Genomic DNA, 69,810 nt, shown 5'->3' with positions numbered 1-69,810 from the left:
TACCGTTAACGTTGCATGATTAAATCATTCATTGTTGAAGTACGTAACCAATTATTCTTTAAACACGCTAGTTACGTCTCCAATATAACAATATTACAACAAGATTACAACACGGAATTTCCGTTGTATTTTGCAAACAAACATGTGTGTTTCTGTATTACAAAATCACAATAAATACATCCTTAAATGAGAATTGAAACACGAAATAATAATTTTAGCGGTAATAAGTGGTAAATGTAAAACAATTGATCAACAGCTTTCTCCAATATTATGTACGATACAAAATCTGACGTTTATTATGTCAAACGGAGAGTTGCGAGCGCCCCTACCGTGAAAGCATGTGTACTACCAAAGCCTGGCCTAGTGACACCCAGCGGTTGACTTTTAATATGCTACAGTTTAAGCAAGTTGTGTAAAGTTTGCGCAACTGGTCACTTGTGCTTCAGTCGTGAATTGACCTCCTGGAATGAAAATAAGTGCAAATAATATAGATGGCTGGGATATTACTTCTACGTCAGGACCTTGACGTATCCCATAGTTCAAGCTATCTTAGGATGTTGGGGTGAACTCACAAATCTGTTATTTAAATTTTGCAAAAATTGGTACTATAAGGGAGCAAGCAGAATAAGTTCCAGTTTTGCAATTTTTCCCTTATTCACTTTTTGTTTTATTTTATAATTAAGGGGACGCTCTACAGAATCGGCCTTGAGAATTGAAAATATGATTTTTTTACAGGTGGTCCTTAATAACGGGTCTACTAGTTAATATAAAAAGGTTGCCGCCAATGTTTGTCTCAATAAACTCTCTCCAAGTGAAGCTATGGGGTGACCAAAAAATAGTACTTTCTAATAAATGTTACTAAATTCAATATGTTTATCAGTTCTTTGGTGGAAAGTATTGCAACTGATATGATGGATATGATAACTTTTTTGATTATGTGTTGGCCACGATATAAACTTAATAATATATTAATAACCTTTTAACCTGAAATTATCCGAGAACTAAACATACGAAGGATGTTGACATACATATTTACCTACATTTTTATTTCATGTGCTATCCAAAAAACATCACTAATGAATAGTGTTTATTTGTAATGTTTAGGACCTACGTATTAAAAATAATAGGTATTGTTTAATTCTAATGCATATTTTTTAAAATGTAGAATTTAGTGTCTGCCTATTATAAAAAGAAAGTGACTTTTTATTGCCTGCGCAACTTCACTTTTATACTAGTGAAACAAGTGGTAGGTATGTCGATACTCAGCAAATAATTATTCTTAACCCGACAATTAACTATAATTCAAGTGGATGTATTAATAAATACAAAAAATCGCTAAACGTACAATCAATACCATTAATTTGACTTCTAACAGCATTTGAAAAACACTATTTTAGAGTATTACACTGTCTTTAACCTTAGCGATAGGTAGAGGGACCTGCCAAAGATCCTGGCCTGGGGCCCCACTTCTAGATGTAGTGTCCATGTTTTAGTGTATAAATTGTTGTACGCGTGGTGTGCCGTGGGTGAGAAAAGGTGACAAATTAAAGATATTTTACAATATTTACTCAATTCATACAATATGTAGGTATTTGAATACATACTCATTACATAATAATTTGGGAGGTCTGTGCACCCTTTCCTCCTATACAAGAGCTGTCCCTGCATCCAATCATTGAACTAGTTCATTTCAAATCACCCTGAAGATTACATACGAAGGTACTAACTACCACTTGCAAATCCAGCTTTCATGATTGATATAGATGATTTATTATCCTTTCGGGATATTTGCAGCCCTGCTTACCTAAAATCTCCTTCCTTCGAAAATCATTTGCTAAATTTGTTTCGCCGTAATTTAATACATGGCTCAATGGCATATGGTAATAGAATTCTTCAAACGCCCAAAATAGTTCTCTATAAGTAAAGGTGTCACACCAGTCTGAACGTTTTCAATATTATGGCATACCATCTTTCAGAAAAATAGGTGTTGTCTTTTTAAAAAAGATGAGACGAAATGCCAAATTCTTTTTAAAACCTGAACATAATTACGCATTTGTCTAAATATAATTTGACGAGTAGGACATGTTGGACCATCCATTTAGTTGGAACATAATTATATTTAATTATATTTTTGAAGTTATACTTCTTTTGGTGTGTTTGGGAAATCCGATCAAGAGTGTATTTTTGGTGTGTGACATGTAACACATAATTTATTTTTTCACATGAAAAAAACGGACTCGAATGGATTCGAAGCACCGATTGTTCAGTTATCAGCCGAACGCACTACTTTTACGCCACAGTATGATACTGCATCGTGACGATTATACAGTATAATATTATAGTTTAGAATTGTTCCATTGCCTAGGCAGCGAATTTATTATTGTCGGCCATTTACAATTCCTTATGTAAACAAACTATTAAAACTCATAGTGGCAGTTGTTACTTTAAAAATAAAAACAACGATAAATAATTATATAATTTAGTAATATAAGTTAAAGTGTATAGAAATAAACCAACGGCGCGTTCCAATAAGCGGTCCTTTTTCTTGAGTGTGTAATTTAACAAGATAATTAAGAGCTAATCAAAGAATCTAGTTAATCACAAGTTTTGTTTTTGTTTTGTTACGCCAAAGAAGTATAACTTCTAATGCGCGTACATAAGTACACACACCGATTTTTTTTTACACTACCACCATATGAGTGAATGAATAGAATGCGGAAGAGATAGGGAATAATGTTACAAATATACAGGTAAATCATATCATCATTCGCGGTAATACAGTCTGGGGTGGACTCTGGTCTCCTCAAGTCGTTTTCCCCAGGCCGTCTATTCATGATGACGAGAAGGGGGTGTTTAGAGACAAATGAAGTGAGCAGGGAATTGATGAATTTGATGATACAAATTAAAGAGTAGATAGATAGGTACATAATACTAGGTTTTTATTCGATATTAACCCATTGGAGACAGATTTATTTGCAAAAAAATTTGGATCGCTTGCTGCAGAATTTTTTCATTGTGTTTTGTGTACCTTTTTCCTCGAGGATCTGGCTTATAGACACGTGGCATTTTATCTAGTATAATTTAATGAGAGGTTCTGGAAAAGAATACAAAAAAAATGATTAATAAACAATCATTGTTATTTAAATATAAATTTTTCAAAATATAGTGTAATCACCGTCTCTATTTCCCCACCGTTGTCTCTATTAACCCTGAAGGAGGTCTCTATTCACCCCCATTGGGTCTCTATTCACCCCCTTCCCGGTCTCCATTAACCCTGATATATTCAGAAATTGAGACGAATGAGAAAAAGATCCAAACATGCAACCAGAACGTTAAAATATAGTCTAAATATGCTTATGAATGTAGGAAATGAACTTATACACCAAAAAAAGTTAAAACGGGGTAAAGAAACGTACACCAACCAAGACAATTGACATTGTTTTGACATTTTTTTCAAGTTACTAATAACAGTAGACTAATCTACTGTACGAAAACATGTTGGCTACGTGTTATGACTGTGAACTAACATGCTACGCGCATTTTTAACCTCATCTCCATTATGAACTAACAAGCTCCTCCCATTTAGTAAACAACAGCGTCTGGAATCGTAGCCAAGAAGAAGTTTTCGTCTTGACATATTGATTCGCCCTTTCTCGTTTCAAATTGAATTATAAAAAATTCTTAAATCAAATATAACTATCCGTGTTATTTATAAATAATATAGTCCAGTGCTGCCAACCGTACTATAATTATATCTAGTATTTATACTATAATTTTGGTCCGCGTATACTATATACCAGGGGTCGGCAAACTCTTGAACCAAAAGAGCCAAATATGAGTGGCACAACGGTTAAAAAAGGTTTCGAGAGCCATACGTATATTTTTTATAAATATGATTTATTTAAATGAATTAATTACATTTTATAATTGTTTATTTATTAAGTGAAGAAGATTTCCTGAATAAAACTAACGTAAATACTTAATATTATATGATTTTATTGTTGAAATTATAAATATATTTTTTACAAAATATGAATTACATACAATTTTTACGCATTCCTTAAAACTAATGTGAACAATGACCTTCCGTGCATTTCTTTGGAGAGTGTGTATGTTTGGTACGTAACTTGTAGTTTTTAATTTCAGGCGCGACTCCAAAAAATTTTCATCGGTTATTTGCCTTCTCTAAATGCTATTTATATTGTTAATGTTTGACAATGATTATTCACATACGTATTATCATGTAGACTCGAATATGAGTTCGGAAAGCTATTCCATAATATGTATTAAAAATCGTAGCATCTACTTTATGTTGGTCTTTTAGACCGCCCCAATTGTGTTAAATTGCATTTTTCTCTCTCCAAATCTTCAATTTTGGTGGCAAGACTTACAAATTTTGAGCTCCATAACTATTTAAATCCACCAATAAAATTGTATTTCAAAAGTGCTAGTGTCAATATCAAATGGAGAAAAATTTGATTTGTCGACTTTTGCAATGGGCGGATTTAAAACAACAACAATCATACCTTTTTGCATCAACCATCAAGGAGGAAAAATTAGGCTCGCGATAATGTCATTATATAATATAATAAGTGTACAAATCAATGACAAAAAATAAAAAATTGTGAATTTTGCAAAAGTTTTTGTTTTGGCAAAGAGCCGCCCACCAATACCCAAAGAGCCACATGCGGCTCGCGAGCCGTGGTTTGCCGACCACTGCTATATACGATATAAAACAGGTATAGTACGCCCGAAATACTATAATTTCGAATATCGTACTATAATTTAATATAAAAGTACTATAATTTCGCATTTTCCATGTCGCAATCGAGTTGTCTTTGAAAATTTGGAAATCTGCGGCCCGCGGCGAAATTTTCTTCCCCTAAAAAAACGAGCTGACCATGAAAAATCGGGAACCTGCGGCCCGTGGCGAAATGTTTTTCCTAAAAAAAACGAGCCGACTATGAAAAATTGGGGCGGTGAAATATTTACACATTCTACTAAATTCTACGTAATTTTTTTTTCTGAGAAACAAAAAACCTATACATTTTCAACAGATGACAACGCGTACTATATTTTATCCCCAAATACTATAATTTTGGAGGCTTTGTACTATAATTCCACTTTCAAAATATGGCAACACTGATTTCAAGCAATCACGGATCTGATTTTGACAGCTGAAATGTGGACCACTCGTTGCTTGTGAAAAAAGTTAGGTTCAGGCTTTCTTAATCTAAAGATGGCGGTGGATAGGTAGGTACGTACCTAGGTAGGTATATTATTAATTATAGTCATGTACCTACACATGATCTGCTTATCCTAAGAGACGTCGATGCTTACCTGTTGTGATTAATAATTTAGACACTTTTTTATTTTTTGTGGCAATTTTAATTTAATGCAATCAGACTACTAAATTTGTCTTATTTGTAATTTTGTTATGCTACCTAATAAGTTGTTTTTAAACAATCCTCTCTTTTGCTAATATTAAACATCAATAGATTATAATTTTAGTCTATTGTTTCGAATCTTGACAGCCAGTGCGATTGCCCATAGATAAAATACGATCGACTACAAACACAAACGTCAAACCGTGGGTCGTGAAGGATCGTTTAATAATTTACGTGCGTAATAAATAAATTTCCTCACAAGATGAATCCTATAGTAGGAAATGGAAAGGTATAAATTAAATACTTCGTAAGATATCAGTGAAGTTTAGCGTACAAATACATGACATTTACGGATTTTATGAATTGATTACGATATCGCCGATTCTTTTGTACCCGATCTTTAAAATATATTGAATTCAAAAGCTCCAAAAGAATTTTCGTTTAATATTGTCGATTTTTAAATAGGATCTACGTAATACGAGATACTAAGTAACAGAATTGTTTGTAAAGGCAAATCCCGCGACTAGTAGGTAAATATTTTCCAGTAGCTTACATGAATCGTTTTTCCATGGTTTGAAGAGTGAATGTTTAATGTTTCCCAAATATACGAATCATGGGAACAGTGTTCAACACTACTTTATTCACTCGTGTGCTTGTATAATTAGCCAGCCCACACAAACCTCAAATAGATAGGTATAGAAGTACTTTTATATAAAGTGTGTTTCTTTAAATCCACAAAGCTTCTGTATACTGTTTATACCTTTTAAATGATAGATATTATATATATGTGTGATTTTGTGTAACTTTTAAAGAGATAAAAGCATAAAATCTATGAAATTTTGGATATTTAGCTGTCCAGACTGTCTTGTGAAAACCGTTATTTTTAGAATATTTATTCTGCAATGCAGCTAACTCTTATTTTTGTAAGAAAAATCTTTATTTTTGCATCTATTTTCTTTAAAAAAACATAAGTATAATGGGAATTTCAAAGTTCTGAAATTAATTCGATAAACTTGTAAATTATAAATTAATATTTAGCGGCCTGGCATTAATTTTTACATGCAGAAGAGATCATGATTATGTGTATTGTGCGATTAATGTATTTGATGACACCATTAAGGTTGATTTGTTTTTTTATTAAGTATATCTATAGTCAAAACGTGACATTCTTGTTTGTTAGCTCTCTTCTTATCAAGTTCTTTTTCGGCGTCAGCAAGATTTCCAAGATTGTATATGAAACGCTCGTCGCAAATATCTTTTCTTGAGTGATATAATCCTATATAGAGTTCTTTGATCATTGCATTTCATTTTGCTATCTATACGTCATGGTTTTTTCTTCAAAATGACATGGCATAGTTGGATTGATTGAAATGGATTGACGAAGAAACGGATACTGTTTGTATCCTTCCTGCAGTAATGTGATGGTAATTTATTAAGAGATTCTAAAAACTGCTTCATATAAAGATTATCTTCTTTATATGTATTGATTCTTTTTTCTCTGGCCTCAACAACGCTGGAATGATTTTTAATAGCATTGACCATGAACGGACTGACCATTCTTTTAGCCCTGTTGTATTTAAATGCTAATATTATAAAGTCAAGTCACGTCTTGTATTCTCAGACACCTTTCGTATTGAACCAGTCGGTAATATTGTGTTACTAATTAAAATTTTTCATTGATCTTAATTCATTTCTGACAAAACTTCATCACAATGCTCAATCTCATGTTTTCGGTAGCAGTGGAACACAATTTTTGGAAGGAAGAAGGACCATTTTGCATCGAATTCAGTGTGGAAAAATTATTACACCGCTGTGAAGATGTCCGGCTATTATACCTATAGCCTCAGGTACTAATACTGTTTTTTACAATACGTGACATGTACCAAATTAATTGAAACCTTTGATTGTATTTGCTCATTACGTTCTAGTCAAATTGCTACGCGTCGTCTTGTTGACCGAGTTGACAATAGATTTATATTACATACCTACAGACAGATGTCGTTGGTAAATTATATTTTTTTGTAAAATATAATTTAATGAAGTTTTATTTAAATTCTTAAGAAATTAAAAAATATTTTTATTAAGAAATTAGGTTTTAAATAATAGCCTAGTATAGGGTCTTGACCACTTGACTGTAGAGGAACCGATGGTATGGCAAAACCACACCGTAGTCACTTTGGTATTCTATTATTCATATTAAAAGTATTAGGGGGGTATTTTTAGATGTTGCCTTATTTTGTCATGCCGTTTAAACCCAATTTTGCAATACAAATAATAAAAACACCGCCCCTCCTGCAAGGCTAGTCGATATGTTGATAAGCTAATAGTAGGTAGCAAACTGGAATAATGAGGGTTTACAATCATTGTATATTCATACTATGAAAGAATACCAATACATAAATGTGCTCACTGTGTTGTGTGGGAGTTACACCAGACCGTGATTTGGTTGGACAAGTAACAGACGTAACATATTGAATCTTTTGCAGGAGACAAATAAACAAGAAAAACATCTGTCGAAATGGAGCGTACGCAACGTCACACAAGAGGGGAACGATTTTGTAGAGAAGATGAAATCAATGCATGAGGACAAATCATCAGGCGAATGCTCGTTTCGAGAAAACCTAAAAGAATTAATGCTTGAAGAGACAGAACAAGAGGTAATTATCATTTTGTTTACAAATTTAAATTCAATTCACTTCATTATGATTATTTGTCATCTTTTTATCGCAAGTAATGTTAATTTAGTTCTGCTAATTTTTTACAGATCGAAAATCAAAGATTAATGTCAGACGCGGCATTCAAAGAGATGCGAGAAAGAGGCTCACTGTTGAATAGAACTATTCAGGTGTTTAAAAAATGTAGCAATGACATAGCAATGGATGTCACAGAGTGCGATAAAAGGTAGGTTTAATGTTTTAATCAGTATTGTATGTCACTTTTGAACTACAGTCGAACCATAGTTATCTCGTTATCTGGATTTCTTTTTCAGATGATCATAATACAAATGGTACAATATAAATATCTAATTAATAAAAAAAGTTAATTTATAAGATACGAATTAAGATTTTTATTAAAAAGGATTATTCTGGAAGTAAAATAGATGTTTATTATTTTTTCGATTATACATTTATCGTCAGCTGACAAAGTCTGCATACAATATTCGTCGGAAGTTATCTTGTTGTGTATCAAGCGTAAATTTACTGGTAGGATTTCATGTTTGTTTATTTTTTCTATTGTATTTTATTTTCGAATTAGAACAATGTACATATTTATATTGAGTAGAAAATCCATGAAAAATAAAATTGGATATGTCAACGTTTATTTTGATATATCACTTTAAACCAGTGATGCAGAAACCGTGGTCCCAAATAACAAGTACCTACTTCATCACCAAATTTTTAATTAAAATTATAATTACCTATATAGCTACTAAGTTCTATCGTGCAAATTCATTTGTACGCAAAGCAGAGTGGAGAGTGATTAGAGTAGATGTATAAAACATGTATAAATCGGCCCTTTTTTCAAACAGGTTGTGCACCACTGCTTTAAGCAATCAGTTACTGTAAAGGTTTTTAAACATTTTTTGTGTGATTTTGTTGTATTTTAAAATTTTAAATTATCACATGTTGTGTGAAATTGCACATATAATAATATGGTGATATTTTTTGTTATTAGACGCCTCATAAATATGAGTACCCACCACATATACCTATTCATAATGTGAGCTTTATAAATCAAATATCTCTCGTTGAATAGAAAATGTTCATGCCTATAAGTACTTATGTAGCATACTTATTACGTGGTGGAGGGGGAGGGGGATGCCAATGACATTAATTAATATCGACTGTGTTTAGGAAAAAGGGCGTAACCCTCGATTTTTCGAAAAGTGTTTTTATTAGATATTAACAATGTATACAACTAAATACACGTTCTGTAAAAAGGAAGTAACTCGCAAATGCCGATTTATTATCTAAATTCAGGTTTTAATTCAGCATTAATTAAGTTTTAATTTAAGGAAAAAAGCATTTACCCTCAATTTTCATGATTTTTCTGTAATAACTCTTTAATTATTATTATTAGATCGAAAAGATATTACACCAAATCATTGATCATCATGCACCCAATGTTTGTGCTGATTTTTTTATTAATATTAAACCAAAAACATTCAAAAAACGTTTTTTGCCTCTCCTGTAAAATTTGTTCTGTGTGGGTTACGCCCTTTTTCCTAAACACAGTCGATATGGACGAAGCATCTAGACAAAAAAAATGACACTCACTTTTTTGTCGGGTCTGCCGAATGGCATAATCTGTTCTAACGCCATTACAATAAAGGTGATATTGCTATAAATTCCCGATGCTTTTTGTCGGGTCTGCCGAATGGTTCGGTTCGAATGGGTTCGCTCAAATAAACAGTGATACTAGAAACACTGTTCTAACGCCATTACAATAAAGGTGATATTCCTATAATTTCCCAATGCATGATATCGCATAATGGAAATTGCATGACGTATACCTATACATGTGCGAATGTTGCTATGCGCGAATTTACTTGCTAGCTACTGTACTGAGTGTGTTGTCCATTAATAATGTCATTGGGGGATGCACATAAAAAGTACCTATCCGTATTTATGGCATCGAGATAGGTTTGGATAGGTTCACAACCATTCATAGGTCTTGCCATTGTATACATTTGATATTTTATTGTAAGATATTATTCAATACTTTGATGACTTGCAATTAATGATTACATTATAGATACTCATATTATATTGTTTTCCTTTTCAGAGTGGCTCCTAAAAAGAAACAGATACAACAGGACATAAACAAAGTGCTCAAAGAGATAGAAACCGAGAGAAAAATCCATGAAAAAGATGGCAAGAGGAAAACTCCATCCTCCAAGTATCCATCATCTTATTGTCTACCTCCTCCTCTTGGAGAGTAGTCACCTACGATGGATTGGTTATTGTAATATAATGACTTACGGAGATTAGAGACCAATAGTATAAGATTGTTTTTAGTTAAGTTTGGTTCAAGTTTTCAAACGAAATAACGGTAGATCTGTTTTTCTAAATACATATAAGATGCCTATCTTATTGAATCGGCCATGTTACTTACCACCTTTGGATTTAGTGTTTTTCTTTATTTATGTTTTAAATTGAAATTCTGTTTCAATATTATTGTTGTTTATAATAGATATATTATGTAAGTACTATTATTTGTTACTGACTGATCTTGAAATACGTAAACGGGTACCTGTGAAAAATGTGATACAATGGAAATTTAAGACTTATAAGTATTGTAATTTATACGTAATTGTTGATTAGTTGAAACAAGACTGATCGTTATTAAAATACTTAATTAAATATGCAATTTGCTTAGAAATAACTAATTCTCAATAGTTATAAAAAATTATAAAACTGTTCAAAAATTTTAGTTTTAAGAAGTATGTAATCATTGATTAAATCTCAGTGTATATAAATATTACAGTTGAGTTGAGCTTTATCGTAATGCAAGAGCTTATAAAAAAATTACAGATTATTTAAAATATTTTAGCTATAGAATTATTTATGAATAATTACGAATTATGATCATAGTTAAAAGTTAAGTAATATTTACACACGTTTTTTGTTATGTTATAAGTCTTCACTAAGAACATTCGGGTTTGAACTCTTTAAAAAATTTCTCTATGCCTACATGCAGCTCAGTGAAAAATTATACTGAAATATACTAGTCGCGGCTATATCAAGTTTAGGAAATGCTGCCTTGAGATATTTATTAATTATTTATATATTCTGTAGATATATTGTTTATCAATAATTTGTGTTTGGAGTCAAACTCCTAATACGTATTGACCTAATAATCTCGTAAAATCAAAAATCTCTTTATACAAACGTCAACTGGAGGTATATATGACCCTATTAGAATCAGACATGGTGAAAAGAAAAAAAAAGAAGAAAGATAATGATGCATAACCAATAATAACATAAGATTTAGGTATTCATAAGAGAATAAATACCTTTTTTTGTACTTAATCATATTATAAGATTGTTTTTTGATAAATACTGTTTATTTAATATTGTTGAAGCTGATTCGTTCTCGTGATACTCGAATAAATGATTGTTTACTACTGTTTGTTTTATTTTTATTACTCAAATATAATTCCCCTAAAGCGTTGCTAGTGACCAGTAACAACTGCAGAAAATATTTAAAACAAAAGTTGCTCTAGTGGGGTAGGATTTCTGTTATTATATAAATAGTAACAGTAATGAGTAAGCTATGAAATTGACGTGAAATGAAATCTATCTAGTACTCCTTCGACGTACAGAGGGTTTATGTACGCAACATACTATGGATTCCACACGACAGAAGCGAACTCAACTTTTGACCAAATATATGGAAAAAAATCCAAAGAATAAAACCTAGTCGGTGATATGTGCATTAAAATTCATCTTATTATCCATTATGGTTAATTACAAGGTCAAGAATACGATTGTTAGTTTTAAATTGATGCATGTTCGTGAAGGATAAATAGTCAGTTAAACTGATGTAACTAACACCGATCATTGTTGTGTTCAGGATAAAGACAGTTTACGTCATCAGATGATGTTCAATCAAAATTTGGTAAATTGCAATCACCTACCATAATAAAGACCTCAGCTGTATTAAAATGGTGTATGATCGTTCAGATCAGATTTAAATTCAGGTAAGACTATCAATGTTACAGCTGTTGCCATGAAGCTTCTCGTAGTTTTAAGTATTTAAGATGTAATAATAATGGTGAGTATGTAGATGTAAGTAAGTAGACTCTGTTGATAAGATAGGGCATGGGGCAAGGAAGAAATACAAAGCCCGCTCAAATAATACCAATATTAAATGTGCATTTTGTTTATGCATATTATCATAATGAGAATAAAAATGATTCACCAATTGATCAATTAAAATGAAAGTCACATATAATAAAAAATCTGTATTTTGTACATTTACTACGTAACATGTGTAAGACTATTTGGCATTTCGATTTAATTATTACAACAATTTCCATTGACTGACGTTACAAATAAATAAATATACAATATATAGTAATACTACGGTACTATCTAACTTTGAACTATGTCCAGAATTAGATTTTATATCACATTCTCCGAACTTGTACTCGTTCATCATTACTTCATAGTTGAATGGAAGCCTGTTTTCAAGGAGATCATCAAAAGTTCTTAAATATTTGGTCCTATCTTGGAATAAAATATTGTTTTTGTGGTCAAACGGGCTGTACATCATGAATGCACTTGTTTGAGATTTGTAGTTTTTGCCGAACATCTGGTCTAATTGTTTGAACGTGTTAATGATTTCTTGCTTCCTCATCACCGTCGTGTTAGTGCGGATATACATTTGCCCAATGGATGACCAGGAAATGAAGCAGCCTTGGGTATTCTTGGGTGGGCAGATCTTTCGGAAGTCGCTAGACTTAACTCTGCGAGGCCAGGATTCAACTCCGATAGCGTCTGGAGAAGAACACCATATTTAAATTATTAAATAAACATAAATAAAATTTAAATTGAATTGTCTCTGTAGGTTATCACTTTGTGTTCTTCCTCATTCTTTTCTAGACGTTTCGGGTTCGTTGCAGAAGCCTTATTAAGAGTTCACGTATTGGAGTGTGTAATGTATTCGCATTCATTATCTCTCGTGAATGGTCTCTGCAATGAGCCGAAACGTCAAGGAAAGAGGGAGGAAGAAGATACGGTCACAACTCAAAAATCTATTATGATAACAAATGACTGTGAAACCCTCAAACATTAAATTGTCTCCAATACAATAAATTCTCATTTGGATTTGTTAATTATTGCAAAAGAAATAACACATAACCTTTTGCATGAAGGCAGGAATCCTAAGCCATTCAATAATATCTGCCTCACTGAACAACTGGTTGTTTCAAGTGGTTTACTGTTTAACCGGTTAAGTGCCCAAAGCGTCTTTGGACGCAATAATTACACCAATTCTTATGTTAATTACTATCAATTAACTAATTGCGGCATAGAAAGGATTAATATTTAGTTATAAATATGTATAATTTAGTAAAGACATACTTAATTTTCATTATAAATAAAACCGTAATTTGCTAGTACAAATTTCTCAAGAAAAACTATTTTTACGAAATACCTGTTTTAATTTGTACCATATTATGTATGTATGCACTATAATCCGCCGCTTTCACTAATTGGACACTTGTCTGGTTTTTGGGGTGGCGGATTACTGAGAGAGTACTGTATTTTCTTTTGTCAGTCCCCTCAAAAACGTAAAATCAGGGTTTCGCTGTACTATATTAGGTACATCCACGGTGACCTAGCAGTAAAGCACCAGTTTATAATGTCGTGGGTTCCGGGTTGGAATCCCGGGTCTGGTAAATTCACATGTTATTTTTCAAGTTGTATTTGTAGGTTGAGCAAGTGGCTAACATCCATTTCTCATTAAAACAACAAAAATCTGTTAATTAAACCTCCATTCTGTGGAGGCCAGAATGATCCTCTTAGGATCAAACATGGTGAGTAAGCATTTTAAGACTACTATTGTGGCATTACCTGTAATATTGTTAACAGTGTTCATTCCAACAAATGCAATATCAGCTACCCCATCCACAAGGCATCTTAAGGCTCCCAATTCTCCATCATAATCATTATGATGTCCACATAGCTCTGATGGTAAGCCAGGCGCGCAGAAGTCTTTGAAAAATGAAGCCATTTCCTTTTCATACGGGCACTCATCTGTTTTGAACATTTTTTGTGTTTTTAGAAAATGGATGACACCATGCCACGCCACGCCATTGTACTTGGGGAAGCATGCTTTCTTCCCACGCAGATCTTCAAATGTCTTGATGGTGGAATTTTTGTTCACCACACCCACCACGATGTACAGATCATTCATAATGGGTGTCATTTCGAATAAGACCGGTTCCAGTTTGAAGTTCCTGTAACAAATGAAAAACAAGTAAACGTAAGCAAAGGATTAGCAGTACGGCGGGTTATGTACGCATCCCTTCAGGGCCAGAGAAAACCTGGACGGCTGAAATTGACAAAGACAAAGGCAATTGAAAAGCAACAGCACCGGATCGTACGGGAGGAAGACAAAATTCAAGAGAAAAAAAGTGCCAAAAATCCAATTATGTCTGAGAAAATTATTTCTTTGCAATAAATATCATTATAAATGGTGCAACAATCAGTGTTATTTATATTTGTCTAATTATAGAAAATGGTCTTCTGATTTTCGAACGAAATATCTTGACAGCGGTATTTGGACAAAAAATATGTTATGTTCATTTTTAACATAACTAACTTTGACCTGCTGGCAACCCCGATTATGATCGATGGTCAAGTTGAAAGAGCGTTCTCGAATAGACAGATGTCACTATTGGAATTTCCAGCGGCAACGTCAAGTCGCGTGGTGTGAGAGAAGCAACATGGCTTTTTGATTTTGTCTGCCGTTCAGAACAGTCGTGCTCCGCTTGGGTCTACCCAATATTAATCATGGACGTCACCTAACGGAGCACGATGCAGCCGTCATGTCAAGAGTCTCTTGTCGTTTCAATTTGGGTATTTTAAAACTATTTATTTGATTCACCATTCTTCCTTTATTGCTTTTCAAACTTAGCCTTATTATAGTTACCTAATTATAGTTTTTCAATTTATGGCTACGGCCGTATGTTGTAGCTTAACCACTGGGGAATGACAAAAGAAATGGCATATTTCAAAAAAACACTACCTTATTCTTAGGTCAATAATTATTATAAAGCAATCATTATTCATAAGATATTTATCACACTTGAATGGTCAAAAACATAGCTTACAATAAGTATATTTAGAATCATCTTAAAATGTGTTAATCTTGCCAATTTTTTGAATAATAGAATGCCTAATTCTTGTCAAATTTGGGATCACAGAGATTATCAATATAATTTTGTATCGTGAATATTTTACAAAAATTATCTCGTATAAATTATACTAATGGTTTGATAAATGCGTTTAAAAATTAATAAATGTAAAAAATCTTAACACCACTGCACAGTTATGTACCGAAATATGACTATATTCTAAAACATTAGAGCGAGAGGTTTAAAAGAATACTATTTTATGTAACAAAAATACTTTATGCAGTCATCAAATGTTTAAAATAACTATAAAGGATAATAAGGCTTCAAAATTATATAAATAGATTATCTATAACGTTTAAGGAGTGTCCAGGATCATGGTTTGAAAATACGATAAAAACTCAATTTTGACCTACGACGAGCACGTGGGCCGTTAATACAGTTGAAATTGTAAATTATGAAAAAAAAAATCTCAAATTGCATGCTTCGTATTTTTCCGCTAGGTTCTCTGTTGGCATATATGATCCCCCTTAATTATCTTGTTAAATTACACACTCAAGAAAAAGGACCACTTATTGGAACGCTGTTGGTTTATTTCTATACACTTTAACTTATATTACTGAATAATATAATGGTTTCTCGTTGTTTTTATTTTTTAAAGTACCAACTGTCACTCTGGCGTTTAATTGATGGTTTACGTAAGGAATTGCAAAGGGCCGACAATAATAAATTCGCTGCCTAGGCAACAGAACAATTCTAAACTATAATATTATACTGTATAATCGTCACGATGCAGCATCATACTGTGGGGTAAAGGTAATAGTGCGTTCGGCTGATAACCGAACAATCGGCTGTTCGAATCCAATCGAGTGCGTTTTTTTGCGTGAAAAATAAATTATGTGTTTCATGTCACACGCCAAAAATACACTCTGATCTGATTTCCCAAACGCGCCAAAAGAAGTATAGCTTCAATAATAACAAAGAAATATGCATTGAAACAAGCCACAAGCACCAGCACCAACACATTATTAGAAACAGTAATTTATAACTAGAGATACAATGGCAGACTGTCAATCGATGCCAGTGCATTTCCATCCGCTTGGTGGATGGCAGAAAGTTCCACAGGCAACGCATACAGCAAACGGGACCCAATAATAACAATATTACGGAATGGGACGATTTGGCACCGCGAACTGGCCCCGGGCGATTGGCCTCCAGTAATAGGCCGCCGGTACAATCGGCCGCCGGGCCAATTGGACGCCAGCCCAATTGGCTGCCGGGAAGATTGGATGCCGCACGGTTGAATTAAATGCGCAAAGGAATAAACGTATATAACAATTTGTTGGAGTATGTAAGCAAGTCGGTTTAATATGCTTCTATCTTCTCAGTAGTTTTACCCTTTACATTTCACGCTTGACACATTTTTAATACGAATTGAGAATTATTATTATGCCTTATGATATTTATTAAAAGAAAATAATTCTTCCCTCGTTAGAACTTAAAGATGTGCATAATCAATTTATTTATTGTGTATACATGGGTACTTATTTATATTTACAACAAATATTAAAAATAATGTTAGATGTTAGAATGAAAATAACATTATATTTCAGCGTTTTATCGACATAATATTATAATAATGCTTAAACATGTATATTATGCATAAATGCGTATTTTAAGATATTATGAAATTACAAACAAAATATTAAGTAAGTTATCTGCTAAGTATAAATGTTTCAGTAGTTTGATTGATAAACTACTTAAGTACTTACTTGACAGGTACCTACCTACCCAATTTTTATAATATTGATTTAGAATGAGAATTATTATGCCTTACGATGTTTATTAAAATAAAGGAAGTTTTTCGTCGTTATAATTAAATATATTTTATAAATCAATCAATATTTGCGTGATTTTATATTAAATTTACAACAATTATTTGATTCTTTCAGCGTCTTCTAGGTTTAAAACAGTACAATTAAACGTATGTATTAACATAAATAAAAAACTATCTTTAATATAATAATTATTTATTTAAGAAAACAGAACATTGTGGACATAACAAATCTAAATTCAAGACATTCACAACATGAGATTTATATAATAATAATAAACATAAGTATAGTTTAATACAAAAAAATAAAACTAAATATTATTAAATTACGAATAGTAAGTAATATATTGCACCAACTTTCAATGCATCAGTGGCTTGATTAATTATTAACATGTAAATATTATTCATTTAATATGTAAGGTAGGTATCCAGGTTTTTTTTTTATTGGTGATAAAAATGTTAAATATCAATTTATGGTGGAGAGACATTGTTTTAATCATCAATGATCATCAATGTACATGCAGAAACAGTAGATAAAGATGACCTAATAAAAGATACGTTCTACAGTAAATTACAAGATGTTTATGATAAAGCCCCCTCAAATGATATAAAAATTATAATCGGGGACCTAAATGCAAAAATCGGCAAAGAACAAATATATCAGGGAACAATAGGCAAAAACAGTCTACACAATGAGAGCAATAATAACGGAATTCGGATCATAGACTTTGCTGTATCCAAAAACATGGTTATAAGCTCGACCCAGTTCCATAGAAAAGACATACACAAGTGGACATGGACCTCTCCTGATGGCAAACACTATAATCAAATCGATCATGTACTGATCGACAAAAGGAGTGCCTCTAGTGTAATAAAGGTCCAAAGCTATAGAGGTGCCAATTGCGACTCTGACCATTATCTACTGTGCATGTCTTATAGATACCGTATAACATGTAGAAAAACAGATAAGCACCAATGAGTGCCACAAATAAATATTGATAGCCTTGAAGACCCAGAAGTTACATGCCAATATCAGGACTCTCTAACCGACAATCTTCCTGAATCTGATGCAACACTCTTCACTGAAGATGCCTGGAACAACATCAAAAATGCTATCGCACTCTCAGCTGAAAAGAGTATAGGCAGTAGCCCTAGAAGAACCAGAAGTAACTGGTTTGACGAAGACTGCTCAGCAAAAATACAGAAAAAAAATGAAGATAGACGAATATACTTAGAGAGACCAACAAGAGACAAAAGAGCTAAGTATGAGCAGTCGCGAAGAGAGGCCAACAAGACTATAACAACAAAGAAGCGAGCATACCTAAACGCAACAGTGCTTAAATTGGAAAACGACTTTAGGAATAACAGATCGAGAGACGCATACAAAGGGGTCAACTTTTTCAAAAAAGGATTTATACCCACCACCAGCCTATGCCGAACGAAAACGGGAGAGATTATAGGTGATGAAGAAGGAATTAAACAAAGATGGATGGAATTCTTCAAGGAACTCCTGAACCCTAACTTACAGGATGAAAATTCCTCACCGGATCCGCGACTACAGCACCAGTGCAATGAACCATACATTTCTCCACCCACGCTTAGTGAAACCGAAAGAGCTATTATGACACTAAAGAATCGTAAAGCACCAGGAACCGATAACATCCCTGCAGAACTTCTAAAGTATGGTGGACACCGATTAATAGCAGCAGTGCATGCGTTAATGCTTAAAATCTGGGCGTCCGAAAGCATTCCAGCGGATTGGCAGATCAGTGTTATCTGTCCAATATATAAAAAAGGACACAGACTGCGATGTGAAAATTTGAGAGGGATTTCACTCCTGAGCACAAGTTATAAGGTATTCACAATGATCCTGAAGACAAAACTGGAAGGTTACGCGGAAAACATAGTAAGTGAATACCAAGCTGGCTTCAGGGCAGGAAGGTCTACCGAGCCAACTGGTTGGCTACGCAGACGACCTCAACATGATGGGCAGATCCATACAGATTGTGAAGAAAGAATTTAACCACCTCCAAAGGGCCGCACTAAAGATTGGCTTAAGAGTAAATGAAAACAAAACTAAAGTCATGATACAAAGCCGACAAAATCAGAGTAGGCTGGGCCAAAGTTCCAGTTTTGGAAACCATCAAGTTGAGGTTGTCAACCGGTTCACATACCTGGGTTCCAATATTACAAAAGAGAACGAGGAACTGGAAGAAATAAAAGCCCGTATAACCGCTGCAAATAAATTGTACTTCTCATTGCTGCCCATATTCAAATCCAGAAATGTCCAAAGAAAAACTAAGAACCGGCTCTATAAAACCGTCATACGCACAGTCGTTGCATATGGGTGCGAGTCATGGACGCTAAATATGAAAGCAGCTGAAACGGTGGATTGCTTTGAGAGAGAGATCCTGAGGCGGATATACGGACCCATGAATGATGGTGGGGAGTGGAGAATTAGATACAACACGGAACTATACTGCTTATACCAAGATTCAAAACTCTCCACCTTCATAAAACTCCAGAGGCTGAACTGGGCAGGCCATGTCCAGCACATGCCTGAGTCACGGATACCGAAGAAGATCCTCGAAGAAAATCCAGGGGGGAAAAGGCCAGTGGGAAAGCCACGCACACGATGGGGTGACAACCAGTGGCGGCCGGTGGTCTTCAGAATAGCATTTTCTGGTAGTGCGCAATGGTTTACCTTCTATACCCAGCATTGGAGCATAGGGCAAGCACAAGTTCACGCCACTTTCCTCGGTTCAACGCCAACTCTTGCGCCTCCCGCCATGTCAGACCTGCAGCACGTAGGTCGCTTTTGTAGCACCGCTGCAGGGTGAGGGAGGGTCGGCCATGGCAATGGAACCCTTGAGGCTGTGCCATAAGGGTACGCAGTGTCACACTCTTTGGCGGCATCAGGAACACTTGTCCTAGCCACGTAAAGGTCGTAAAGCGTCTCTCCATGATTACCTTAATCACCGAAGGCTGCCGTGTCAATAAGCTAAGATAATATCTTAGTGTAAAAAGACCGAAACGTTGAATTTCTCAGAAGGTAAATTAAATATGTCTTTGTTTATTTATTATATTTCTTAAAAACAGTTTTTAAACAGTTCAAATAATTTAATATCAATAAAGAAAAATAAATGTCACGGTTTACGACTTTATGCTCTGGGCAAACAATGCTTCAGCCAAATAAATAACCGCTGATGTGTTTTTTTGTTTATTGAATGTATTTGAGTGGTTTAGAAATAATTGCGGTAGTTTGTATTTTCGTAAAAGTTTGGCGATTCATTAAATCTTAAATGTGAAATTGATAAAAATTAACTCGCCAACATTGTTATAAAACAAAAACTGGCGTTTTTGTTTCTAGAGTCCTAATTTCGTGCGCCGATCTAAAAGTGTGTAAAAAATTCTACATAAAACGTCATTACGGGACATTCGACCACGGTTTAAGAAGTATATAATGACCTCATTGTAATCCTGTGCAAACTGAAAATCTGTTTGGATCGTAATCACTTTGCGCACGAATGGAGTATTGTTCATAGTTCGCGAAGTGAGTGATAGACGTATGAATAACAATGAAAAGTTGAGCGATGTCTTCAAAGATGCAGGCGGTGCGTAGCACTTGGATGGTATTAGAGGAGCCGCCGTTGATGACATTACAAAAGATGCCAACCAGCTGCTAAAAATCATGAACTGGAAAAGACGTGCGGAGGACCGTTCCGGCTGGAGGACGGCGGTGGAGGAGGCCAGGGCTCGACTTGAGCTGTAGCGCCATCGAAGAAGAAGAAGATAACTTACTTAATATTTTGTTTGTAATTTCATAATATCTTAAAATACGCATTTATGCATAATAATATACATGTTTAAGCTTTATTATAATATTAAGTCGATAAAACGCTGAAATATAATGTTATTTTCATTCTAACATCTAACATTATTTTTAATATTTATTGTAAATATAAATAAGTACCCATGTACACACAATAAATTAATTGATTATGCATATCCTGAAGTTCTAACGAGGGAAGAATTATTTTCTTTTAATACACATCATAAGGCATAATAATTATTCTCAATTCGTATTAAAAATGTGTCCAAGCGCGAAATGTATAAGGTACAACTACTGAGAAGATAGAAGCATATTAAACTGACTTGCTTACTTACTTCAACAAATCGTAACGTTTTATTCAACTGTGCGGCATCCAATCCTCCCGGCAGCCAATTGGACCGGCGTCGAATTGAGTCGGCATCCAATTGGGTCGGCGTCTGATTGTACCGGCGGCCAATTACCGGAGGCCAGTTCGCGGTGCCAAATCGGCCTAGACCCATAATATTATGCTCGGTGGTCTTTTAAAAATATACCATATCTTGAAATCAGGAAACAAGGTGAGATACCCGGGGTTCCAGCGGCTAGCTCAAGTGTCCATCGAACCCCGGATTCACAAAAAAAAAATATAAACGGTTAGAGTGGAAATAAAACTCGATCTTTCGTGTTCGTGACGTGGTCTTATATTTTCTTATGATTTTTAGTTTCACAAATTTATATCTGGGTTTTTACGATTATAGTCGCAGGTCCTACCCTATTGGAAAAGGGACGCTTACTAACATCTTTTTTCTTTCTTTTTAAATTTCTCGTACCTACGCCGTCCAGCAAAAAGGACTCTCGTGATTGGCCAAATCTGATCGCATGATCTTTGATTCGGCGAATCACGAGCCTGACCCTGGCGCCGGCGCGCGAGGATTTCACGCACAATGCGCGGCAAAATTTATTATATTTGAATACTTATATTTAGTCTTAAAATTACCGCTTTCATCCATCATCATTTATACTTTTTAAATTAAATTAAATTTATCTTAATTACACCTCCGCCCAATATGCGATTTTCACACACCGGACGAAGGACTTTACTTATGATTAAAAAATACTTACGTGGTTGAGCAAGGAATCAGATTAGATGTTTTATGAAGCCGTTTCTAGAGGTCAGGGTTACGTTTCGACTTATAGCTACTAAATGATTATTTTACACCGGGAGAAGCCCGCCTGTAACAGGGGTGTATCAAAGGGTTATTTAATTTTTTGTCATACCGAATATTCAAATTATGTAAAACATTATTTCTACTGAATATTTATTTTCAAAACAAATGAATGTAGTAATGCTGTCTGCTTGGGTCGGATTTACGTTTGATTAGGCCCTGCGATAATATACGTTGGGGTCCTTAGAAAAACAAAATATTATATAGGCAGATACATACAGTAACTCATCGACTTATATGATTAATTCGTTCCGAAAATCTTTGTGTAAGTCGAAAAATCGCGTAAGTCGAATAAAACTTATAATCATTCATTCAACTTATGATCATTCATTCAAATCATTTTTTTAAATAATATGTGCTAGTTTCAAAGGATAAGTGAAAATAAAATGGACCTACATACATACATTTAAGAAAATATTATTGATTGATGAAGTGGTCTGCTTTTGCAATCTCCAGCAGCATTTCCACTAAGTAAAAGGGTTAGCCTATCTTCAGACACCTTAAAACCCGGCATAGATTTTTCTAGTTGGGATATATAAGATGACTAATCTGGCATTTTTTTCCAATGAGCCCAGTTTCGTCCACATTAAAAATTTGCTGTGGCAGTTAATCCTCATTTTTATGATTTCTGCTAGACTCTTTATAAAATTTATAGCTTTCTCTGTAGGTATCTGCATTACTCGGCAGCCTCACCTGCTACTTTGATGTTGTGTAATTTATTACGGCATTTAAAATTTTGAAACCGTCCCTGGCTTAAAGTGAATCAACACTATCATCATTTTTACACTTTATGTCTTCAAAACGACCCAAGGCTTTAATCCTGTATGGCTTATTGGATATTATGTAATAAGGCTTATTGGAATTTATTGTTGCTGTATATCTTCCATCAATATTATCAATATTTCCATTTATTCTATTAATATTTCTCTTTTCTTGGTAATTATCGTAGATTGCATTACTTACTATTATTTTTTTTACATGATCATGTTATATTATAACATAATATTATATGTAAACACAAGCGCAGAGACACAAACTGCAGCAAAAATAACATATTTTAAAAAATCTCGTAAGTACGAACTCACGTAAGTCGAATTCGCGTAAGTCGAATTCACGTGAGTCAATGACTTACTGTATTGTTAAATATTTTAAATATTCTTTTTGCTTGTTTGCTGTGATATTGCACGTCTTTCACCCACAAAAATGTGTAAAACAGATGATTTTTGTATAGCATAGTGTCTGAATGCTAGAATAACTTCTGTTATAAAAATTTGTGTATAGTAAACATGTTCTCAAAGAGAACAAGAACAGTTACGTAGAATTTACAATTCATTGTATGTTATTTTTGAAGTCGATTTACCCAATTTAGTCACCACTGCACTAGTTTTTTTCAATCTTCAGACCCTCAATTATTGGTTGGATATTTTGACAGTGTTGAGATTGACTGTTTCAATCACTAAAGAAATGTTTTGAAAACTTACTGATAGGCTTCCACTTGTAAATTTGGATGGCCAATCGTAATCTCCGCTTCTCCCTTTTCAATAGCATCAAAGCAAAAGTTGTCAGTGTTAAGTGCGGGATTGGTTTCCGTTGTACCATTTGTATTACCAATGTGACCCAAGCACTGCAAGTGTGGTTCCAATCCATGAGCTCTGGCCGTCTCTGCGAGCCAATCACATTTGTGCCGTGACACGATCGTGTTAGCGCATATCATTATGGACCTGAAATTAAATAGAATAATAATTATTAATTGTCTGTTATTTCTTGGTGGAAAAATAATGACACCATTTATTTCTAGTAACTTTTCCACATTTATAATATATTAGGACTTGTTTCGTCTTATGACGTTATCAATTTAAATCGAGTTAATTAAATGCAGAGACTGCACTGGATAGGCCATGTGCATAGAATGCCAGAGTTACCAGCAAGGCGGGCTATGTATGCATCCCCTGAGAATAAAAGAAGACCTGGACTGCCTAAATTAAGATGGCTGGACTACGCCACCGGAGATTTAAGAATGCTCGGCCAAAGCAACCGGAGAGTGTCCGTGCTGGATTGTCCAGGGTTAAGGAAGTTTTTTAAGGAGGCCAAAACCTGCTACAGATTGTAGTGAAGTGGTGAACACATTGAAAACGACACATGAATTTGTCAGACCCAGGATTTCAACCAGATTACTACACACTATATTATAAGACGATACATTACTGCTCGGCAATCGTGGGTGTACTATGCTATTTACAGAAAGAAACAAAACTGTATTTCTTATTCACTCATCATTAAGATAATTAAATTTTAATTATATGTACCATGATCCATTATAATATTATCTATTATGCCTAAATTTTGTGTTTGTATCATAGTGTGTCCGTTTCTTGTGCATAATTTTGTGTTTGTATCATAGTGTGTCCGTTTCTTGTGCATAATTTTAAAATTATATTTCTATTATTGATTATTAATAAAATGCAAATTTTTTTTGTACTTATTACATTTTTTATTTAATAAATTTGGAACAGTTTCGTCCGCGTCAAAGATACATTTTTAACTGAATAATAAAACAGGAATTTACCAAAACAACTCAAACTTCAATTATTATAAACCGCTAATGAATAAATTGACATGGGATATACGACAAATATTATCCTAAACTATAAAAATATCTATTTTTGTGTATGAAGTGTCTAAATATTGTAAATTTACAACATACTATTGTTTGAATCACAAAATTTATTTATTTATTGATATATAATTTTACTCATAAATAAAAGTTGCAACATTCAGTCTTTACCCAACCGGCCCAAGCCACAGCTGAAAATTACAAACCTCCAGCATTTAGAACACCCGAACGTCGCCGCGCAAATTAAATTATGTTGCATCGGCGGGCAAAATTTCCGTCTCAAGCCAAATTAATGCGTTACATTTGCGTGCGCAACTTCGTCCCACGCCAAAAATACACTCTGGTCTGTTTTCCCAAACGCGCCTAAAGAAGCATGACTTCAAAAATTTTTGCTTAATATTGATTAATAATATAATGCAATTCCACCATATATTGACTGTTAACACAAAAGAAATTTTATTTCTATGACAAAATTTGGTAAATAAGTACACAGTCGGTATTCCATATCATCAAAATGGTGGTTTCCATTTTCTTTTGAGAATACACCAAGAAGCCAAAGAATGAAGCGCAAAAATCATAAATAGAAACAATTAAATTAATTGTTAATTATTGTCAAAATGAATAAGTTTTAGTCAGTTGGGTTTTTCACAAACAGCTCAGTAATGAGGTCCATTAAAATGTTACATTAAAATCATTTATAACTTGTTCGGTGTTCACCGATCCAACATCCTTTGGCTGTAACACAGTTCATAGTAAGATTTCGTATTGGAAATAGATGGCCGTATAATATTAAAATCAAATTCATATCTAAATATAACATTTAAAAAATACGTAATAAAAACTACCGGAATACAAGGGAAAGACAGAAAAAATACGTAGGTAAATAATTAATCATACATAATTTATACAAAATTCTAGTAGGTGCGCGTACATGTCAATTCGCACCTATCAAATATTTGTTATCAATGACGGCATTATTATCAGATATTTGAAAACAATCATTATCTAATGTTCTTATTGAATCTAATAAAATTGAAACACTACTGTCTGCAATGTTCCACAAAAAACGTGTAAGTTTTTGATCTCAGTGCTCTACAGTATACGGACATCTCTTTCCGGTAAGGCAGCTTACGGTGAAGTGTGTTACGGTGAACAAGTTGAGAAAACAGTTCTTTCGCTAATTTCATCTAGAACTTTGTCAGTGAATATAATAATATTTCAAATTTAAGTTAAAATAGTTCTGCATTCAGCTGACGACTTGAAAACTTTTGACTTGGCTGATTTTTAAGTATTTCTTTCGTGCACTGTATATTTATCGAAAATTTGACATTATTGGTGCATATACGGTGATAGATATTTATTTTGATTTCCCTTGTGAAGGTACAAACATAATGAAACAATAAATCTGTTAGGTTCATTACCTTGGAGGAGTACATTCGGCAAAACTGTTGGCACTCTGGAATCCGATTGCCTTCTGGAGATAGTCTTGCACGGGAACTTGCGGCTTAAGCGGAGTGACATTCGCGTGATAAAGTTCAATGAGACTGAGTAGCGCTGATTGCCACGAGGTTACATCTTGATGTGACAGTGTTTTTGACAGCTGGGATACAGCCGCAGCTGATTTTCTGTAAGTACATAACAATATAATTATTGAGAAATATTTACCATGCAGTGGTGTAGTGCTAAATAAAATAGCACCAGTGAAGCTATTCTATACGCAAGGCGGCTATCGACGGTAGTTTATCATATTTATGTATTGAGGTGGTTAACTGTTACAATAAGTTAACCGTCTAAACTGTCAAAAGGTGCTATGTTTTAACAGCTGCTCTCTTCGCTGTGTTAACTTTTAGAGTGAGATAGACAGTTTTGACAATTTAAAATGGTTAATTTATTGTAACAATTAACCGCCTTGATATATAATTATGATAAAGTGATAATATTTTATCACTTAAGCTAATAGTTAATGGGCGGGTTAGCCTTTTATTATTGCCAATAGTTAATCAGGTTAGCGGCGTTAGTCAATAGCCGCCTTGTGTATAGAATAGACCCTCAGGTTGCTAATTTTAAAAAACCTTGAAATTCTGGGTTTCTTGAAAGCGCCTTATTAATATATAGATGGTATACATTGAAAAATTCGAAACGGCAATGACATGATCATCGAAAGACAAAATAATCAAACTATCTAAAGCAGGGGGGGGCAAACTTTTTGGATGGAGGGCCAAATTCAAGAAGAGCGGTGGGCCGCAAGTAAAATACCATTTTTAGATATACACTATTTATTATCACGAAAAATAAACATTAAAAAAAAATAATGAGAAGAATGAAACTGTTGTACATTTTTTTTTAATTCAGGTGTTAATTTTGTAGTTGATATTCTCAATACTGCTTGTAAATGGGCATCGGAGATATTTGATCGTAAAGAATTTTTATTGAGGTTCATGATCGAAAATGTTTGTTCACATATATAGATTGATCCAAAAATAACGAACATTTTTCTTGCATAATCTTTAAGTTGGTCGAATTTGTCTGAATTAAGGGCATTGTAAAATTTGGAGATTTCTTCACGACGATGCAATTCTCTTAAATCAGTGTCACACTACAGATCAATAATCTCAAGTTGTAGCTCTGTCGGTACACTATCAATATCTATTGAAATCGATGTTCAACGTAGAAAATAGTGCTTACATAGTGCGAGACGAGACGCAAGGAAGATGTACTGAGATAATACATTCACGAAACAACAAATTCTTCAAATTTTAATCTATTGTCAATATTTTTTAAAAAATTATAAAAAAAGTTATTCGTAATCAAAAGTACAATTAATGATGGCGGGCCGCAAAAAAATACCCGGCGGGCCACATGCGGCCCGCGGGCCGCAGTTTTCCCTCCCCTGATCTAAAGGTCTAATTTCACCAGACTAAGTAAACAGGCCACGATGGCCGAGCGGCTTACGCGTAGGTCTATAATGTTGTGGGTCCCAGATCCAAATCCTAGGTCTGGCAGATACATATTATGGGGAGGATGTGGGGAGGTGCGCCAAACGTGCGGTAACAATAATTGAAAATCTGACTTAATGGAAGTAAGCATATTATAATATACTTACAGTTTAGCTGCAATGACTGGCCAGGGCTTGGCTATCCACACACAGGGTGAAGTATTATTTGCCACGGGTTGCCTCGTTCCATCCTTACAGAGGAACGAATAATTGGTGGGATCGGCTAGACCCTTTCGTCCAGTTATCTAAAAAGAGGAATAGAGAAATAAATATATGTATTACTTTTTCTAAATTTTGTTTTATATTGTTTAGTTCCAATTTTTGTATTTAGGTACACATTTTGAGGTATTCACAAAAAAATCGTCAAACATTTAGGACTGCAGATCAAATATTTTCTTTTTGCAACCATATTAGTAAACAATTACAAAAAGTGAATTCGAATGAATAAAAACCTGGGATTCAAACCGTTATTTCGGTTATTATCTGTTCGGTCATATTGTTACACCCCCGTATGGTCCCCATTTCGGGATGTCTCTATGTATATGGAGAGGCCCGAGTTGGTATCAAATCCAACAAATAGTAAGGCGCTGATTACGAAAATAAATAATAATAATAGAGCCGAGCCGGCAATGCCGTAGATTATGACCGTTGAAAATATTGAAATGTCGCCGTTTTTGGACAACGCTTTCGTTGAAAGCAAAACACAAGATGGCGGGCAGAACGCTGCCAACAGCCAAATCGTAAATACGTACATTTCGTCCTCCGTAAAATAAATTATTAAAAATGTAACTATTATATAATATTAACTTAAATATACCTTGCCGTTTCCAAAACAATTCCGCTGTGTTATTTGTTCACCTCCACATCCCGAATCCAGACGAAAAACCATACTAAAAATAAAAGTGACAGCCTGTTTCTCACTTACCGAAATGGAGGGTAGTGATAATATCTATCATATAGTATTTATTGGTCATAATGTACTAATAGATTGAAGTATAGATAAAACTTAGACATGATCTGATATGTAATAGGAAATAAATATACTCCAAAATGAATCCTAGTGTCATCGTATCTGGCCCATGCGACGTCTCCAGCTTCTTCTGTGAGGCAATGGAGCGGACCGCGGCGCCCCCAATACTTGTCGCCGGATGAGCACGCAACAGGATCGTAGCACAGTGAACATAGACTAGGGTACAGCGACTCTGTAAAGTAATTCAAAATAAATTTGACACGTATTGAAGTATTATGCATGTAAGAAGTGATTTTGTGTTACAGATACAATACCATTTTGAATTTCAATGACTAATATTATATTCAAAGAAGTATTTAGTCAATTCCTTAAAGGGGAAGGATGGATCTTGAGATAATAATATATTAAACCATCCTAACATACAAATTATAATATAATAAATACAGAATGTAACATTTTGTAATATCAACAAAATTACAAGTCAATTGTCAAAGTCCAATGGAAAGTTAATCGAATATATTTCATTATATTATGTTTTATTAACAAATAAAATTAAAGATAAATTGTACAAATTATTCGACATGATAATAATTTTAAAAGATGCTATTATAGCCACAGATATATTCTGATTTACCAAAATATGACTTTATTCTCAATTTCAAATTGTAATATTTAAAATGAAGCCCTTTTATAATAAGATAATATATTTTATACAATCATGAAATGTTTATTTATAGTATTCATATACATCTTTCCTACAGAGTCGACAGATTTATACTGTAATATTTTAGCTTTTGAAATTTACAAGGCACGTCGGGCTTTAAAATAAAATTCAATTTATATTGTTACATTTATAAATACAGTTGATATCCAACAAGAGTTAATGTGAAATTTGTAAACATCTGAAACCCAAAATGCCATGTCAGAACAAAAAAATCCAGATACACAAAACACTGCTGAGGCCAGTCCTCACATATGGATCAGAATGTTGGGTCATCAGCATAAAGTTTGAAAATGGTATTCTGATTTTTGAACGAAAAATAGTGAAAGTCATATTTGGAATAAAGAATGAAGATGGACTGCGATATATATACGTTATCACCTCCGAAAGGACGGGGGGGGGGGGGGGGGTAGGTTGCACTCGACATTACTGTTTCATCTGTGATAGTAACAAAAGCTAGAAAAAACGTAAGGGAACCAGAAAAATAGCAAAGACATGAAGTCAAATATCTTCGGTGTTTACTTAAATATTATAGTAAATGTCATCAAAATTTTTATTTTATTTTGTCATTTAATTAATTTTTCTTATTGATGAGAGTTTTGAATAATAATTGAAACTGGTCATAATTGCTATCCAAACAGTGCCTATAACATTTTAGTGGTCTCATTTGGTTACATAATTTCATAGGCGGATTAATTCAAATTGTTAATTTGCAAACCCGGCTCATTCCAACTTTACTGTCACTTTCAAACTCGGCATGATACAAACTTTAAATGAATAGATTCTTTATTAATATAGAAATGAATAAGTTTCCCTTTGTTTTCTATTTCAAAAACAAAAAAATCACACAATTTAGTCTTATATTTATCTGTATAACAGTTTATTGCATTTTGCAAAATATGTTTTTGGGAATGAGCCGGGTTTGGAAATAATAGCCTCAATTATAATCAACATATTATTATACTTACAATTATTATAATCAACTCAAATTAAAATATATCACCAGTACAACCAATACAGAGTGTCGCGTGAGAGCAGCCGGAACATCCTCTGACCTCTTTGAAATCACGTCAGGAGTCAAGCAAGGATGTGTACTTGCGCCTTTTCTTTTTATCATCATGATGGATTTCATAATGCGTAAGACGGTTTGCCCCGACAGTGGGATACGCCTACATCATGATGACACAAGCGATCTATGCGAAGAAAGACTGTGCGACTTGGAGTATGCAGACGACGCAGTCGTGTTTGACTCGACGATCGAGAGGTTGGAGGTGACCGTGAACAGGCTAGCCGCGAACTCGATGCGTGTGGGTCTTCATCTGAATGCCGCTAAGACCAAATCCATGTGCAGTGCTGCTTGCATCGACGCCGACACTCCTCTGCGGGTTTCTGGTCTGCCCGTCGAGCTGGTGTCCAGATTCAAGTACTTGGGTGCCACGGTTGCCGATGATGGTGGTATTTCTAGTGAGCTTGGAATCCGCATGGGTGTGGCGGGCTCTGCGTTCAACCAACTTGGAGTCGCATGGAGGTCAAGGCTGTATTCTGTGAGGACCAAATGTCGTTTGTTTAACGCGTGCGTGCTACCTGTGCTCCTGTATGGCTGTGAGACATGGCATCTTACTAAGCTTCAAGAGTCACGGCTTTTGAGCTTTGAGAATCGATGTCTCCGCAGAATCTTAGGGGTACATTGGTACGACCGCGTTACAAATATCCGAGTTCGTGAGCAGACACAACAGCCTTCGGTGATTGAAGTTATCACGAAGAGACGATTCACGTGGCTGGGACATGTATTCCGGATGCCGCCAAAGAGTGCGGCACTTCGTACCCTTTTGGCACAGCCTCAAGGGTTCCGTCGACGTGGCCGGCCCTCCCTCACCCTGCAGCGATGCTACAAAAGCGACCTACGTGCTGCAGGTCTGACATGGCGGGAGGCACAGGAGTTGGCGATGGACCGAGGGAAGTGGCGCCAACTTGTGCTTGCCCTATGCCCCAATGTTGGGACGTGACAGGGTGAAAGAAGAAGAAGAAGTTTACACGTGTTTCAGTTGGTGGTCTACATAAACAATTCCGCATAAATATTAACTTATTTTTGTAAATTGTCTTACTTAGCACACGATCACGGGCGCGGTCGGCAACCCAGGGGCCGGCCTTGCATGCCGCACTGAAGAACTCTGCTGATGCCCGCAGCTTATTCTCAAAGAGCGACAGGGAAGAATCACAACTGCGTGGAATTATCTTAGACTCCAAGAACTGCAATTAAAATTTTTATATAGGGTATATATGTATTCTATTAAACATTGTGCTATTACTAAAAATCGCGCGATAAAGTAAAATTCAAAATGGCTGTTTATATTCGTTGCTGTAGTACTTGTGCATAGATATTTATTTGACAGAATCACACTGAAATAAAACAGCGTTATAAACACAAAAGAAGTTTTTTATACATCATTATTTAGATCAGCAATCACATAAAATCGCAAATAAATATAACCAAAAAAGACATCAACAGCAGGCTGCCATATTATTTTCATTTATAAAGAAGCTGCCAGTGCAGAGAATATTAATTTTTATTGAAATGTAATAAATCCTAATTAATTTGACTTATTTTTGAGACTTAGATTTCGCCTTTCACCCTCTTCAGGCAATATGTGCACTATTTGACATAGGTGAATGAGCATAATGTCAGAAGATTCCGAAAGGCAAAACCAGGGTTGCAAAAAATGACTCAAATGGATTGGTACAAAACTTTAATAAATTATAATTTAAATTAATTAAAAGTACCCTCGGTCGATAGCATTTTACACAGGGTTTCATATAATATATGAGTATTCAACTAACCATGCCACTGCAGGGCTTATATTTTACTTTCTTTATTGGCAGTATTTATTTTGTACTTTTTTTGATTCTGAATATCTAGCTAATCTATATAGGTATAATGAGTAGCTATCAAATCTAATAAAACACACCATTTTAATACTCTCACACAACACATGAAGCAATAAGCATGCAATTACATATTATTAAAAATAGTATTCTAAAAGACGGTTATACTCACGTTGGCTAATGTATCTGTCCAGTCGGCTTCGTAGCCGTATCCCGGATGACAAAGTCTTGATCCTTGCAAGTCCTGAACATCCTTGATCCCAGAACGATCATCCGTTATGGCAACCACCTCATACTCAAACGGCTCTACACGAAAAAAATGGTTCGACTATTATATATTGTAGACATTAATTAATTATAATAATTAAGATAATAAATTGAAGTAAGATATTAAAAAATATTAATAATTACTGAATGAAGCAACAAGATAATTTTAAACCAGCGGCACTCCATTTCAACTTCCTACCAATAAGAAAAACAAATAATTTTGATAGTTCGATGAACCAAAGAAACACTTTTATTTATTTCGTGAACCTGATTTTAAATCACCACACCAGAGCTAGTCGAAGAATCTAGGTTATCACAAGTTTTGTTACGCCAAAGAAGTATAACTTCTAACGCGCGTACATAAGTACACACACCTATTTTTTTTTATACTAGGATACTCATTCACACTCAAAGGTGCATGTTAGGCACTAAACAACCACAGAGACGCCTTAAAACCCGCTGGATAGACAAACTCATAATGTTCAGTGGATGTACGTGGCAGCGAAGAACTAGTGACCAAGAAGAGTGGAGAGAGCTAGGGGAGGCCTTCATTCAGCAGTAGATTGCCCCGGCCGATGATGACTCCCTGACATACAAAATCTCAATATTAAAGTGTTAGAGGGCTTTCTTCGGGGCTCACTTCACATAATAGGTGACCGTCTTAGCTGCGACAATTCGAGGGCTTAATGTCAAACAACACTATCTACAAAAGTGCAACTTTACAGGAGAGGCAAAAATCGTTATTTTAGATTCTTGTAACTCAACAAGGGAAATGTTTATTTAAAACCTAATGTTAATATTTTATAATTTATTGTGTATTGTACATTTATCTTGCTTATGATGATGTTAAAATTTATAGGGATAGTTTAAAAAAAATGTGAAAACAAGGGTAACTTATGTAGTTAACGTTAAACTTTACTGACGATTTAATAAGAAATTAGAAAAGATTGACATAACGTTGTTTGACTATCATAAAGAAGTAAATATAAAATAACGTTATCTCAAAAAAAAAAAAAAAACATTTTTTTGTAGATAACGTTGTCTGACTTTAAGCACTCGAATTGATGTCTTCTATAAGATAGTAATGCTAGAAGCAGAACAGTCCATTGGCCAGCTGTTTTGTGGATTATGAGAAGGCTTTTGAGGAAGTTACAGGAAGCATACGAGATACTTCCTAAGATAAGAATAAAGAATGCTGTGTCAAAATTCCAGAATTGGTGACACTACCACAGAATGGTTTGATGCCACGACTGGAGTAAAAAGGGTTTTGTCCTTGCACCGTTTTTCTTTATCATCTTCTTTGTCTTCATACTATGAAAGTCCAACTGAGACATAACTGTCACCCCCACGGTGAAGCTGTAATAAGTAAGACCTGGAATATGTTGATGATGCTGTCCTATTCAACAATTCCATCGAGGCCATTCAAGAAACAATCGACAGGCTGCATGACAATTCATCTCGCATTGGTTTGAAGATCAACGCGAAGAAAACTAACGTTTTGTACAATAGCACCGGTCCTGAACCAGATTTTCCCTTGATTAGCGATGGGGAAAACATCGAGAATGTCGGCAGCTTTCATGGGAGATACTATTTTGCAAACAGAGCTCGCCATCCGAATAAGAATAGCTGGAGTAACATTCAACTCGATGCAGAGTCTGGGACTCACAACTGTACTCGGTTAAAACCAAATGCCATCTATTCGATGCTTGCACTCTGACGGTGCTGCTTTATTATGCCCAGGATAGGGAGGTGTACTGGAAGCTAGTCGCCAACTTTTGATAGAACACGGCATAAGGACGGATCTTCATTTTTAAATTGCACAGCAATTAGTTTTTATTTTAAATTTAAACAATGGATGAAGTTTCCCAGAATACTAATATTAATTATAATACAATAAAACTTATAATATAAAACTAAAACTCTCTCAAAATTATGTAATTATTTTATCTGCATATCTCAATGCGTAGGTGATGGAGAGATAAATTAAATAATATTACCGCTATGAAACCGAAGTTCATCAGTGACCAGTACTTCTATATTTTGCCACCTGGCTGCTAAAAGATCTTCAGAGCTGAACACTCCGAAATCCACGCTGCCCTTAGATATCCGACGCAGACAGTCTAGCCTGAAATTTAAATAAAGTTGCATTATGATGAAAAGAAACCATTTTAGTTTATTCACATCAATATAATATAGGGCAAAAAGTAATTATCATTATAAATAATTAATTATTTTAAAAAATAATACACAAGATTTAAGAATAAAACATTCTCCATTGAAAAAAGACAACTTTGAACAGCTTTAGAAACAGGTACTTGGATGTTGGACTTCATCATGGAACGAGTGAGATTTCAATGTATGTACATCAGCTATCAAATTTTTATAGAAATCGTTTTGACATCTGTGAATCAATAGTTAGTAATGTTAGTATTTATTACCTTGACGTAAAATTCCATACAATTTGGTTTTTTGGCCATTATTAATGGAATTTGAAAAACATCAGAAGCGTAGTTGTTAGAAAATAGTGGTACGGATAATGAGATAAATACATAATACAGTCGAACTTGGTTATTACGAGGAAGATGGAACCGACTGAATTTGCTGGTTATAAGCATTATTCGTTATATCGTTATATAACATTTTTCGTGCCACGTTCTATTTAGAATTAAGCCGGCTCGCACATCACAACTCGCCTTGTGTGCCTGACGGCCATAAATCAAAACTTCTGAGACCGCCGACGAATGTTGCATGCTACAACCTCGCACATCTGCCTAGCGGCAAACGACAAACGCGAAAAAGGAGAAGTCTCTCGTCTGCCATTTTTATTGTGTTGATTGTATGAACAAACGTCAAACGCGGTGACCAGCGATGAGCGAGTTATTACAGTGTAGACAGAGACAGAAATGGCCGATGGCCGCAGGCTGTGCGCTTGCGCGGAGCCGACATTTTTCGGGATCGACATGCAGGCTTTGGCCAATGCAACTCGAGGCATGTCGCAGGGTCGCAGAGTCGCAGTTGCATCGGCCAATCTGCGAAGCTCCATTTGATAACTTTTGTTTCTTGGTTTACGATGACGTCACATCGACGAAGTCGTCGTAAGACGCATGCGGCGAGTTCTGATGTGCGAGCCCACTAAGATCTAAATCAGAATTAAGAAATCTGAAAACCATTGTAAAAATCTCCGAAACAAGCATGGCATTCATAAACTACAAAAGAAGTTATTTATTGTAATGAAATGCTGAGCCGCCGGTGCTGGTAGGTACCTACTGACTTCACAAAGCTTGGATTTTTTACATGTAATTTCAACCATATGCGTGGATACTTTTTCAATGTTGTCGGCGAAGACACCAATCAGGTACTTAGACACTTAATTAATGACATAAACGTAATCCGATACCAGCGGCATCGGTCTAGTTAACTACCCGGTCGGATTTTATTGCTTAGGGTCGAAAATGCTGTTTTTAAACGATCGACACATTAACAGTTTTGCTCGGTATACGCGAGAAGTAGCTAAAAGTGAATAAATTTATCGAGAAAATCATAAATTAAAATGTCAACGAATGTTTTCTCATTCCGTGATCGTAATAACCAAATTCGACTGTAATTATGGTTTCAAATTCCACTTGGATCTTCAAGACTTTCCAAAGATTATATCAATTTGTATGTTTGTGAAACTGTTCTAAGTTATGAAACAGTATATTACTCGTGTGATATGTGATAAAAACAGGATGGATGGAATTGCAAAAAATGTTATCCAATGATACGATATGAATCGATTATAAAAACACATATTAATAATATTGATCTAATAGTAAGAATTAACACAATGCAGCAAAGTATTCAGTGAAAAAATATTACGCATACAATTCGCACACAAAGAATAAATAAAACATCAAATTTGATAAAATTTCAATAAAACCCAAACACACTCAATTGATACATATCTCGCGCATGGTAGCAACATTCATATTATGTAAACATACCCTTCAAATCGTCACCTGAGGATTGGTTTATTGAAAGCGACAATATGTGAAATATTGTGTGACAAAAAACAATGTTCATTAACTTATATTTCAATGCTTGAAGATCTTTCATATTTACTTATTATACACATAGTGAGAGATACATTATATTAACACATTCGCGAACACAACGTCTATAAATGTCGTATTCTGTTAGATGTGATATGGCAGGACGTTTATTGAAGTCTTCTACTCTGGAACGAAATACGACACAACGTTTATAGACGTCGTATTTTGGATTAAAACAATATGTTCCCTGTCTACTTATGTCACAGTGCGAACATGTCGTATCAAAAATGTCGTATCATAAGACTTCATTTCTATATATGTATCTAAATCGAAAACTTAAAAAAAGTAAGTAAGACATTCTTAACACAATAATTTCAGTGTGTCATATCACTAACATGTATTAGCTAACACGTGTCTGCGAATGTGTTTAAAGACTAATCCAGCGATATTACTCATTTAATTCAAAAGAATTTGTATTTATTTAACAGCAGATATTGCACTGTAGCAGCGATCACACCGAATTATGGAGATTAGACAATCCAAACCATATTTTTAAATGCGAGTCGTCATCAACTACAGAGAGACAAAAAATGGATATCCAGAAAATATTTAATTTAATTGAGTTATAATTGTATGTGCGGATCATCAACGCATCTGAGCAGTCGGGCCGTCACCCGGTGCGGTAAATTTACACTCCCCCTCCCCACAGACACACACATAGATTTTTCATTAAAACTTATATTTTCAAGGTATTTCAGTGATTTTATATAATAATAACACTAACAACGACACAACTGAGATATACTGGATCATTATGTGCGAAGGTGAATAAATTGGCAAATGTTTGAATCGAACGGGACAAATATAGTGATCCAACTCAATGTAAAATTTCACTTGCGTGCTTGCATTAGTCGCACTTGACCTTCGTCTTCCGAGAAATGAGTCGAAGAATTGTGTATGTGATGTTTACCTGCATTCGAGCAAAACTAAAATCTGGCAAAGGAAACTTTCTTTTACAATATTTTTGTGTGAGGACTGTGCTGGGGATGAAAACATGTGTGAGGACATATTTTGGTAAGTGGGAACATTGGTTACATTGGGAACATTGATTATAATACTTAAATACTTTTAATTAAGTTTATTAGTATATTATGTTCTTTCTTCTACAATTAATACATAAATTAATTATATAAGAAATATTTATGTGGGAAATTAATTATACCAAGACTAAAATGTGTATAACTTGAATTTTATGTAATTATTATATTTAGATATAATTCAATATCATATTATATACCTAGCAGACAAAATTTAACATTAATATTACATACAGTCACTTATAAACAAAGATAATAAATTTAATAAAAGCAATATTTTATTGGTTTTCAAGTATATTCGCTCAAATAAAATTTAATTTATTCTAATCATAATGTAAATGTAATCTTTTATAATTTAAGCAAAAATGAGCAAATTGTAGGTATAAAATGTTGTATCTATTGACGATTTACAACGTATTCTTGGCTACGTGAAGGAAGGCGCTGTTGTCGACTAAATGGGAGAGCTTGTTAGTTTATAATGGAAGTGCGGTTAAAAATGGGAGGAGCATGTTAGTTTACAGTTTTAACAGGTAGCCAAGAAGATGTTGTCATAGAGTAGTCACAAAACTGACCACCAAATAAACGTCTGACAAGAGTAGGTACAATAACAAAATATTAGCAATCGCAAAGCTACAATAGAAATTTAGGGCTTTTTTGAAAATGAAAAGTTACACAAAATGTCATTCATAATGATTTTTTAAAATGTTCTGCGATCTCTCTTTCTACAATATATCAGGGCTCGAAATAGACCAGAGCGCCGTTCCGGTTCGTGAAATTGGTAAAATCATCGCACCGTCTCGTGGAAAAAAATATTTTGACCGTCTGAGCAAGATAGGCCATATAATAGAAAATCTAACACACTTATTTTAATGAAGTACGCGTCAAATTTGATAACTATGTAAATATCTACAAAAAAATTGTTGAGCGCTCCGGTTCGTAAACTTTTCCATTTCAAGCGCTGCAATATGTGATCTTCACAAGTTATGTATCTTTATAGTTGACATATTGTGTACCTACTATATAATATTATACTTAGTAGCTAGATCACAATATACAAAAATGTGCAATTTTTTACCTGTCATTTCCTATGACGCATTCCACTCCGCTACCAGATTTATCGAGAATGGGACAATATCTTCCAGCTTTCTTGTATAATCCTTTTCCTTCAACGACACACACCCTCACTGAAACACATTAAAAAAAATACTTTTAAACATGATAGGTATTATATAAGGAAATAATAAGGCACTTGAAGATGTAACGCAAATACCCACTGCGAACATATCACACTTGTATCTGCTACCGATCCGAAAGTGCAAAAGTGACCACAGAAAAACAAAGATTAGTTTTATACAACTCTCACAGTGATAGTGAATGGAAGCAAATCGTGGACACTAACTACGAAGGTAGCTGAACTGATAACACTTAACAGCATCCAATGACTCCACTATATATAGCCTATATCAGCCACTATTACTTCCCATGGTAATTGGGTTAGCCTGATGAAAGGCAGGCGTTGAAATCTACTGCTTAGTTATTGTTAACCTCCAAGTGATTATATGTGCTCCAAATTGTAAAAGGTAAAGACACAGTACTCCATATTGTTTTACTCCAGTCTGTCTTTTGAGACATAAAAACAAACCCAACCTATTGTAAATAAAATTGTAACCCGGAATAAGTAGTTTTTTGATTTTTGTTCTTGAGGTCTTGAAGAGATCTTGATTAGAAAAACGACATAGTGTAGTGTATCATTACCTACTTTTATAGTAAAAAATTACGCGGTCCTAAATTAATATATGAGATTATCCATTGCAGTACAATATTAATGAGATAAATCAAGTTATATTTAAATGATATACCACATACTTATTATTATTGAAATTATTGACAGTGACAGTCAGCACATAATTTTGCCGCCAAACCACCAAATAAACATATATTTAATTAAATTATTATTATCGCCATCTATACTTTAATAGCAATATTTATATGGTAAACTATTTATTATTGACACCAAATATAAAGTATAACAAATTATTTAACAGATGTCAGTACAATATCAATATTTAATTATCTACCCGATCGCGTAAAATACAATTTTATTATTACACGTTTTATTGGATTAGTAGCAAAGTCATCTATAATTATTTATTATAAAATAGGACTTATATGTATAAATACTTGGCAATTAAAAGTATTTAAAACATTCAAAAGCCTTGCACAAAAATTAATATTTATTATATTATGTCGTGTCATAAATTTAATATTTTTATTAAAAACATACTATGTACCTATTAGGAAAACATTGCTTAGCTATTCTACCTAACAAGCAAAATTTAATAAAAATGAAGAACACAATAAAATTATTGTGTTAGTAGCTCTACCATCTATAATTTAATAGTAAAGTTATTTAATCAAACAAATAATATATTGAATAAAAATCCATAACAAAAATAACAGATATCAGTATACTACTCTTTTTAATAAAAAAAGGCGTAGGTACATTTATTGTGAAAATAATCATACTTTATATAAATTCGTACTACCTATTATTATTGAAATTATTGACAGTGACAGACACCACATAATTTCATAAACATATTATTTAATTAAATTATTATTATTGCCATCTATACTTTAATAGCATTATTTATATGGTAAATTATTTATTATTGACACCAAATATAAAGTATAACAAATTATTTAACAGATGTCAGTATAATATCAATATTTTATTTTCTACATAATTGCGAAAAATACAATTACACGTTTTATTGGATTAGTAGCATGGTCATCTATAATTATTTATTATATAATAGTACTTATGTATAAATACTTAGCAATTAAAAGTATTTAAAACAAACAATAGCCTTACACAAAAATTAATATTATGACGCGTCATAAATTTAATTCTGTCTATAATTCAATAGTAAAGTTCTTTATTCAGACAAATAATATATTGAATAAAAGTTCATAATGAAAATAACAGATGTCAGTATACTACTGTTTTAATAAAAAAGGCGTACATTTATTGTGAAAATAATCATACTTTGTGTATAAATTCGTAATAAAAACACCCCGAAAGTCGAATTCAATAGAATGATAACATATTTTGTATGACAATAATTATATTTTTCTCGTGAGCTTGATAAACACACGCACGATGGAACGGTTGTGACCAACAGGGATTTTTCGCATATTGTCTACGACTGGAATCATCAGCTGCTGCTGAATAGAGAGTAATAGTTGTATAATTCTATAGCGCCCTCTATAATGAAGAAACTGACAGAAGATCCTCAGAGGCAGTGACGTCCCTAGACAAAATGCCGCCCCTAGGCAGCGTGAAAATGCCGCCCCATTTTTTTATCATCCTTTCATTACCCCAATATCTAAGAAATGTGTTGTATGAAGCGTGGCCCCCGCATCCTGAAGCGGGCCCCCAGGCTAGGATCTTTGGCCAGCCCCCCTACCTATCGCTAAGGATAAAGGCAGTTTGACGCTCTACAGTAATGTTTTCCAAATGGTGTACGCGTTAAAATTGATGTGTATATTTAGTGTTTTTTTTGTGTATTTTAATACACCCATTTGAATTATGGAGTTTTTGAGTATCGCTAGACAATTATAAATTGTATTGTACAACTACATAATTTAAAATAATATTATTGAAGAAAATAGCGCCGCAGGCGAATTTTTTGCTATTAGAGCAAATTTGTGATATGTGTTTATTTCACTTATCGAGCCCGGGACCCAGGCTAGAGCCCTGTCAGCCCCCCCTTGTAGGGGGCATGGTATGGATGGATACATTACTAACAAAATATATACCTACCACTAAGCTGAATTATACAAAATTAAATTTAGATATTAATAAATAAATAAGCGAATAACTATAATATTAGTTAAACACTTACCCAAATCACCAGAGTCTGAGATGCCATTTGGTTGATATGTCTGACACATTTGGTTTGTATCATTTAGTAATACCTACGCAGACATAAAATTTTTACACTATTTTTCTATGCTATTATTGTACCCTACAATATGTAAACAAAATAATGTTCCTCATTATTTATTTAATATAAACCAATTTTTAATCATAAATACACTATTAATTAATAGTCAGCCGTTGATGACTGAAATAAACCACAAATCCACACTATTATCAGCACAAAATATATTTACAAAAAAACGACTTAAAAGAAGTATTGTTATTCACAGCACGATAAATACGATATAGTCTAGGTAGGTACTTACTAGTGTACATTTTTATTAAAATTAGCTGGTACTTAACGTAAATACCTATTTTATGCACGAATACTAATTGATTATGTCAAATATCAATGGATTAATAATCATTATGAATATCTATTTTGCAATAGGTACATCCGGCAACTTTTAAATCTCGGGAGTGACTGGCAAAAATATTTGGATAAATTAAAAAATAAGGAAGTATGTACCTAAAAGATGTGTAGAAAGTGTAAAAGATGGACTCTTAATATAAGAGAAATCCAATAATTAAGAGTAGCACAACGTGGCATGGAAAGGTGCATGTTGGGCATAACGCGGATAGATCACAAAAGAAACCAATTGATAAGGAAGCAGATAAGAGTACGCTTTCTGATGGAGGTCACTGCTGAAAATATCGCTCGGAAAGTGGTCAACCGCTGGACAAATGCCCTCATACAGTGGTACCCAATGGACAAGGACACTCTAAAATCCGCCGAATGGACGAACTCATAACGTTGGTGGATGTGGACGGCAGCGAACAATTGAGGACCGAGAAAAGTGGAGGGAGCTTAACCTGCAGTGGATCGACCCGAGTGATGACGATGATGATAATGATGAATTATCTTTAATTCCACAAAATATAATATTCTGAATGAAGGAATACAAAAGATGCAATTTTATACAATTTACTGATAGTGTTTTACAATGTTGGACGATGCTCTTTGGTTTTAAATAATCAATGTGTATTTAAACCATGGCCCCCACATCCTGAACAAGGCACCTATGCTAGGATCTTTGGCGGACCACCCTTCCCCTACCCATCTCTAAGGATAAAGGCAGTGTGACGCTCCACAGTAGCGTTTTCCAAATGGTGGACGCGGTAAAATTAATTTGTATATTTTTAGTGTTTTTTTTTTTTAATTTCTTTAATTTTTTAATTTTAATTTCAATACATCCATTTGAATTATGGAGTTGTCGAGTATCGACACACAAATAAAAATTGTATCGTATAAACACATAATTTTAAATAATAATTTTTAAAAAATAACGATTTTTTTTACTATTAGAGCGAATTTGTGATGTGTATTTATATCACTTATCTGGTCGACTCGTCACGCCGGGCCCTTCTTGAGCCCGGGCCCCCAGGCTAGAGCCCTTTCAGTCACCCCTTTGTGGGGGCCATGGCTAACACACTTACTTATAAAAGCGCTCCGGTTCGTAAAATAAATCATTTCAACCGCTGATTGTGATGAAAAATGCACCATAATTTTATAACATGATGCTAAACGGCGATAGTGATATATAATACTAATTATGTAATAGCAAACCACGTACGTTTGAAATTTCTTTCTGCCGTTATAGTATCCCCTCACACCTTTTCGATAGGGAATCCAAATAAGTAATATCCTTGAAGTTCATGCAAATAAATCGTTTCATGGTGTAGAAGAAATTTGACAGTGCATATCGATTCCCAAGATAATTGAAAAACAATTACGTATTGACCATGTTCTTTCAGCACAAATAATGTTGAGTAAAACCAATGCGGATTGGGGAGTCTCCTTTATTTGGGTTTACACCAGCGCCATCACTTTAGATTAATAAAGCCTGAGCATATCTTTTTGGTGGTTTTTTCATGGTTTACTTACACCATTTCCGACTCAAGTAGAAAGCCGACACATTTACAACGACTGGGGCGTTATGTTGTAACTTGCGAGTTGAAGTCGCCCGGTCGACATGACGTCATATGACATCATTGTGACGTACTACCGGAGTGAGTCAAAGCATTCGAGAAATTAACGCTACTCAAATACTGGCGTTATCCATTGTCCCCATACACAAATAGGTGTATTAGCATAATAATATCTATGGTGAGCCGTGTGCATTGGGCGCTACAACTTTACTGTAGATCGCCACACTGACTTTAACCTTAACCATAGGTAGGGGGCCCGCTTCAAGATGTGGGGGCCATGGCGATCATATTATATGCCAACAGAGAACCTAGCGGAAAAATACGAAGCGCAATTTGAGATTTTTTTTTGATAATTTACAATGTCAACTGTTCAATTTCAAATACCTCCACCCTTCGCCACTGGTATCTTATCTAAGTATTAACTCTATTTCTAGCCTTTTTGAATCATTCTTAGGTTTTCGTTTTAGGATTTCTCAAAGCATTTCTCATTGATGTTGATTAAAATCAAATTTTGTAAGTGGGAACATATTTGTTTTGCGTGACGCAGCGAAAGTGAATTAAAATATATTTTACACAATATTGTATTTAAATTTTATTCCTTCCTTCATTGTAATTCCTTATATTGTAATACATATTATACTTATTGCATTCTACGTAAAAATAAACCTAAAAATGACCTTTGTTGCATGATATTATTGTACTTATCAACCAGAACTAGAGTTGAACTCTGGAATTCTGATTACAGTTTCATTATTTTAAGACTTGGTCTGGGAACAGAACTTTTAATACAAATTAAAATGATAAGTCATTACAAAGAAGTATTGATTGTAGTGTTGTGACCTAGTGATTTCCATGATCCCCACATCCTGAAGCGGGCCCCTAATCCAGGATCTTTGGCGGACCCCCACCTATCACTAAGGTTAAATACAGTGTGACGCTCTGTAGTATCGTTTTTCAAATGGTGTTCAAGTTAAAATTAAGGGTGTTAAAATTAATCATGTTTATTGATACATTGAATGTATCAATAAACATGAACCAAAATATGCAATTACTCAACTATATAATTAAATATGATAATATGACTGAAGGAAATTAGCGCCGCAGGCGATTTTTTACGATTAGAGCAAATTTGTGATATGCGTTTATCTCACTTATCTGGTTGATCCCTCTGGCCCTATAGCCCTGTCAGCCCCCCCGTGGGTGCCATGGTGATTTCCAAAGTTCAGTCCAATTCTCGTCTGCCAAATCGTGTCGATTCCTTTTCTTATAGTTAGAGTCTATGGCCGAATGTCTTCTTCCACTGAGTCACCACCGATCAATATATTTTGAATATGGGGGGCTGACAGGGCTCTAGCCTAGGGGCCCGGCGTGGCGGACCAACCACACATCACAAAATTGCACTAACATTAAAAACTGTCGCCGCTATTTTACGAGTATACTAACATTGATTATTGTTTGTCGATATTCGATAACTCCACAATTCAAGTGGGTGCATTAAAATACAAAAAAATGCTATAAAATACCCAAAATCACACTATTTGTATTACACAACTGTAGATCGTCACACTGATTTTAACCTTAGCGATAGGTAGGGGGGCCCGCCGAAGATTCTAGCCTGGGGGTCCGCTTCAAGATGTGGGGGCCATGATTTTGAAGGATCGAAAACTGACAAAGGTGGTCCGACGAGTTTGATGAACAAATGTGCCGAAACTGTATTGGTCTTCAACGAAGCTCTTATTGGGGTAATAATAATTAGATTCATTTGCAAAAATTCGCTTTCACATTCACTTGAAGAAATGGTAATAGAATTCAATGCATATCAAACGCGATAGTTTTTCAGGATATGACTGGCGCAAACATTGTTTCATCTAATTATTGCTTTTGAAACATTAAATAATTACTACTAGATAAAAAAAACTTTTTATATACTTACAACGTTTTTAATTTTTCTGTTGAATTATTATGCTCAATATGCTCAAACTTGTACTTGATATGAAGTAAATAAAAAACAAACAAACAAAATAAATATAGAATACTGAAATGTCATTTTGATTTCCATAGTAACGGACGTATATATTAATAATTTAGTTGCTGGGACCACCACCTTATAATAGTGGATTGGATTACGGATTTCTTCCGAAATAACTTTTCATACAAAACAGAATTACCTGAAAATGAATTCAATTCTACTTAAAGATGGCTAAAAGTATTAAAAGAAAGAAGAAAGAAGAAAAAGAAGAAGAAGAAAGAAGAAAAAGAAGAAGAAGAAAGAAGAAATAGAAGTAGTTCTATTTACTGTCACGCAGTAGGTTCTTTGGACGTTGAGTGCAATGATTGCACAAAAGAAGCCCAAAATTGGCCATATGTCAAATTTGTACGTATACAATTGGCCGTATCATAGTTCATCGTGAGACTTTGTATCGGAAATAGATGGCCGTATAGTATTGAAATCAAATTCATGTCTTACTAAAAGACTTAAAAAATACATAGTAACTACCGGAACCCAAGGGAAAGACGGAATAAAATAGGTAGGTAAGCAAGTAAATTAGAAATATAATCATAACATATAATTTATATAGTTCTTGTATGTGCGCGTAAGTGTTATTATGAAATTAATGTTCTTATTGATTCTAATAAAATTGGGATATTATTGTATGTAATACTCCACGAACAAACGCATCATTTTTTATCTCAATGGTATACGGTTCTCTTTTCCCGGTAGGTACAACAGCGCATGGTTGACTGTGATGCGGCGAAATGTACCTAATAGTACAATAATTTACATGTAACCCAGCCTAATATAATACGTTTGTCCAAGTTGAAGAATAGCAATGTGGTAGATTAAAGCCTATTTAAATTTGGTCATGACTAGGGAATCCAATCCCGAGCCAAAATTTTGATCCCGGGAATTCGGGATTACAATTTGACGATCCAGGTTTTTTTTTTCGATAGGAAATATTATTTTTTATGTACTTATACAAATAGCATTGATATAATCGGTCAAAAATGTGTATGAAGTATACCTAATTTATACTATTCAAGACATTTATTGTTAATAATATTGTGTACGTTCAATCTTGGAAATACATAGATTTACTGGAGTAAATAATATTGTAATATAAATAGTATTATTTATTTATTAAAGAAAAGAAAACAAATATAAATAAGTACAAGTTTAATTAAAATAAAATAATTACAAGATAAAAAGAACTTTGGTATTTTTTATGAAGAAGAAATTTAACAACGTGGTATACGTTGTTAAATTTTCTGTTGAATCATATAAACTTGACAATTCTATGTATTAATAAATACTTTTTTTGTACTTCATAAAAGTACTAAATAAATATAGAATACTGAAATGTCATTTTGACATTTCATATTGATTTCCATAGTAACGCACGTATATATTAATAATTTAGTTGCTAGGATCCCCTTAGCAACCAATAACAGTGTTTTACTTTTTACGATTTTTTTCCGAAATAACTTTCCTTCCTAACAGAATTAACTGAAAATGAATTCAATTCTGCTGAATGATGGCTAAAAGTATTAAAAGAATGCATTGTCGTCGTGTTCTGATATATTCTAAAAGTTTCAAATGTCTAGCTAGTCGGGAAGTTAGTTAAAAATCGATTGCAAGATTTGTACCGGACAAAGAACCACCGGAAAAATAAGAATACGAGCTAAGAAAAACGTTGTAAAAACCAACCCTGGAAGTTTCGGGATTATGTTCACTAATCCCGGGATTCATAGGCATCGAAAATTGTCCGGGATTGGATTCCCTAGACATGACCGTTTTATTAAAAGAATAAATTATTTTATAAATAATCCATTATTTTGTTGGTCAGTAGGTAAAAGACATTTTATTATAAGCTATTTTTATTTTTGTTATCCTCAATAATAATTTATTATTCACTCTCAAGGCACTTTCAAAATGGTAAGTGATGCAACGCTATTATTTCGCAACCTGTTTCTACGAAATACGTAAACAAGTATAATACATAAAACGTGCACAGATCGCTAAGTTGCAATCCGGGCTATCAAAAACGTATAATATATATTTAAATTTGTTTATGTAGTGGGGTTCCTGGAAATTTGAATTATTTGAAATTTGGCTATAGCCATAATCCTTATTTATTTGTGCTTTATTGGCATGTTCTATATACCGGATGACCTTGATTTTTTTCTAGTATACATAATATTATTTATCAGGGAACTCTCTCATGGCCCCCAGGCGATCTTTGACGGGCCCTATACCTATCACTAAAGATAAAGGCAGTGTGACGCTCTACAGTAGCGTTTCCAAATGGTGTACGCGGTGAAATTAATGTGTATATTTAGTGTTTTCTGTATATTTGAATTATGAAGTTGTCGAGTATCGATACACAGTTAAAAATTGTATCGTACAACCACATAATTTTAAATAATTATAATATTGAAGATAAGGCGACTTTTTTTTACTATTCGAAAGAATTTATGATGTGTGTTTAAATCACTTATCTGGTCGATTCGCCACGCCGGGCCCTTCCTGACCCCGCCCCCCTTTGTGCAGGTCATGGCTGTGATATTTATATATATACACATAATCCGTTGTCAACTAAATACCTAAATTATCAACTTACCAACTTTTGGCAGCAACCCACGATATTTAGTTATAACTATTTTGTAAACAATAGCGTTTAAATGTGCCTAATTCCTATAATAATTAAGTAATACGGCTTAACTCTATTCAGGTGTATAAATAAGTACATAGTTATTATTTATATATACCTAAACAGGTAACCGGGACCTAAAAAATACACAAATTTATTTATATGGGGACAAGTCTTTTATAGATTGGCATGAATTAAAATTCTTTTCATTTTCTCCAATATTCAGTATAGTAATCTGTACCCTAGAGCTGAACGTACGGGAGTCACATTTTTATCATATTTAAGTTAAGAATGCAGATTTAATTGTGTATTCACGTCATGGCCCCACAAGGGGGGGGGGGGGCTGATAGGGCTCTAGCATGGGGGCCCCGGCATAGCAAGTCAACCAAATAAGTGAGATAAATACACATCACAAATTTGATCTATGTGGGGGCCATGATTCCATTCTCGTAATGTTGAGAATTTGGGAGTTCAATGTCACATCGTTTTCAAAATACTGAAACTACGGTAGTCCAATTATTGAAAGAGTGGATGTCAAATTTAAGTAATTTTTGCTTTAAGCTATAGCAAAAAGATTAATTGCAAAAGTGCAGAAGTCCAACATACGGAGTCTTAGTCTAGATTAGATTAACTATGCTCAAACTTCTCTCCTGCAAAATGTTGAATATGTGACTTCCAGACTTATAGCACTAAGGTACAGTAGACTAGATTCTGTTGTGGTTGAATTATTATTTGTGTTTTTTTTTTAAACAAAGAAATGAAAGATGGATCTGCTACTGGCTCTATTAGAATTATGTCACCTATTAATTGTAACCCAGGTTCTGAATCTTTCTTGTCGAACTATAATTTCATTAAAGCTGTTAAAATAAAATTTATTGTATTCCATATATTGTATTCCATATATATTGCAACATGTGTGGAAAATAGGAGATGGCAGATAATAGCTTGTCTTCCATTTCTTCATTACAAATTCACAAAGACAAGTGCGCTTACACCACCTAACGACAGAAATTTTGAAGATGTGTTGTAATTGGTGGATTAAAACTTAGATTATGTGTATTATGACGTATACAATATTGACTTTATCCAAGGAGATTTTGGAGCCGCCTGCGGTGGAAAGAATGGCGAGCTGGAGCTTTTATAATTAAACTTTAATAAAAATATGTCTAAAACGATCAGGAGTGATTTTAGAATTATTATTAGTAAACTTTTGGTTTATTGCGAAGAATAAAAAGAGTCGCATCTGAAAAGAGAGCCGATACATTATATAGAGTCCTATAGCACGCGTTGCCGCCATGACAGATACGTCACTGATAAGTCTTCTATGACTACAATGACTTGCTGTTATCGAACAGTACACAGGCTTATCAATGGTGCCTGACGAGAGATTCTCAAAGTGTTTCAAACATTTGGTAAGTAACTGGAATTACTTGTCATTCATTTATTTGATTAGGTATACGTTATTTGTGGTAAAAATAACTTATTAGAAGAAACTTTGAAAAAAATACTTAAACCCTGACGGGTAAAATTATTAAACATGGAACATGCTTTGCCTACTGCTTCTCTGAATGCTGGTTGTCCAAATTCAAAAGAAAATAAAATAAATTGCGAGGCGCGGGTTTACACATCATTCCCGAAGTGTCGACTGGAGTCTCCCGCGGACGCGCTGCTTCTGTGACTTTATTTTTCGTTACGTCTGTGCGATTTTTCGTAACGAATCCGCCCGGGAGGTCAAGACAAAAGCATGTATCTATGCTAAAAAATGTCAATTGTGTTGTAATGCCATCGTGATCGTTAAAAGTCTTCAATAATGCTTGGGCAATAAACAGTTTGTGAGTTGATCATCTACCGCGCATACAATAATTTGTTGCACTGGTACGAGATAACAACATATACCCATTCGATGGCGCAGTTCACATCTGAACGACTCACAAATCACAATACAACGACAAAATTCACGGAAATTGTTGTGAAATAAAAAAACAAAAATCCACCGTGGCCTTAACATTAAATAATCAGGGGTTTTTTTTTAAATCTGTTTAGTGTTATCTTTTTGCTCTGACGGCACACAGAGTAACTTACGAAATTTAATAACATATAGTTGCTACATTAAACATTTGCATATTATCTCTGCTGTGTCAACTGTTCGACTAATCACTAAATGTTTAGTTTTAATATAGGTATCTATCTACTCACAACCTATGTATAATATGATAATTATATAGGTACCGAGGTGCATAGCAAGAGCAACAGGGCTCTAGCTTGGGGCCCCGGCATGACGGGTTGACCAGATAATTGAGATAAACCTACACCATAAATTTGCTGTAATAGTAAAAAAAAAAGTCGCCTGTGGAGGCATTATACTTCATGTGCATGTAATTTTTGATTATTGTGTGTCTGATTGATACTCGAAAACTCTATGAAAGTAGATATATTAAATAATTAAAAGATAAAAAGAACTTTTTATATACCACGTTTTTAAATTTTCTGTTGAATCATATAAACTTGACAATTTTATGTATTAATAATTTAGGACAAATAAGGCAACAGTCAACAAATCATTTTTTTTGCTATTTTGCAACAAACAAACAAATATGGAACACAGAAATGTCATTTTGATTTCCATCGTAACGCACGTATATATTAATAATTTAGTTGCTAGGACCACGCCCTTAGCAACCAAGAAATAGTGGATTGGATTACGGATTTCTTCCGGAACACGGAACAGAATTTACTGAAAATGAATTAAATTCTACCTAAAGATGGCTAAAACTATTAAAAGAATGCATTGGCATCGTGTTCTGATATATTCTAAAAGTTTGAAATGTCTAGCTAGTCGGGAAGTTAGTTAAAAATCGATTGCAAAATTTGTACTGGATAAACAACCACCGGGTAAACAAGAATACGAGCTAACAAAAACGTGGTAAAATAGAAAAATCCGCTAATACACTGAATAGGTACCATGTTTCGAGTTACCCTATCTCCACCCGCCATGTACATGCAGCCTCGGTTTGTGCACGGCCGCCTTCCACGATGCTATAAACGTCTCAGAATGAAAAGATTTTAGTGCCACACTTCCTTGACCCGAAACGATGCTAGACTTGAAAAACGTTCCCTAAATTCAAAACGTTGTACTAATTTAGAAAAAAAAACTTTGTGGTTGTGGGTACCAAATAAAAAAGTTATAATGCATACATAATAAGAAGCCAATTTTGAATTATATAATTCAACATTTAAAAAGATTTATTATAAACATGTTTAAATTAAATTGCTTTTTGGTCTTGACCGTTTATTTTTTCGCAGTTCGCAGGACTAGAGATGGTGATGCAATTTTGGAACCAATTCGGTAGATATTATTATTCGGTTGCCGCTCGGGTGCCAACCCAATATTGAAACCCCCTTCCCCAGATATAAACATATTTGTAATAAATAATAATAAAGAAAATAGGAGAAATCATTATTTTATTTTCTTCAAAATATTTGTATTAATAATGACAAAAATTATCATCATTTTTACTACGGTGTTTGATAACATGAATATAATTTGAACTTAGATTAATTAGTTTATGGAATATAATCGAATATATTATATTTTTAATAATGAATATTACGTTTAATAAATGTATGCTCTGTCAATTTTATTTTGTGCCCCCTGAATATTGCCTCCCGGGCGTGTCTCTAACTGAACGAGGAACTATAGAAGATGTGTATTTCTAACAAATTTAGTATAAAATATTATCCAAAGTGTAACAAAATCTCTGTAACCCCTCAAAAAAAAAAGTCGAGGACCAAATGTCGTTTGTTTAACGCGTGCGTGCTACCTGTGCTCCTGTATGACTGTGAGACATGGCATCTTACTAAGCTTCAAGAGTCTCGGCTTTTGAGCTTTGAGAATCGATGTCTCCGCCGAATCTTAGGGGTTCATTGGTACGACCACGCTACAAACACTCGAGTTCGTGAGCAGACAAAACAGCCTTCGGTGATTGAAGTTATCACGAAGAGACGCTTTACGTGGCTGGGACACGTATTCCGGATGCCGCCAAAGATTGCGGGACTTCGTACCCTTGTGGCACAGCCTCAAGGGTTCCGTCACCGTGGCCGGCCTTCCCTCACCCTGCAGCGGTGCTACAAGAGCGACCTACGTGCTGCAGGTCTGACATGGCGGGAGGCGCAAGAGTTGGCGATTATGCCCTAATGTTGGGACGTGGCAGGGTGGAAAAAGAAGAACCCCTCAACATTCAAACAGATACGTCCTTTACACAAAAATTAAGCTATTAATATTAAAACTCCTGAATAATATTTTTTTATATATAAATACTGTGATTTGTGGTTTTTTATGTATTTTTTATAGTGCGATTTATCTCCAAAAAGTACACTTTCGGAAGAAGCAATTTTAAAATTATACCTACAATTAACGTTAATGCCTTTACTGTTTTCATAATTTCGGGTTTCTGTTATAAAAATACTCAAATGAGTTAGGCTTTACACTTATGATATCTTAATAACTTAGCTATAATTGTAGTCAGTGGTGGCTCGAAGACTTTCTAGGTGGTGGGGTTGAGCCATTAATTATTAAATATACATACCCTAGGTACCTACTTTCTCATATTATACATGATGTACTTAGGGATTCCAATCCCGGGATCCCGAGCTATTTTCGATACATATTAATCCCGGGATTGATAAACATTATCCCGAAACTTTCGGGATTGATTTTTTTATCAATTTTTATGGAAAATAAAGTAAAAACGAAACGTAAAAACAGAAAAAATACTTTTAATACCAAATAACTACATTAGAAATAAACTGAGTTTGAATGAAGTTTGATTTATACCCATGTGTAAGTTGCCGATTCATTTTATTTTTTCACATAAATTAATAAAAATGAGAATGATTGGAAAAAAACAATGCTTCGTACTATTTACAAAGTAATTCCATCATGATGTCATACGTTTTACGGCAGTTTCATATTTGGCTGACTAATTAGATTTATGAAGCGGAAAGGCCATAAGTGTACACCTTAGACTATAGATACAGAGTACACCATGATTTGCTTTACTATTTTAAATCCCGCTAACCCATTCATTAAGTCTTTACTATCAGCAACAGCCATCTCATATTAAATTCACATTATTATTTATAAAACAATATTATTTACTCCACTATATATAACATAAATAGTATAAATTATACTAGATTTATTTTTGACCGATTTTATCAATGTTATTTGTAAATATAAAATTTTTATATTAACAATGGAAAAAAATGCCAATCCCGGGATTGTCAAATTGTAATCCCGAAATCCCGGGATCAGAATTTTGGCTCGGGATTGGATTCCCTAGATGTACTATGCAACTTATAATAATATGATTTTATTAATGAGGAAATGGGTAATTTTTCAGAATAAATTATATGATTATCTGAGTCGTTATAATAATTATTATTAGAGACTTACCATTATCAGTCACTCACTCACTCAAGGGTCATTTGATTTGCTTCCCAGTATACGCATATGTACTAACGCTAATGCATTCACATATTTTGTAGAATGAGATTTGTACCACGGCGACGGGATGGGACAGAGCGACCCCCGGTCAGCGAAAAATAGACGCCATAGGTTTCTTAATTTGTACATAGGCGTCGTCTTGAAATAGGGCGTATTTAATTGAATTAATTATTTTAATATCTCTATAAAATCGTGACGGGTTTAGATGGATAAAATAAATTAAATAATTCATTTAATCATATAATTAAGTAGGTATATTATGACAATGGTAAAAATATCGGACGTGTATTTTTGACATGATAATGATGTGCATCCCTGCGAACCCTTAAGGCAGAGCCGCCCCTGACATGTAAATTGTACGGAAAACATTTCACCGTGGCACATGCCGTGAGCTTTCTTATCGGAAAGATATGACCGTAAACTAGGTATACGGTCTCCAATTGTATTAGATTCAATATGAGCATTAATTCAATTTTCATAGCTGATTTTGGCAAAATTCATGAATTAAAAAAAATGAAAACCTAACCTCACCTAACCTAACTTAACCTAACAAATAATCCAGTATATTGGCTATTTTCAAAATTTGTTTGGTGCAGGCTTCCTGTAAACGTGTAAAGTGTAAACCGACAAGAACCGTGTTTTATTTAGACATGAATTGTGTGTCAGTGCTATACGACCCAAAGAGGTTGGACTGTCTTTAATATACGGTCACATATTTCCGATACAACATTTCACGGTGAAGTGTTATACGGCGAACTGCAAACGTACAAGTTTCCGGACACGCCCTGATTGTAGTTAACATAGTCGGAATTTGACTAGACAGTCTTGATTTCTTTTATTGTGTTTACTGTCAATTCATGGTGGTACTGCAAACTGCAGTGCATTATTGATTAATTTAATATTTAATTTAATAATTATTTTTTTTTGTAGATACTTATTCCACTTTTATTATTTATTATGTTGAAAATGTCCTTTTGAACCGGACGAAACCCGTTCAAATTTATTAAATAATAAAAGTGGAATAAATACTTAAAAAAATTGAGTTTTATTAAATTAATCAATAATAGACAGTATCGATTTGAGATATACATATTTTTGTTAGAGATTAGTAATGACATCACTAAACTATTGATAGTTTTTTGTCGTTAGCACATCCTTACGTACCTACAGGATGTCATGATTAGCTAAGCTATCATGGATCTGATTTTTTTTTTATTGTTTCGGTACATTCGGTAATAATACAACACCATATTATTCAGGTTAATAGGTAATATATCAATAATATGTACAAAACATATAACATATTATTCATCGAACAGGTATACAGTATAAATATTATGCAATACATGCTTGAGTAAATTTGCACATTTCATTTTCTTTTTAAACCTGTTTCAATACAATCGTTTTGTATATTAAAACTATATTATAGTGATTAGTATTTTTTTATCAAGTTTCATCAAGTAAAGACCGACGCTTTTTAAGATATTAATTTATTTTTATTAAGAATCAGCGATCTTTGAACGTAAATCAGGGAACTCAGAAATAATGGGAACTGAAATACACAACGGGTAAGGCGATAGCAGGTAACCGACTCGAGTAAGGAAGAATCCTGGTTAAAATTACACACGTGTTAAGAATACGTTTTACGTCGAATACTAAAAACTGCTCTCGGTTTATGCATTTACGCTCATTTAATGTTGGTGTATTACACACACTATTGCACATGCATAATGCGTGCTTCATTTTCGTTGGACACTCACACATTCAAAAGCCTGCTTCACCATGCGGCGTATTGAATATTGCCTATCGGTATTATATTTATTATCTGTTCTGTGACGTAAATCCATAGTCTCCGGGTATGTATATGGAAATGCATTTAGATTATGTAGCCATTGTGTTGGAACAATAAATGTTTTTCATACCTTACAATTGAGGCCAATAGAAATCCCGGATCATCAAAAAGTATTGGTCGCCATTAACAGCCAATGAGGTACCAGCTAGGGATTGCAATACCGGTATTTCTAAATCGGTAGGTAGGTAATAAGAAAGCATACACGTATCTGTTTTTCAAAAATGAATTTAATGTTATTTTTTCATTACTTACTACTATACTGTATATTATATTTAGTGTATAAGTTGTATAAGCGCCGGTCTATAGAGTCGAGGGTCCCAGGTTCGAATCCTGGGTCTGGCAAGTACACATATTGTTTTTCAATTTGTGTATGAATCAGAGTATGGACCCAATAGGTTTAGCTAGTGGCTGACATCCATTTTAAAATAAAATCTGTTAATATAAACGTCCACTCTGTGGGGGGTCATATGATCTTATTAGGATCGGACATGGTCGAAAGAAAATAATAAGTTGTATGCTGCCGAAACGCAAATATATTGACTGAAACTAACAAAAGTTAAAAGATTTTAAAAAAAATCCCTCAAATATACTTATAGAATTGTCGCGATGAATAAACATATTTCAAAAAAAAAACATTCGTGGCAAATTTTTCCAATTATTTTATAACTTTACTATTGAACTTTGTTTGTTTGTTTGTTTTTTTTGTACCCGGACTTGTATTTGTAAAAAATAGCAGTTCTAAAATATTATGATAAATACGTATTTACAAAGGTCAATATAATAAATGTAGGTAGATATTTTAGGTTGCTATAACATAGTGTTATACATAAATTTTAATACATGATAATATTTATTGATAGGTTACTTCTTTTTTCTATAATATGTTTTGACGAATACCGGTATTGATATATTCATTCGGAATTGCAATCCCTAGTACCTGCCCCATCTTGGAATACATAATAACATAATATAGGCCAACGACTATTAACGGCCACTATTTCAGAATGCATTGGATGCTTTTGGATCCCTTGAGGATTTTTCTTCGCCCAGATTCAACAAGTTTACTTATCAACGATGTCAAAAATTAGCCCCATAGATTCAAGTTAAGTATATACATTATATTTTTTTGTATATATAAATAGTTATTTTGTTAAATATGGATAAAACTATGAATAATTTTTCAGAAATAGTATTGTCACGTCATGAAATACTTGCGATAAAAATATTTACTTATAAAATACGATGTAGGCAGGTACTAATAAAAATCTGGCTTTCAAAGAATGCACATTTTTTTTATAAATTGTATGTTTATTTTTTAATTTACAAACAATATTTTTAATGTTTTTAGATGCGATCATTTGAAATGAAAATTATGATTAAAATATGTTAAATTGAAGTTGAAGAAATTGAGACAATCATAATAATGTACAGTAAAAACGAAACAATGATGCGGTTCGTCGATTGTATAATGTACGTATACAGTGACGTCCCGTGGGGGTAGGCAGATTGAGCGTCGCTTGGGGGCGGCAGTTACTCGAAGGAAGGCACATCGAGTAGAATCATTTGGTATATATAGAAACAGCTACCTAAACTTAATAATAATGAAAATATCTTTCCGTTAAAAAATCAGCTCACTGGTTGGAAACAAAATGTATTAATTAACAAAGGTTCAACATGACTATATTTTTTGTCGGGTTCGCAATGTGTAAGAAGCCACTGTATTACCAATGTCAAAAAATCCCACTTTTGGGGGGAAAATATTTATAAATTTAATTTTGTATGATTTAGTGGTATATTATTTTGTAAGTAGGTACATAATGTATCCATATAATATATTTCTTTGATATTAGAGTTATGAAAGGATGATAAAAAAAAAAGCGGCGTTTTGGCGCTGCCATGGGGCGGCATTTTGTCTAGGGACGTCACTGTACGTATACATACGAATACGCGGTCATCGGCAGCCAGGCATTTATCACGGCTCCCCATACGCACGCACTCTATCGACCGACCGCATTATCGTTTCGTTTTTACTGTACATAATTTAAAAATATCTCAGAAATATTCCTACCAGAAATATCTTTGAAAAAATTACGACTCCTAGCGGGACTGAAGCTCGCATCCACTGGCTTTGCGTAAATGTGCCTGACCGATAATTAAGGGTTTTTAAGTGAATGTTAAAAACTAACCAATACCATCTGTAGTTTGTATTCTAAGTTCAATGAAAATAAAAGTATAACTAACAAAGTGTGTACTATTAACCTCGGATCTCCACAGCCTACCTCTACTCTTCGCCACTGAGAAAATAGTCAAACTGGTGGCCTTTATCCAGTAATACCTATACGTCGATTACTCCCCATAATTGAAGTATAGGTACGTTACGAAAATAATAAACTAATTATGATAAAATGTCTTAATGTCTAATAAAATGTATTTTCTGACTCTACAAATTAAATATAGGTATGCAAGCATTACGAAATATAATACATTTTTTCATGGCCAGTTTAAATTAACATAAAATATTATTTTATTATGCTGCATTGCCAGTCAGCGTTTTTCTTGCTATAGTCCGACAACATAAAACTGAATATTTTGATGTCCGGTTGTGTTCGGCTATATTGTCGGCGAGTACACGAGCGTCTAATAAGGAAAAAGCCCATATTACACGTAGAAAATCATCAAAGTTACTTTCAATATGAGTAAATTATTAAATTACTGTCTGCATTGGCGATAAAAGAAAGTCGCTTTCGTCGTGTGTAGAATTTTTTTTTGTGTTGTAATTTTTTGAGAAAACCAATCTGGCGAAATTTGATTTTAATTTGTAACAATAATTCTATTCTCAGCAATTGACTTAGAAGCCCAATTATTATTCGATAATTAACAATGATAATTACAAGATGAAAAGAACTTTTTATATACTTACAACTTTTTTTAGTTTTTAAATTTTCTGTTGAATCATATAAACTTGACTTGACTAGCTTAAAGGATCAAAAAAAAAAATGTAGTTGTTAGAAATAATGACACCCACGGTGGCCGCGCGGCTTAAGCGTTGGACTATCACGCCGTTTTTCAATTTGTGTGTGAGTCAGGGTATTGACCTAATAGGTTGAGCAAGTGGCTGACATCAATTTCTCGTAAAAAACATAATCTTTTAACACAAACCTCCACTCTGTGGAGGCAATATTATGATCCTATTAGGATCGGGCATGGTCGAAAAAAAAGAAATAATACTGAAATGTCATTTTGACACTCTTTGATTTCCATAGTAACGCACGTATATATTAATAATTTCCTAGCAACCAATAATATTGGATTGGATTACGTATTTCTTCCAAAATAACTTTTCATATAAAACAGAATTGACTGAAAATGAATTTAATTCTACTTAAAGATGGCTAAAAGTATTAAAAAATGCATTGGCATCGTGTTCTGATAATATATATTCTAAAAGTTTCAAATGTCTAGCTAGTCGAGAAGTTAATTAAAAATCGATTGCAAGATTTGTACCGGACAAATAAGAATACGACCTAATGAAAACGTTGTAATAAAAAAATAATTTCACCTCTTAATTATTAGTAGGTACCTAGTATGATAGTTAGGTTAATTAATACTGGATTGATTTTGGAAGGAAATTAATCATGAAACCCAAATTGTCGATTATATTGCTGCAGGTATGTATTAATTAAATAATTAGGAGAACACAAATTATGAGTTAATAAGAAGAAGTGAACAGTATAAATGTTTGAGGCTTTCACGGTTGTTTTTTATCGTAGTAGATTTTTGGGTTTCCACTGTGTGTCCTTCTACCTTCTTTCCTCGACGTTTCGGGCTCGTTGCAGAGCAGATAAAGGCATCTGCAACGATTCCGAAACGCCATGGAAAGAAGGACACGCGGTGGAAACCCAAAAATCTACTACGATAGTATACATATTAAATATATCGATGACCTAATCACATTTTTTTATAATTTTTAGATAATCTCTTTTAATTGGTATTTTTAGTAAAGTTCTAGCTAAAAATCTAGCGTTTTTCGACATCGAAAATACATTCAAACTTGTCACAATAAATCTAGAATATAATACCAGATTTGCTTGAAAATTAACATACTTACTGGTATTTTATGCTCTCTCGTGAATAAACTAAAAATGTTAAATACAAAATGATGACTAATTATTTTCTCACCTGTGTTAATTTGTAATTGAATTACTTATTTTATTAGTTGTAAAATACTAAATTCGTTTTCAAGACACTTAAAAAATCTAGTATTTTTTGGTGAATGACAGCAACTTGGCAACACTGTTGCCAGTGGAGGTCGAATTTATATCAACTTGTAAAATGCTAATATTTATTATTATTCCCATGTCTTTAAGCCACAGTAAGTCACCGGAAATATAAAAAAAACAGGTTTTTTATTTATAAGGACGATGCGGAAGTATGTAGGTAGGCACTAATGATTCATTGTGAGCAATGACGTTAATAATATCATTGATTGTGAGACATAACGTTAATTAATCAGTTTCAGATGAATATAATAAGCAGTAGACATTTTTAAGAAGTTATTAAATATTCGATACAATAACCTAAATTCAAATGTCTTTAAATCAAAAACCTAAAAAAACATAAAACATTTATTGGTCTCATCATTGTACAAAAAAAACGATTTGACACTATGCGTCAACTATTTTCGACAGATTTCAATTTTAATTTAATTATTATGCATCTATATAGCATCTAGTTCTTTATAAAGATAGCTTTAACAATAATGGGTACTCTGATAACTCGCAGACTGGATACCAGGGTCCGGCTTCAATTTAAAAGGACATCGGGGGATCTAAAAACAACTTTTTTGTTCTCAAAATGACTAATTATTTCACAAAAATCTATTATTTTTATATAGGTTTAATTTTTCGGCTTATTACCGCGTACATTGAGGGATGACTGTGCATGCATTTTTTTATGTATCTTAAATGCGGCCTTATTTGATTTACGATACATTAATGCGGCCTTCCGACAGGAAAAGCTTCGTCACCCCTGTGGGTATATTCTATACTTATCGATCGCTAAAGTGATAAATATTGTCAAACCTAGGGTAGGTTTATATCAAAATATTAGCACTTATTGTAACAATTACAATTAAAACCAACGTATTGTAATTGTTACAATAAGTGCTGATACTTTGATACAAACCTACCCTAAGTTTGATACTATTTATCACTGTATCACTTTTTTCTCTCCGACCATGTCCGATCCTGATAGGATCATATGGGCCTCCACAGAGTGGGGAGGTTTGTATTGACAGATTTTGTTTTTTACGAGAAATGGATGTCAGCCACTTGCTCAACCTATTAGGTCCATACCCTGACACACACAAATTGAAAAACAATATGTGTACTTGCCAGACCCAGGATTCGAACCTGGGACCCACGGCATTATAGTCCAACGCTTATGCCGCGCGGCCACCGTGGGCGTATCACTTTAGCGGTCGATAAGTATAGAATAGACCCACTGATCTACATTAACTCAAATTTAATAAAACGCAATGCAAGAAATTAGATTTGAGTAAACAATATAGGTATGCCAACAATCCAGAACAACCAAAAAATTTATAAATTCTTTAAATTATCTCAAAATCATCAGTTGCAGTTTTCAAAAACGCAAAGCTCCAACGCACTGACAGTTTGGAACTCACCTTGAGAACATTTTTCCTATAAGTATTACAAAAACAGCAATAATCATATTTCTTGGATTTTTATAATTTGTTAATTTTTTTGCAATCAAATTATGAAAAATGTGTTATTAAGTGTACCTAAGTTGTGATGAAACAATGTTTTTTTTAAATTAGCATGGCGCTGTCTATTTCTACTGCTAATAATTAATACCAGTCCCAGTGTAGGTAGGTACACAACTAATGGTCAGTACAAGGTCACCAAACGAGTAGACTGTGGTTCACGTAACGCATAGGTATCTCTAGCGAGCATATCCAGTGACGTCCTGAGATCAAATGCCGCTCCTAGGCAGTGCCAAAATGCCGCCACATTTTTTTATATAGTACTTTTTATCATTCTTTCATGACTCCAATATCTAATAAATGTGTTGTATGGATACATTACTAACAAAGTATACCACTAAATCTAATTTAAATGCCATTTCTGCTTCAATAGCCAATATTGCGAGTCTACGGTTTCAGATTGGTACATTTAAAAATACACCTGACAACTTCGAAAACTCGCGAGCGATTGGCAAACATAATATTTGGATACATTTTAAATTCGGTATGCACGTGTCATTGCTGTTAACAAAGAACGTGACGTCTAAGACAACGGAAGTAAACTAGACATCGCAAACCCGACAAAAAATAAAGTCCTGTTCAAAATTTTATAGTATCTAATTAATATATTGGTAATTGTACCGCAGAGGTGGACACGAGCTAATATATTTTTTTTTACGAAAACGGTTTATTCCATGTAGACAATTATAATAAATACCTTTTTCTATCGGCGCATCGGCTTTTCGATCCAATAATCGTTAATTGAAAATTTGACATTTTCATACATTTTGATACACCATTATCACAAACTAAGATTATATGAGGTAATATTAGGTTGGGATAGGTGAGATTAGGTTAGGTTAGGTTTGGTTTGGCCTAAAAAGAAAGTTGTAAAATCTCATGTCCACCTCAGCGGCACATTTACCAATATATTTTGTTTCCAACCAGTGAGGTGATTTTTTTAATGGAAAGATATTTCCGTTATTACTAAGTTTAGTTAGCTTTCTATGTATACCTAATGCTTCACTTCAATTTGCCGCCCTTTTGGGTAACTGCCGCCCTCAAGCGACCCTCAATCTGCCTATCCCCCGGGACGTCACTGAGCATACCTATAGGTATAATATGCAAGTAGTCTAGACAAGGTTTTATAATTACTATCATCGGTTAATTTTATGGCTGATTTACACTTACGGTTTCCATCATTTCCAGAACCAGCGCCACTTTTTTGCTGCGACGATATCCCACAACAGTAGAACAGAAATATAATTAGCACTACCGAGCACCATTTCCAAGAACGTGGCTCCATTGTGTACGAGTCAATTACTTAATACTAAAAAATACAACACTGAAATTAAACATTTTGAAAGATTGAACACACCGTTTTATTTATAGATATACTGACATTTATGTACGATTAAACGACAGTGGAGTTATAATAATATTATAATTTGTATAAGATTATAGATACCTTTACGTAATCATTAATAATTATTAAAGAAAATGTAATAAAAAAATACTGACAGAGATGTTGACATTCAGTTAGAGATATGTAATTACGATTATCCCGAATATAATCATTGTAATTATGTTACATACTAGTAGCTCTTGTATTTTTATAAAAAATAATAATATATTAAACATTCTATACTAATTGAAAAGGTTGTCTATGCAAAACTCATTTGGTATGGCTTTTATGGTTGAAATTATTTTTGTTTTCTTTTTTATTTATTTTATAGACAAAAAAGTGAAAGGAGTTTGGGAAAACATCTATGCAGCTGCGACAACTAATACAGCATCATCATCCTTACAAAAAACATCCTGGCTGAAACCGTATTTTATGTTAATTGACCAGGTGTGCAGTAGGTAATTAATTATAATAATCATAATTATTATGCTCACATATTTATTTAATATTGATACTATTTTTCGATCCATCTTATATGTACCTACCTGCTGCTGTTAATTGACAAATTTTATAATCCCGGTATCCCGAGATTGGACAAAAACAAACAAAAAACACATTTTTTTTAGTGTTTGATACCGACATAATATTACTATGTTGTTAACCAATAATTATAATATTTAAATATATTAAACAAACACAAAATGCATAATGTAAGAAGTTTCACATTTAGTTTCACTTTTGTATTTCACATATTTTAATATGATAATTATGGATTTTACGATTCCGTAATACTGTGATAGATTAACGGTATTTTTGGTGTCAAAATTGTTTAATATAACTTATTGTCATATAATTATATTAAACTAAATTTTATATTACACTTTATTTATTTTATACTTTTTACATGTACATGTACATTTTTGTCAATAATCATAATTTAAAACCATGGTCGAAATTCCGTGATTTAAACATTTTCAATCTCGTAATTTCAGGATCAAGAAATTTACTGACTAGAGTGGGATTGTAAACCCTTAAAAGGTACAGAATGACACAAAAATACGTTATTTATTTCATTAAAAATATGTACTTCAAACTAATTCATAGTATTGTTTTTTTTTTTTTTTTTTTTTAAACGAGATGTAATACTACTACTAAACACACGTAATTCAATAATAAATGTCGAATGGTAGTACAAAAACGTATTCAATATTCCATCGCTAATTTCAATTGAGTTTTGTATAACTTTGACCACTGTCATTATGAACATACATAGAACGGGTAATTAAATTGACATCAAATACTTTTATGTCAAAAATGTAAGTAGTTAGGTACACTGACAATAATATTTTTCATACAACGTACAGGTGTGAGTTCGCGTAGTCGACTGGCAGGTATGTTGGAATCAGAATAAAGCTGATTAATCGTGAACTGGACAGGTAAGTAGGTATATTATTAAGGTGTTTGCAAATGTTTCAAAGGCTATCGACGTGATGTAAGGCTTTGACGATCAACATGTGAGCCGCGACAACGTGGATGATTTACATAAAAAATCAGATCGGTGGCTGGAAAATGATTGATAATTGGGGAAAATCATAAATGTAGTCAACATAATCCAATTTTTTGCGAGAAATTAATTTTCCGCACGGGCATCTATCAGGACGGCCAAGTCGACAGGAAATCAATTGTTTACAACAGGGGTAGTCAACCTGGTCCCTACCGCTCACTAGTGGGCGTTTCAGCTTCATTGGTGGGCGGTAGGAGTTTTAAAAATTAGCAAATATCCAGTATTTAGTTTCGCAGCATCAGTTCTCGTTCTCATTAATAATTTAATTAATTAAATATAATTTCATCAGACTTCATGCTTCTACGTGTGCAAAGTATAAATAAAAATATAGATTTAACTACAGTAAGTTGTTTTATAAAGATTTATTCTGGCAAACTTAGCGAAAGTCTGACATAAAGCATTTGGTACTTAAATATTATTATATGCTGTAACTCTGCTTTATAAATTTTATGAAGTAAAGTTACTTTCCTACTTTAAAAATCACCATTACTGTGGAACCGGTGGGCGGTTAGAAAATTTTACTACTAACAGAGATACAAAAGTGGGTGGTAGGTATACAAAGGTTGATTTATATATATATGACGAACTATAATTCGCCAGTATTCGATTGTCAAGTAGTCCACCGCGTACAAGTATACAACGCAGATGAGACGGGCTTATTTTGGAAACTTCTCTTTCGTAAAACGTACGTTCATCGCGAAGAAAGTAATTTACCAGGGAGGAAAGTGCCCTAGGACCGCTCACAATTATGCCGTGCTCCAATGCAACCGGGACACACAAAATGATGATGCTTTTGGTCATAGGGAAAGCCAGGAATCCTAAGCAATTCAAGAATTTCTGCCTGATTGATTAACTATATTTAGTTAATAAACTTGGTTTATAAATATGTATTGTTTAATAAATATGTTACTTGATTTTAATTATAAATAAAACCTTAAATTTCTAGTACAAATTTCTCAAAAAAACTATTTTTACGATATACCTGTTTTAATTTATAACATATTGTATATTATATGTACTATCATCCGTCGCTTTCACTGATTCGACACCTTGTCTGGTTTTTGAGGTGGTGGATTACTGAGAGAGGACTGTATTCCGTGAATACAACTGACAATACGAAGGAGTTTAATGGGTCGAATTTACCCTTGGAGGGACCTTTGGTTATGCCCCTCCCAAAAAACAATGCAGTATAGCGTTTTTTTTTTCAAATACAAATGTAGGTACCTACTCTTTTTTGTTCTATAATATTAAACGTGTTTTAACCATGAAGGATTTGGATGATCCAAGGCATTGCCGACTGAAGAGGAAAGTCGATTCATTCATGACTGGTCCTACCTTCCCGTTGTCTATGGATGACCTGTCATTGTCTGAGTGCTATCACTGATGCGTCTATCGTGTTCACTTGTCGGAGTATTCTTAGTTTCAGATTTATTTCAGATTATTTTAACGTATCTTGGAGACCTTCGAGTTCATCTGATTTGGTGGTTCTGTGTTATTAATAATTGGAAATGACGATCAAAGTAAGTAAACTTCTTCTGTGTATAATAATATTATAATACACTAGGACGTTTGTCAATGTGACAGTCGATTCTAAACGACAATAACTAATAACTTATTTATACTCTTCAGTCATTATATAATACCAAGCTCTGCTTGCAAGTACGTTATCAATAAATAGTATGGCAGTGGACCAATCGTTGCTTATGCAAAAAGTTATGCTCAGGCTTTATTAATCTAAAGATGGCGGTGTCCAAGGATATTTTTCGTGTCTTAACGTCTAAATGAGGTGTGTCCAGCTTGCCGTCACAGAATTTATAAATGGGGCTAACTATCAAAACCCCGGTTAAGTATATCATTTATTTTGAAAATCCTACATTTTCGTGAAATAAAAATATATCGATGAGATTTTACATAAAATTTGGCTATTTTTAATCGGGCAATGGTTAAGGATTTCCGACAATCAGCCTATGGGAAAAAATTCCCATATATTGACATGTTCAACATAAAAAATATTCGGTACTGTTCGGTTATCAGGAATACAGCGGAAAACACATTTTAATACCCGATATAGGTTAGGTTAGGTTGTGTTAGGTTAGGTTAGGTTAGGTTTAGTTAGCCTAACAAATAATATCGGCTATTTTCAAAATGTGTTTTCCGCTGTATTCCTGATAACCGAACAGTTACTTCATGGTAGATGCCTTTAAATATAAATATATGGCGTTAAAGTCACATTTTATCGCTAATTTGGACTAAGGACATCGCCTTAATGTAAGTAACAAAAAAATATACTCTACATCAGTGGTCGGAAACCTTTTGACAGACTGGGTAAAACATATACATGTTCTTCATCATATACTTCCGTGATTTTTAATATTTAATGAAATTACGATAATAACATATAATTCACATATAAATAAAGACTATATTCCATTAAAATAAATTATAATTATTGCTGTAACAGTTCCTGGGGTTTAGTAAGAAGAGCAAAATGCAAAAAATATATTACGAAATATGAAGGCCTCAGACGGACAACACAAACATAGACCACCAAACCAGCCACCTTGCACCAGACTCGGACTTAATCGAGCGTATCAAGAGGCTCTACGTTGGATGTGAAGCATCAGCAGCTCGTTGCGCCTGGGAATATCTCAAGAATAGTTATCCATGACTAAGGTTGCCACGCACTCAATTGTACTTTTTTTAAATTGACTTCCAAAAGTGCCCATGTGAGAGAAGAGTACGATGAACTAACAAAAGTAAAAAATAAATACTTTTAAGAAATAATACAAAAACAAAGTAGTATTCACTGACGGACATTCTATGTGAAGAGATCTTCATGTCCGCAGTAAGACGCCGCAATTTTTTTTTGATGGAATTAAATTGGCCTTTGTGGTGATGGCCAATCGGTGATGGCCTGGGAGGCACAACAACCTGATCCGATCTGAGCATCCTTTCCCTTTCCGTACACATTTGAGGAAATTCCCTGACGATGTGGATAACGATTCTGTATTTCTCTGCCACACGAACATAGTGGTTAGGTAAAAGATGTAATCTCATAGAACTTGGCATCAAATCCACCGTGTCCAGTCAAAAATTTATTTGTCTAGTGATCAGGAGCCCGACGGACAATAACTTAAGAACGTACATAAGTGAAACGGCAAATAATTTTCAACTCTATGTGGAACAAAATTTCGGCCGCGTTGCCATTCGGAGACCGACAGTCGAGGTGTCTGCACGTCGATTTGTTTCGTCATGGCGTCGGATGAAAATATTCTTAAATCGTATAAAGATGACTAAAAAATTTTATGTATGTACTTAAAAAAGAAAACATGTCAATGAATATACTATTATTATTATGAATATAATAGTAAACTTAACATAAAAAGGACGCATGTTGATTTTTTATGACAAATTATATTTCGCTCGGCTCGCGTCATTTGCCCAATCCGCGCATCTCCTAGTCACATTCTTTTTAGACCATGTCTCAGCTGAGGTATAGCCTTAACGACCAGCTAAAATTTTTATTATCGAAGCCCATCGAACTCATCGGAGTCACTCAGAGATTCACCAGAATCGAACACCAAATAGCGTACAAAACATAAGGCAGGCCGTCTCATCTTCACTAGTGATTGCAATACCGGTATTCCAGTATTTATCAATACCGAAATACCGGTTTTAAAAATACAAAATACCGGAATTTTCGGTATTAAGAAAGCACACTCGTTTACGTTTTTGAAAATGAATTATAAGTTATATGCTGGCAAAATGTAAATATACCTATTGAGTGAATCCAACAGAGGTGAAAAAATAATAAAACAAATTTCATCAAATATATTTATGTAAGTAATTGTCGTGATGAATTATTATCATAATATTATTTCGAAATAGAAAATATCCGCGACAAAAATGTTTAATTATTCTATAATTATTGTTGACTGTACAAGCGTTGAATTTAAGAAGCTTTTTTCTGCAGCCGGACTTATTTGCACTTGATGAACTTTTGAGGGCTTTAGTTAAAATTATCAATATATCCCTATATACAATATAATACAACATATTATGCTGTATAGCATCGCACTATCCTTAACCTTCGCGATATGTAAGGGGGCCTGCCAAAGATCTTGGAGTTGTCGGTTTATATAAATATATATTGTATCAATTAACAAGATCGCTAGCACAAGGACCCTGTAAAACTAACTATATGACACACAGAAACAGCATTAAAACAAATTAAAAAATATTCTTTTATTCACATGTATTCGGAAAAAATTGAGAATCACTGTTTGTAATAATATGGTAATAGACGACTAGCTACCTCGGAGATGAACAAAATCGAGTACATACTTGCAATGCCTTGTAACTCACACTGAAACAATACTAGACGTTATGTAAGTTGAGAGTAAATTGTATATTAACGGAATAATACATATTATATTATATTATATTATATATTGTCGTACTAAGGAATGAAACAAGATTTCTTTTTCAAATTTTCGGTAAAATGAAATCATTTTATTAAGTACCTAACCTACCTACCTACAGTTCCTTGAAATTTGAAATAGAAGGCAAAGACATATTAATTTGTTTTTATTCAGTGTCTATTCTTGGAATATTATACATACTTACATAGTATAGGATAATATATATATTTGTAACAAATATATATATATTTATAATATATATAAATATATATATATTTGTTTAATGATAGTGTTATAAATATGTAGGTAGTATTAATGTGGTAATTAAAGGTTATAGTCCGACAACATAAAAGTCAACTTTTAGATGTAGGTACGGTTGTGTTCGGCTGTTTTCGGCCAGTACACAAGCGACTAATAAGGAAACAGCCCGTAATACACGTAGAAAATCGTCAAAGTTACTTTCAATATGAATAAATTATTAAACTATTGTACATGATCTCGTCGATAACAGAAAGTCGCTTTAGTCGCGCATAGAAGCTTTTTGAGAAAACCAATCCGGCGAAATTAAGTTTTTAATTTATAACAATTCTATTCTCAGTAATTCACTTAGAAGCCCAATTATTATTTGATAATTAAGAATAGAAAAATAATTTCACCACCTAATAGTATTATGATAGTTAGGTTAATTAATACTGGATAATTATTGAGTTTGGAAGGAAATAAATCATTAAACCCACATTAACTGATAAAATTGCTGCAGGTATTTATGAAATAAATAATTAGAAGAACAGAAATTATGACTTAATAAGTATTAAATGTATCGATGACAATCACATTTTTTTTATAATTTTCAAATAATGTCTTTTAATTATTGGTATTTTTAGTAAGTTGTTATGAAAACGGATGCTGTGAAAATCTGTACACATTCTAGCGACATTTTTAATGAAATATGGGGGTTGCAGCATTAACTTCCGCGTTTCAGGGCGGTATTTTCCGCAAAAACTGTAAAACTGTCTCCGGGGTGCAACGGGTGAAAT

General features: G+C 33.7%; 1 protein-coding gene across 10 annotated transcripts; it reads right to left on the bottom strand.

Moving 5' to 3' along the window:
* Nucleotides 1–12,341: 12,341 nt before the first annotated feature.
* Tsf3 (Transferrin 3) lies at nucleotides 12,342–64,183 on the bottom strand. Of its 10 annotated transcripts, none has more exons than XM_085940990.1 (12): nucleotides 64,151–64,183; nucleotides 62,575–62,728; nucleotides 38,774–38,882; nucleotides 34,568–34,695; nucleotides 32,476–32,609; nucleotides 31,526–31,670; nucleotides 28,774–28,931; nucleotides 27,838–27,974; nucleotides 26,156–26,359; nucleotides 23,602–23,841; nucleotides 13,967–14,352; nucleotides 12,342–12,889 (listed from the first exon to the last, which is right to left on the bottom strand). In XM_085940990.1, exons 2-12 carry the CDS (start codon nucleotides 62,687–62,689, stop codon nucleotides 12,414–12,416), a joined length of 2,232 nt encoding a protein of 743 aa, XP_085797116.1. In that variant the 5' UTR covers nucleotides 62,690–62,728; nucleotides 64,151–64,183; the 3' UTR covers nucleotides 12,342–12,413. The 10 variants fall into 10 exon arrangements, with proteins under 10 accessions (XP_085797116.1, XP_085797080.1, XP_085797095.1 ...); XM_085940954.1 differs by having other exon boundaries at nucleotides 62,575–62,713; XM_085940969.1 differs by having other exon boundaries at nucleotides 64,058–64,174.
* Nucleotides 64,184–69,810: the final 5,627 nt, after the last annotated feature.

The sequence above is a fragment of the Rhyacophila brunnea genome, unplaced genomic scaffold (genome assembly GCF_057557595.1).
Source record: "Rhyacophila brunnea isolate RB1 unplaced genomic scaffold, BYU_Rbru_1.0 scaffold_1, whole genome shotgun sequence".
NCBI lineage: Eukaryota > Metazoa > Arthropoda > Insecta > Trichoptera > Rhyacophilidae > Rhyacophila > Rhyacophila brunnea.
Note: the sequence above shows the minus strand (reverse complement) of the source record. Positions and strands in the feature narration are given on the sequence as shown.

Bases quoted from the DNA above. Each gene is read 5' to 3' on its own strand.
- Tsf3 (XM_085940990.1), bottom strand. From the start codon at position 62,689: ATGGAGCCACGTTCTTGGAAATGGTGCTCGGTAGTGCTAATTATATTT. The intron at 34,696-38,773 runs GTAAAAAATTGC...TTTAAATTTCAG, and splicing joins TGCGTCATAGGAAATGACAG to GCTAGACTGTCTGCGTCGGA. The intron at 14,353-23,601 runs GTAAGTTTTCAA...CATTTGTTACAG, and splicing joins TTACAAGTGGAAGCCTATCA to GAACTTCAAACTGGAACCGG.